The 71,742-nt window shown below is 46.0% G+C and overlaps 3 protein-coding genes and 3 long non-coding RNA genes across 8 annotated transcripts in view; 2 read left to right on the top strand and 4 right to left on the bottom strand.

Moving 5' to 3' along the window:
- ggctb (gamma-glutamylcyclotransferase b) overlaps nt 1-1,376 on the bottom strand; it is a 4,552-nt gene extending 3,176 nt beyond the window's left edge. The window contains exon 1 of the mRNA XM_060055189.1: nt 1,027-1,376. Coding sequence (XP_059911172.1) covers nt 1,027-1,236 — 210 coding nt within the window. The 5' untranslated portion in view covers nt 1,237-1,376. The remainder of the gene's footprint in view (nt 1-1,026) is intronic.
- Nucleotides 1,377-3,795: 2,419 nt separating this feature from the next.
- LOC132460130 (phosphatidylinositol-3-phosphatase SAC1-B) lies at nt 3,796-16,295 on the bottom strand. Its single transcript, XM_060055176.1, has 20 exons — nt 16,176-16,295; nt 15,398-15,495; nt 15,208-15,282; nt 14,954-15,081; nt 13,914-14,063; nt 13,214-13,273; nt 13,064-13,097; nt 12,543-12,644; nt 12,110-12,195; nt 11,562-11,648; nt 11,378-11,446; nt 11,060-11,139; nt 10,429-10,527; nt 9,990-10,128; nt 8,619-8,688; nt 8,178-8,250; nt 7,454-7,547; nt 6,726-6,818; nt 6,558-6,615; nt 3,796-5,843 (listed from the first exon to the last, which is right to left on the bottom strand). Exons 1-20 carry the CDS (start codon nt 16,202-16,204, stop codon nt 5,707-5,709), a joined length of 1,761 nt encoding a protein of 586 aa, XP_059911159.1. The 5' UTR covers nt 16,205-16,295; the 3' UTR covers nt 3,796-5,706.
- A 1,791-nt stretch (nt 16,296-18,086) lies between these two features.
- LOC132460129 (uncharacterized) lies at nt 18,087-19,845 on the bottom strand. The gene is made up of 2 exons (XR_009526350.1): nt 18,640-19,845; nt 18,087-18,452 (listed from the first exon to the last, which is right to left on the bottom strand). It is a non-coding gene; the product is annotated as an uncharacterized LOC132460129 (long non-coding RNA).
- Nucleotides 19,846-31,039: 11,194 nt separating this feature from the next.
- LOC132459132 (uncharacterized) lies at nt 31,040-57,446 on the bottom strand. Its single transcript, XM_060053511.1, has 16 exons — nt 57,363-57,446; nt 57,222-57,255; nt 57,013-57,084; nt 56,053-56,406; nt 55,659-55,956; nt 55,488-55,552; nt 54,240-54,542; nt 53,795-53,867; nt 52,974-53,055; nt 52,835-52,891; nt 48,070-48,294; nt 47,528-47,795; nt 35,760-36,062; nt 35,534-35,606; nt 35,038-35,119; nt 31,040-33,191 (listed from the first exon to the last, which is right to left on the bottom strand). Exons 2-16 carry the CDS (start codon nt 57,238-57,240, stop codon nt 32,877-32,879), a joined length of 2,589 nt encoding a protein of 862 aa, XP_059909494.1. The 5' UTR covers nt 57,241-57,255; nt 57,363-57,446; the 3' UTR covers nt 31,040-32,876.
- Nucleotides 57,447-59,069: 1,623 nt separating this feature from the next.
- LOC132460127 (uncharacterized) lies at nt 59,070-60,540 on the top strand. The gene is made up of 2 exons (XR_009526349.1): nt 59,070-59,506; nt 59,582-60,540. It is a non-coding gene; the product is annotated as an uncharacterized LOC132460127 (long non-coding RNA).
- Nucleotides 60,541-68,804: 8,264 nt separating this feature from the next.
- On the top strand, nt 68,805-70,733 carry LOC132460126 (uncharacterized). Of its 3 annotated transcripts, none has more exons than XR_009526346.1 (3): nt 68,805-68,989; nt 69,466-69,554; nt 69,918-70,732. It is a non-coding gene; the product is annotated as an uncharacterized LOC132460126 (long non-coding RNA). The 3 variants fall into 3 exon arrangements; XR_009526348.1 differs by lacking the exon at nt 68,805-68,989 and adding an exon at nt 69,105-69,166 and having other exon boundaries at nt 69,918-70,733; XR_009526347.1 differs by lacking the exon at nt 68,805-68,989 and adding an exon at nt 69,178-69,295 and having other exon boundaries at nt 69,918-70,733.
- The last annotated feature ends 1,009 nt before the right edge of the window (nt 70,734-71,742 follow it).

The raw sequence follows: 71,742 nt of genomic DNA, 5'->3' as shown, positions 1-71,742 counted from the left end.
TTGTCATAATATGTCAAGCATATTTCTATACATTTCTATACACTGGCATTAGACTCTTTTTTTGGTTCTTTTTTCTAAATCTGTCCTGAATTGGTCAATTGCTACCAGGTGGATTTTGACTTTCTCTAAAGAAGAGAAATGTGTGAAGTGTTAGATCAACCAACGATCAACCAATAGCTCAAAGGTGCATCTCCTGAACCATGAACTGGCAAGTATATATATAGCTGGAGCACAACACAATGTTACAGTAAATTGTCTGAGAATTTGTGGCCCAACAGACAGGAATGTCAGGAGTTGTAGGATGACTGCACTGTAATTCCGACAGCAATGCATGTACAGTTTACCCTAAGGAGATTTTCCTATGTTCACATTTCTAGCAATGACATGGTCTGTCAACAAATTACAGTACAAACAGTCAAAGTGTAAATGTGAATCTTGCCCAGTCTCTTGCAATCAATCTCCCACATACACTAAGGTGTAACTTACAATTTACAATAATGTCTTCAAAACTTTAGCCATAGTTTACATCAGAACATCCCTCCAGAGTACACTGTTATATTGACAACATGACTAAGCAATTTGACTGTCTTATCCGTAGACAATGACACAAGGACTTGTCATTCTGATGGCACTGACATGTTCATTGAAACAGATATTTACTTTTGAGAGATGAACTAAGGATTTTGAGCAAGAGACTGGCTTTTGCAGGTAATCAATGGTGTTTTGCTATTTGAACACATTGTTTTGAGAAATGCACTTGCTGCTTTGCAAATTTCAATTCTGATCTGAGAAATGTACCAAAGCGACTGAGAAAAACTGTAAATATTATTGCCATTAGTGTGCAGGTCACAGATTGGCCTATCCTTGAAATGCACACATTTCGACCGTGGACAACTTGGAGCTGTACTGTACCGTAAAACAAATGATGGAGTCGAGTTGTTGTCTAAAGGAATAAGGTTAAATTCTACGTCGTGTGTAATTTCATGATGGTGCCTACATTTTATATCAATCAACCTGCAGGCCTACCTTTAAGTATCCAACCGAGAAGAAAGTGGCCGAAGGGTTTCTCTTCTGCAGTCTCTCCTTGAGTAGGTTACTTCCGTAAGCAAAATATAGAAAATGGTCGGAAGAATTAGAAGATGCTATGTGAGGTAAACCTTGGAGGTCGACCGCCGCCATGGATGAGAATATGAATAAAATAACAGAATAAACGCCACCAAGGTGGATATATGACATTATTCAAGATGAGTTAGATGCGTCCTTTTCTCTAGACTATTCCCCCGCAATATGACTGAGAACCTTGAACAGAAGGGATCAGGCTTGGTTCGTTTTGGGGACTCCAAAGCGCGCAGCGTCAGTGCGTCGCCCGGCGGCGCGTCGAAAGGGGCGTGGCCAGGATGAAATCTTGATAATGGTAACATTATTTATTCATATTGTGATTTTTTAGGTTTTAATTTCAAACTTATGAGATATTCTAAACACACAAAAAAAAAACTGACGCCAGCAGTGTTTTGACCAACCACGGAATCAAAGAGGTTATTATAGGGCACACAGAGACCGTTAATCAGATGAGCCGATAGGTACAGTTAATCGTACACAAGTATGCTGCCTACATAGAGAGGAATAGTCAATAGCTTGTTAAACATCCGCTTTATTATCATTATTTCACGCATTAAATCACGTTAACTTTAGATAGCCCTACTGAACTTCAAATGGATAACTGCTGGTACAAATAAAGAGTTGGCATAGCACAGAGGACAATGCATTAAACACAGCGGCCGTGATACGATAATACACAGAGCTTTACCCACAAAGCCTGGCTGCTGTTTATTCCAACAATGTTTTTGTTTTGTCTGTGCAAGGGAACAGTCTGGCACCCAATCACTTTAACTGTAACCCAGTCATAGTGGAAGAGAATGTGGCCCGTTGTTGTTGCAGCTTGACAAATGTTACTTGATGTTTATTGGTTAATGCTGCATGCATTTTGGACGATGAAAAGGTAAAATGCCTGTGACCTACTGTACTCTCATGCTCTATTATCCTGGCAGGACAACGGCCTTATGAGCAGGGAAAATGCCAGACAAAAGTAACACAATGCAAATACACAATGACAGCAGAGTTCCCGACCTTGCTTGGACCAATAACGCATGGGACTGTAGACCTCTAAACACACACACACACACACACACACACACACACACACACACACACACACACACACACACACACACACACACACACACACACACACACACACACGCGCGCGCGCGCGCGCGCGCGCGCGCTTCATTTACATCATTAATCAAGGATGCTAACTAACAACAGCAGAGCTGAATACCGTGAGCTCTGGACCGGAGCTACCTAGTTACAGTAACGAATGACAGCAGAGCTGAGTATTGTCAGCTCTGGGCCGGGGTATGTCTTGTAAACAAGTGACAGTAATGCTGAGTGGTGAGAGCTCTGGATCCGGAGCACGCCTTGAGTCCGGCGACCCGGTGTACGGTGTCCTGGAGCTGAAGCCGCTCAGCAGCCGAATGAAAAGTACAGAAAGGTGGGGTAGTTCTTCATGCCCTTCCCGCCATGAGAGAGATGTTAACAAAGATCGAGATGATGGATTAAGTCACAATTAGGTCATCGTTTCATCATTTATGTTGATGATACGGCGGTCCTTTACACGTTGTATTTTTCTGTGTGTGTGTATTTTGTAGGTCTGTTACGCTTACTCGTCCAGCGTGTGGAGGTGCTCTATGCCCATTCGCCCAGACAACGCCCCGTATATTGAGCTATCTTTTTGCAAAATGCCGTCAGCCATTATGCAGCTACAAGAGATCATCATACCGAAGGTGAAAATGTTGATAAAGTATAGCAGCAGTGCCAGCTGTATAGTGTTTTTTCCACGAAGTGAAGTGGATGGTTGGAGGCCATGTCTAGGGCACATAGAGCACATTTAGTAGATTCAGCTGTTGAGGAGATTTAAAGAGGTGGTGCAAGAACAAGAGAGCTTAATTTAAAGCGTATTTCCAAACATTTGTTAAAGTTGATTACATTTGATTCTTTTCTTTTTATCTCCTCAATGACCACACTTTTTTTTTTCTGGGCCTTTGTGCAAACCCCGATGGACTCATGATAAAACACCAACAAACATAGTGTGTAGTTGGAGGGATGTGTGTGCAACAAAAAGCCACATGCATGCGGGGTACAAAGGAAAACAACAGGACCAACTTGTACAGCTGTGTCGCCCACCCAGACTTCCCGCTATTGCTCCATACAGTACTTGTGCTTATACCTAATACCTCTTACTAACCCGACCCTGCTTACTACTCAACCAGTCTCCAGCACACTCCTGTCAAGATGAACGAAACACAGACAGACAGTTGGGCCCAACGAGCTTAAGACATAAACAATACTTCTAGACCTTAAATCAGAGGCTGAACCTGGGGGGGTACCCCAGGTTCCATGGGATTGGTAGAAATGGGATTGGGCCTAAACCTTCAAACTCCACCAATAAGAACCCCTAACTCTAAAACCCAACCCGGTGAATCCCTAAACCAAAACATTATACCAAGTCTTATACTACATTTAGGGCATTATACTAACCCTAAACCCTATTCCGGACTCTTATTAGGGTTAGTAATAGGGTTGTTTTCCTGCTGAATAGTCAGATTGTCTTCTGATTAGTCAAGGTGCTTTTTCAGCTGTTGAAAGGCATCTGTTTGATTCACTGGACGTATTACGAGAGTAATTGCGTTTCAACAGTATTCTGAATTACCTATAGCAGAGAAATAAGCGCCTAAATCAAAGTGACTTAGATTATTTTTATTTTATTTTTTTTACAGAAAATCTACTTTCTTTATGCTTCTACTCATACAAGTAATGTTGAGTTATTTTATTACAAAATCATAGAGTGAAAGGTAGCTTATCATTTCCAGCAGTGATATGATTTTTTTATTATAACATACACTTCTTTTATACTTCAGATAACGACTTGAGGCACAAAAAAGGATAAACAAATAAATCCATGTGAACAAATAAAAACTTGATTTATAAATAACAAAGCTCTGTATGAGATTAGATTTGAGGAATATTATCATTAGTTAGCAACCTAGGCCCTCTTTAGCTGAATTGAAAGCCCCAAAATATTCTATATTGAGTAACGATACACTTGGCTAACTGTTGATTGCTGTTTTGGCGTTGAACAAACCCAGTGCTGAATAAAAATATTTATTAATGAAATGTCAGTTCAATGAAATGTCATTAGACATGAATATAAGCATATATATATATAATCCCAATTCATTTAAAATACAAACAGAAAACTCTTTGCTAAATAACAAGGTATCATTCAGAAAGCATGATAATTAATGATACATAGTCAATCATTAATGACCTGTACCGTGTTGTGGATTGGTGTTACAGATGTTCTAGTTTGCAATATTTATGAATTAATGTAAAGTTTTGTAACTCATATTTATTTAATTTATGTATTTCTATGTACATTAACCCATGATTGGTTTATATATCAAACAACTAATTAATGGATCTTTGCCCCCAACATTCTTACATTAACCAACATAATTCTGGCAGGAAGATAGTATAAAAAGTAAGTCATAATATATAATGGTGTTTCCATACCCTGGCTTTTCCTCATTCACCACTAAATGGTGATCTTGACCAGTAGAGAAATGCTACTGGAACAAATGGGTTGATGTCAGAGACAATAAGATTAGACCATTATGAGAAAAACATGTTGAATGACAGTCAATGATGTAAGAATAAAATATCTATTTTCACATTCGTCCTCTTACTGTGCACAAACAAAGAACTTCTAAACTCGGTCGTTTTGTGTTTAGCACCGCAGTTCAGTTCATCTAGCTTTAGGTTCCAATCGAAAAATGTTGTTACTTTTGAGGTAACGTATGTTATTTCGGAACGACAGAAATAGGATTGCTGAGAAGGATTGAGGAATGGAGTACAGAAAAACCCAAGGAGCGAGCGCTCCTGTTGTCCTTCTTCCTCCTTATGTCGTCCATACACTTAAAAGCAGTGAATATACAAAAATGATCCCTATGTTGCAGGAGGTACCCCTGCAGACAAGAGCATAACCACGGTCGGCCATCTCCCCTCAGCCACAGTCGATGTAGGCCAACTGCGTACACACCAAATAGACTTTATGGCTACGAGCAAGAATAACATTGGCAAAAGACGACACAAATAAAACTGTCAGCAAAGCACAAACGGGAGGCAAAAATAACAGGAAACACGACATACATCGCCTCTTGTTCAACCCCGCTGTGAAGTCTCAGCAGCCGATGTGTCACAGGTAGGGGTACAGTAGGACACGTCGACGGGGCGGTCCGGCCCCCAAAACAAAAAGCAAACCAACCAGTGTGGACAGCAGCAGGGCCTGCGTTGTTCTCTTTACGTGTCCGTTGCACGTCGCCCTTGCCCCCCCCCCCCCGCACACGCAACAACAGACTCCCGGGTCGTTTCCCTCGTCGCGGCGGACTCCCCCTTCTCCGATTACCAAACTCCGCCTCCAAACTCCGCCTCCAAACTCCGCCTCCTCAACCCTCCCGCGGGTCAGTACAGGCTCCAGGCCCGCTGATGGGGGCGGTGGAGTGAAGAGGAAGACGAGGAGGAGGAGGAGGAGGAGGAGGAGACGGAGGAGTGGTCTCTGGGGGTCAGCTGCTTTCCACACGCACACATTCAGTCCATCTTCTCCTTCTGCACCAGCTTGGGCGCGTCCACGAAGTCGCGGCCGTTGAAGAGGATGACGGCGAAGGTCATGACGCTGGCCGTGCCCCAGAACAGCACGTAGGCCAGAGTCTCCGTCCACGTGTCGCCTGGGGGGGGGGGGGGGGGGGGTGGGTGGGAGGTTAGTAGCTGGGAGACTCTCTGACAAAACAACAACTAAATAACAGCGTTATGGCCATGTTGACAGGCTGTGGGAAATGAACTACCGTATTTTACCAAAATAAAGCCATGGCTTGTATCCAGCACTCAAGTTGAGGGGGGATGGCATCCCCCGTTGGAATTAAAATGATCAAAATCATCCCCCTTCTGAAACAGCCACCTGTTATTTGATCAATTAATGTGGAAATATTACCGCTATTTCATTATAGCAGTTTCCTTTTTCACTTCCGCGCAATGTAGGGTTGCCGCGGTGTGGACATTCTCACACCGAGTAATACACGCGTGTCAACACCGGTATTACCGAGCATAAACGGTATGAACTTTGAAACTAGGTCAAGGGCCATCTTCTCCGTCAACCCTGAACTCCCTCACACTCGGTGAACAGCGTCTGGCAGCGCGCCAATTCTCGGTGACAGCGTCTTATAACGTTCTATAATAGTATAATATTAATTTATGTATAATATCACGGCCAAAAGCTCTGTGCGCCTCCGGATGGCCGTAGCGCGGGGAGCTCTCGTAGGGATTGAGCACTGCGGGGTTTGTTTATCGTGTTGCTATGGTTACCGGTCTTGTTCAAGGGCTAAAGCGCCACTGTGTGTAGCTAGGCTCACTCCTAAAGCTAGCCAACCCTCCAGCGGTCTTACCAGCCATGAGGAGACAGATGATGCACATGGAGAAGGCCACCACCATGATGATAGGAAGCTGGAGGAGAAGAGAGAGGATCATCCAATCAAGAACCAATGGGTCAAAGGGAAAGTGGCTATGGCCACAACAGCTTCTCTTTTCAAATTGCCTTTCAGCTCGTGGTTTACCGTAAGGAACTTCCAGTCTTTGAGCTCCCGGAGGGGAGTAGTCAGGTCCACCTCATCCACGGAGTAGTTGCCGAGAAACAGATCAATGGAGTCCTGCATCAATCAGTGCGTGTCAGTGTGTTACTCCAGAGTGTAATCTACTGCCATGTAAAGTAACCAACGCATGCACACACACACACACACACACACACACACACACACACACACACACACACACACACACACACACACACACACACACACACACACACACACACACACACACACACACACACACACACACACACACCAGGGCTTTGACTCTGAACTTCGTTATTCGAATATAATTCGAATATCAAAAATAAATCAAAATTCAAACAAATATAAGGCAGCCCTTAATATTGGAACCTGTTACGGGCAGGCCAAGAGGGAGAGACGTCGGAGAACCCCACGCAGTCTATACATAATGTTGTAATGACCACGGAAGAGGCGGTGAATGAAGTATTGATTAGACAGCGATTTATTAGAAACCTAATAAACCGTTGGAACACGCAAGACCGGTAACCCTAGCAACGCCGGTAAACAAACCTCGCGAAGCCCAATCCAGGTCTTACTGAAGGCATTGAATGGTCAAAATATGATCAATAAATATTTGAATATTAATATTAATAAACAAACGAACTTCAAATATGATTTTTTGGGCAAAAGTCAAAGCCCTACCACACACACACACACACACACACACACACCTGTCTGAAGCCGTCGGAGAAGTTGTTTTTGTAGTATCGGATCATGGAGTTCCAGCCGTCCAGCAGCAAGCCCAGCTGCGTCCGCCTCCCCGTTCTGGGAGGAGAGTGATCAGTCAGCCATCGTGAACATAAGCCAAAGACTAACCCTTTACTAACAACACTAGCCTATAATCAAGACTAAACCTTTCCCTGACAACACTAGCCTATACATATACATTCTTATACATTTTTAAGTATCTTTTACTTTACTTTTTTTATTATTATTATTATTATTATTTTTAATTTATTCTATTTTATCCTATTTTTAATTGATCACTTATGTCCCTGCTTGTTTATATTGTGTTATATATATATATCACTGTTTGTTCATTGTTCATCGTTATTGTCTTAATGTATGCACCTTATTCACCAAGCCAAATTCCTGGTTGGTGTAAAACCCTTCTTGGCAATTAAATCCTTTCTGATTCTGATTCTATAATCAAAAGAGTTGAAACTCTTCCCTGACAACACTATGATTTAATCCAAAGATTAAACCCTTTCCTGACAACACCATATAGGTTGTTGTGTGTCCACCACATATGTGTAGAGATTCTATTGGGGCTATGATCCTCTTCGGGCCAGCTAGCCGGTTCTGATTAGAGTCATACATGCGTGGGTGGTGGGCTGTGTGGACAGGACGGCTGTGGTATCCTCGTGGAGGCCGTTAGGGCTCACAAGGGCTCACCTGGTGAAGTCCGTCTTAAGGGCTCCAGTGCCCGCGTACTGCTTGGCACACGCGTTGGCATTGTCCGCCCACGCTGCAGGAAGAAACAGTAAGGAGGTCATTAGTCAGAGAGAACAGAAGGATTGAGTTTTTGTCTTTTTTAATAAGAATGCAATGACGTTTTCATCAGATAGAAAGTCAAGAAAAATGTAATATTATTTGAGAGAACTAATGAGTGAAAAAGACTATATGTATTAACGGGCAAACGAGAGAGAGAGAGAGAGAGAGAGAGAGAGAGAGAGAGAGAGAGACAGAGACAGAGACAGAGACAGAGACAGAGACAGAGAGAGAGAGAGAAGCAAGTGAAACAAGAAAAGTGGGTGGGGCAAATATGCAATCCCCAGATATTAACGCATTGTGCATTTTGATGAATATATGAATGGCTGTGAGGGAGACCCGCACCGTTCTTGTAGATCTTCTCAAAGTCCATCTGGTCTTCAATCTGCTGGCCAACGTGGAGAACGTTCAGTCTCTGTGGAGGGACGCGTGGCAACACGTTAAGACACTGAGCTACACTTGGATGATGCATACACACAGGACATTCCCTTTGGAAAGAAGACTGACTCAGTGTATGAAACTGCATCCTAACCTCAAAATTAGGTTGGACAAGATGTAATCTATTACTGTTAATGTATGGCCGTGATTAGCTGACGATGCCATTAGTGTATTGACTGTACCTATTCTGTACAGTCTATGCTGTGTTGAACCATTGCTCTAGTCTAGGTTATTGACTAGGGATGGTAATCTCTTGGCACCTCACGATTCGATACCGATTATGAGGTCAACGATTAGATTCTAAAGCGATTATCGATGCAACAATTTTTTTTATGTATATTTCCATGCGTGATTTTCAGAAATATACATCTGAGTTTGCTAAGAGTTTGCTAATCACTTCCTACTATTGTGATGATCATTAAAGACATCAACAGATGAATTAACTTATCTAATATTTTATTACAGAGAAAGCTTTTGTCACAAATATGACTTTCTATGGACAATGCAATAATCTATTCAGCTTGCATTACAACACAATATGGAAGTATGTAAAAAATTGGTTTCAGTTTTATTTTCTTTCTAATCTTTCTTTTCTATGTCATTAAAGAAAAAGCTGCTCTTGAATTAGAAGGAGTTCTTGTGTCTTGGCTGTGAGTTTGCGGGCATGCTATGCGTAGGCTGAATCGCAATCTTGTCAAGAAAAATCAGATTGGCCAATACACACTGAAAATAAATTAAAACATTTTAAGATTACTAAAATTATCCCTCTCTGGCGACAGAATGTTGCAGCAGGCGAACAAATTAAAAAAATAAAAATAATAATTAGCATCGAGGCGGAATCGTTCTAGAGAGAATCGCGATGCATCGAAGAATGGATTATTTTTCCCACCCCTATCGACTGTACCTATTCTATACAGTATATGCTGTTGAACCATTGCTCTGGTGTAATGACTGTATTTATACAGTCTATGCTAGTGAACCACCGCTTTTTTTTTTTTTTTTTTTTTGTATCGTCCTGTTTGATCAGTATATGCCAATGTTGTTATCAATAAAAAAAAACATTTGCACAAGGCAAGCCGATGCACTTCTCCATGTCGATAAGAGCATTAAAATGAGAACAATTAATGGGACAAAGAAATCAAGGGATATTTAGCATAGGAAAAAAATTAATCGTGAGTTAACTATGACATTAATGCGATTAATCGCGATTAAATATTTTAATCGCTTGACAGCACTAATATATACAGAAGCCCAGTCGGCGGTGGGGATGTCACTGACCTGCAGCTGGGACTGCAGGGAGCGACGGGCTAGGAGGCTCTGGATGACGTTGGTGCGGTCCAGGCAGTCCATGCAGTTGCTGCGGAAGATCCCCTCCTGCTGTACCAGCACGTTACCGTCGGCGTCCACCAGGAAGTACCTGCCGCGCAACCACATCGGTGTCACCAACGACGACAACAAAACGTCCACAACATCGCTCGTTCCTCCACCACATCGGTGTCACCAACGACGGCAACAAAACGTCCACAACATCGCTCGTTCCTCCACCACATCGGTGTCACCAACGACGACAACAAAACGTCCACAACATCGCTCGTTCCTCCACCACATCGGTGTCACCAACGACGGCAACAAAACGTCCACAACATCGCTTGTACCTCCACCACATCGCTCATCGTCGTCACAAAAACAGTCCCAAAAACAAATGAGAATTCCTCACCCAAATTCATCCTGAGTCTCGGCCACGATGTCCAACAGGATCTGCAGCCGGTGCCACCTCATCCGACTGCACTCCTTGTGGAAGTCAAACGCCACGTACCTGCCGAGGAAGACAATTAGACATGTGCAGAAGAGAGTGGCAACTCTGAGGATACAGGGCTGTACTGCTACAGAACACATGGGATTAAGAGGAGGGCTTCAGGACATATTGGGTAGGGGGACAGTCGCAAAATAATATTTGGATTGGGGGAGGTTTTCTACAGAACACATGAGATTGAGGGGTTCGCTTCAGAACACATGGGATTGGGGGTTCACTACAAAATATATGGGATTAGGGGAGAATCGCTACAGAATATATGGGATTAGGGGAGGTTCACTACAGAATATATGGGATTAGGGGAGGTTCACTACAGAATATATGGGATTAGGGCAGGTTCACTACAGAATATATGGGATTAGGGGCGGTTCACTACAGAATATATGGGATTAGGGGCGGTTCACTACAGAATATATGGGATTAGGGGAGGTTCACTACAGAATATATGGGATTAGGGCAGGTTCACTACAGAATATATGGGATTAGGGGCGGTTCACTACAGAATATATGGGATTAGGGGCGGTTCGCTCCTCACTTGATCATGCTGTTCCCCAAACTGGTCACCATCTTGTCGAAAGCAAGTTCCAGTGGCTTTTCTGAGCCTTTTTGGTTAATCTGCATGGAAAAAGTTTGGTTAGAATGAAGGGCAAATAAAATGTCGACATTTGAAAACCATTCTGTGCGGCAGTTCACCAATCGTGTATTTTTAATTAAATAATAACCAAATATATGATTAAAGATCTATTTTAATTATTGTTTAAAATTCCATTGTTTTGTTAATCATTTAAACACAATGAATACAGGACACCAATATGGGAACTCCACAAAACGAGAAACATTGACCGTATCTTACCAAATTCAAAAGCACTTGTTTTCCGTAGATGAGGATCTGGGACTCAAAATGTCTCTGGAATCCATCCAACTAATTCCAAGGATACAAACAAAGTAATTAGCTGAAAAACTAGGATTAGTTTGCAAATGCCTAAACGATAACGAAAGGGGATTACACAATGAAACACATCAAAAAAGGATCTCACATGGTCCACCGTCTTGTTGATCTGCGGTTTCGGTTTGTACTTTAGGTTGGGTCTCTGCGACCAGTAGAAGGGGATGGAGCCTCGTGTCTAAGGGGGGAAAAACAGCACGTCAACAACTCCAAAACATCCGGTGTTGCTATTATATAATGGGTAATACAGGTACAGTAGGGTTCACTCTGACGTGACTATCAGACCATATCGACGGAGCAGAGATCATATTGAGAACGAGGTCAGTGTAGGGCTGCTCAATTATGGAAAAAATCATGAACGAGTAATTTGGTCAATATTGAAATCACGATTATTCAAAGGATTTTTTTTGCGTTTGAAAACATGATGCATAACTGATCATTTAGAAATGTCCCCTTAAAAAAATACACAAAATGTCCAAATAGAAAATGTTCAAATAGAAATGCATGTACAAATATGTATCCAGCTGTATCCAAAAAAAAGAAATGTAAACTCGGTTGTATTAGTTTAGAGATCGTTTGACGCAAAAATAGTTCAGGTCGTGTGAATTCATTTGTTTATAGGACACCTCGTCCACTCACCTGTACAAACGAGGCTTTGCCGCCGTTGTGCTGGACGATTTGCTCCGTTTCAACAAAGTTCGCTGCGTGACCCTCAGTGTCGATGCCTGCGCACAAATAACACACACAAAAGTTGTTGCATGACTTTCACTAAATATACAACCAACAGGTTGGGTGGTCTCACGACAGACTAACTAGAGGAATGTGTTGACCTTGGATACAAGGCATTTCGATCTGATAAAGACATGAATTTAAATCCGCCTAGAAACATATATCAGTCAGGTGATGTAATACATAGGATCTTGGATTTGGTGCTGAATTTCTGGTCCTGGTTACTCAAAATGTGGCCACTAAGTACAGATGTGTAGAATGGCACATTTCTTAAAGAGAGGCTGGCGGGAAAAACCGCCAGCAGGGGTGGCAAGACCACGGTTAGGAGGTGGAGAGTAGTTACCCCTGACATAGTAGCGCACTCCGGCCCTAAAACAGCTCCGTCTTGATATCAGGTTCCACTCAAACAGCTTCCCGTTGATGCAGCACGACTTCATTATGATGACTGGCGGATCGGTTAAAGTTCAAACTTGAGTTTGATCAAAACTGTACACCAGCATGATTAAATTATCATGCCTTGTATTATTTTATCAATAAAAGTATTTTGAATTAGTATAACATTTGTGGGCTAAAAATAGTATACATAGTTATGCGAGACTAAACAAAAGTCTTGCATGCCCATACTAGTAGGGTCGTTTTGACTACGTAGCAAAATATGATTTTAGATAAACAAAATATGATTTTAGATAAAGAAAGGGCCTTCAGAGTACAAAGTACTAAACTGAATATTAACGTTTACATCGGCTGTACAGTTTGGCTCTCCCTGATGGTTCAATAGGAGCATTACAACAAAATACCAAGGCTAAATGAGAAATCAATAATCAATCATAATTACCATCATCAATATCATTAAGAAAAGGATACAGCCGTGAACAACTGGAAAGGCAAACTTGTGCAACTGGAAAGGGCAAAAACCAAGAAATCAGCATAACCTCATCCATCCTTATTCTGTTGAAACATCTCCAGACAACATCATATTGGGTACAAATATTTTTGTTTTGGTGTTTTTTTTACCTCTGTCTGTGGAAAAAGATCCCTCAAGAGGTGACCGTTCCATACGAACCGCTGGTCGGCCTAAAAGGGGAATTCATGTTAACCAATGTCAACAAACAAATGTAATCGGAAGGAATCCAGCCCACAAATCAAACAGAGGATAAGCAAACAGTTTGCCAGCCTGTTGGGAGTGAAGAGGTATAACCTCCCGTACTGGTAAGGTAGTTTTGACTACGTAGCATCATTGCAGTTAGCTTATTTGAAATTCAGCAATCCTAAATTTCTCCCCAGGTTTACACCTTTAATGGCAGTGAACTGCTTTTTACCTGGCAGAACGTCTCCCTTTACCCAAATACCATGATACCAAACCTATGAGAGGGTCTTCCCCAGTCAGGCCCAGCTCAGAGAGCATCCTGCCCAAACGTCATCCACCACCGCTACCAATTACAAGTAGGGCATTTAGCAGAAGCGACTTACATCGGTTAATACACACATTGACGGACCGACGGCAGAGTCAACCATGCACAGACAGACAGACAGATGACAGACGAATGCCACGCATCTTGCATGGCATCGTCCGGAGCGGTTAGGGTTAAGTGTCTTGCTCAGGGACACATCGACACTCAGCTTGGAGGAGCTTGAGGGGATCGAACTAGCAACCTTTCGGTTACGAGACAACTGCTCTACCTCCTGAGCTAAGCTACCCCCCCCCTCCTCCTACCCTCTCCAGGAGGCTCATCTCCTGGAACTCGGGGCTGGTGTTGGCCAGCCGCTGCAGGCTGTGGGTCAGGTCGTAGTTGGTGGCAAAGTAGAAGCTGTCCGTCTGGAGCACATGGTTCATCATGGACAGGAAGGCCTTGTTGTCTTGCATCTGTGAAAAGAGATTTTGAGATCTCGTTTTATTTTAACCGGAGAAATGAGACGCAACGTTGTTTGATGGGTTACAAAAAAAACGAGGGGAGGGTAGGACTGCTAGCCGTTCTCTAAAACTGGCTAACTGCAACTTACCAAAGCAGGTGGAGGCTGGGATTGTTGAATTAAGTGGGAAATTGGTTACCGCTACAACGTGAACAAACACTTTGGGGTCAGTAACTAAAGGAGATGAGGTGGTTTGCTGTTGTAAATTAATGCTCACGTGCATGTGGCTGATGTAAGGTTCAAACACAGAATGAAAGGCAAAAAATTCAATATTTTAAACAAACATCAATTCATATTTTTTATAAATATCTTTTTGGGTCAGTGCCTTATCTTACTATACATACTACTTAATCGCTGGAGGTTTAAGGAAAGGCTGATTAAAGTCTCTTTTTGAGCTTCGTAATGTAGCTGGATACAGCACCGTGTCAGCTAACAGGCATGTACTATAGAGTGACTGCACATACATGCTGTTAACCGTGTTAAAACCAAGAATCTCATCTCACACTGAACAAAAGCCAAACAAGAATGAGGCGTCGCTTTGCAAGGGACAGTACCAAAAAAGGCCTGATTTGACAGGTTTGTCTCTAAAACCAAAAGCATGTACCTTTTGACTGCAGCCATCGATAACATAATATCATATCTTATATATATATATATATATATATATATATATATATATATATAGGAATGGCTTTAGGGGAACACGGATGCAATCAAATCACTTTGAGTTATCATGTATGCCTTGTTGATCGAAGATCCCTCAACCTCACAAAGAGGTCCGAAGCAGACGTAACAGAACAGTGAAGGGGTGTAATGACTAGCCGCGGTTCTCCTACTGCCTACCTGGTTGTCCGTCAGATGTAACATGGTCTTCTTATAGGAGATGATGTCAAAGTCCACCGCCTTCCAGACGGCATGACCCAGAAGATCTCCCACCTTCTTCTTCTTTGTGATGACAATGAGGTACATGCCTGAGAAGGACATCATGGCAGGCAGATGTAGGACTTAAACAATTTTCTACACAACCACAATTGTCCTTGACCGTTGTTTCCTTGTTAGGGAAGGATATCCTATTCTAGGATATCCTAAAAACATACCTGCAACCATACGGATTGTCCCCATAATCCCGCATATCGGCTGGGACTGATCGGATGGAGGGATATCCTTCCTCACTGGACACAGAGAGCGAATGGTTAACACCCCCCTCCTACATGGTTGATCACCACAAGCAGAACTACAGCCGATATATATAGTTTAATTGATGCATATTATCACGATATTAGTTACCTGTTAAAGAGATTTCAGTTGATACCCTGTCAATAGCAAGGACAGCATCTGCGCCATCATCACAGGCTTCGATGTAAAACTTCTCCGGGGTTGTGTGCCTTAAGAACCGCAATACACACATGTTCAGAGGCAGCACAACCACCAACACGGGTGAAATACAACAGGTGAAATACAATACATATAACCACATAATGCATATTTCTACCAACAAGGTATTCCTGGGTTAATGCTCTGTAATACATAGAGGGCTGGGTTATGGTTGTGTAATGCATAGGGCTGTGTTATGGTTCTGCAATACAGAGGGCTTTGTTATGGTTCTGTATCGCATATGGCTGGGTTATGGTTCTGTAAAGCAGAGGGCTGAGTTATGCTTATGTAATACAAAGGCTTGGGTTATGGTTCTGTAATACAGATGGCTTGGTTATGTTTCTGTAAGCTGCAGACAGCTATAATTATACTAACCAACTAACAATAGACACGGGTGTAACCGTTACCACCTTATCAATTCCCGTACAACTGGTTCTGGTTTAGGGTTAGGATTATTCTGGTCCTCAGAGCAGCTTTCTCGCTAGCATCAACTATCATTAGCACCAGAACAGAAGCCTCTGGCGCCCCGCTAAGTAGCATTTAGCTCCGCTGTCTTTAACACGTCTATGATATACCAGTATTATATAATATATATGTATCATATAGACCCTCCAAGACTGGGAGTGCTTTCTATTTAAAATTGTGAACGAGATCGCCTGCTGTTCAACGTGTAATAAATAATCAGACTCACAAGCAGAAGCTCTCATAGGTAGTCGCCATCTTTCCTCCGGTCGGACTTCAGTGACGTGTCTAGTCTGACCTCAGTGACGTGTCAGTCTGACATCAGTGACGGCTCCTAGTCATGTGTGATGATCCATGGTGTGTTCCTGAATCCTCGGACGCCAGCCTTCCGAGTTGCTTTTTACGTAATTTCCAGTCTTGGAGCACTTATAGCGTTCCCGTTCGTCTTTGTGATTGTGTCATGAAATTGGCTAGTCGTTGTATATTTGGAGCTACATTAGCCCCTGCGTTCACAAATATGCATTTGCTGCCAGTACGCGTTGTCACCGAAGTTGACAACGCGTCAACTTCCAGTGGCCAGGCATTTGGCTCAGCTCAGTGGGACACGCACGCACGCACGCACACACACACACACACACACACACACACACACACACACACACACACACACACACACACACACACACACACACACACACACACACACACACACACACACACACACACACACACACACACACGGACGTCCCTAGGAATTCTGGGCCCCCTGACAGAATTCAGTTATAATACTGGGTCAAAATAGGGTAGTCATTATCATCAGAAGAAAATGAATAACAACTGAATAACAACATGATAAACCATCACAAATAGTTTCCGTGTTGGGATCTCCAATGTCTCATTGTCCCTGATGTTGCCACTGCAATCTGGGACTCTCGGGTGGAGGAGTTCATGGCTGTGCCCAGCACAGATGAGTGGAGGTCCATTGCAGGGAGGTTTGAGGAGCGGTGGAATTTTCCTCTTTGCTGTGGAGCATTGGATGGGAAGCATGTGGTCATCAAAGCCCCTGCTCACTCAGGATCCCAGTTCTACAACTACAAGGGAACTTTCTCTCTTGTTCTCTTGGCGGTTGTAGACACGGAATATTTTTTCCGGGTGATTGATGTCGGGGGCTACGGAAGAACCAGCGATGGTGGGATTCTGGCCAACTCTGCTTTTGGTGCAGCTCTTCAGTCTGGCACCCTCCAGTTGCCTGCCGACCTGCCACTACCAGGAGATGACCACCGAGGACCACAGCCACATGTCTTTGTGGCTGATGAGGCCTTTCCACTTCGGAAAAACCTCATGAGGCCATTCCCTGGTCGCAACCTGGCAAGAGAGCGCCGGGTTTTCAATTACCGTCCGTCCCGAGCTCGGATGGTTGTGGAGAATGCCTTTGGGATCCTTTCTTCCCAGTGGAGGGTCTACAGGCGTGCCTTCGATTACTATATTGACAGTGATCTGACTTAATGAAGAATGTCTCCTTAACATACAACAATAATATGCTATCATTAACTAAGTTTGTTAATGTTAAAGTTAGTTTATATTTTGTAATCAGGTAACTGTGACAGTCCTGAGCCGTCTTGCTTCCCTTCTGCTGGCCTCTGTTCTTCTTCCAGGGAAGCTGATTGGCTGGCCACCTCATTGAGGGATTGAACTCACCTGCAGGAAGCCGAAGAAGCAGAAGATGGGGGGAATCCAACATGGCGCTCTCGCTCTCCCACCTGGAAGGCTGGTGCTGCCTGGCACCCAACTGGGTTTTGTTTGGGGTTGTTATTCTAGCCCTTTAGCATACTCATAGTTTAGTTTAACTGTAAACACAACTCTACACTACAGAATGCTGATTTGTGGGTTTTTTCGAGTTACTAAATAAATGTAACGTTAATTTGACTGTTGCTGCGTGGACCTCCCGTTCTTGGTTGTGCTCTTCAACGAGCAGGACACAACATAACTGACAAAAATACCTTAAACAAAGTTGCTTGGACCCCAAAATCTGTGGCACAAAATAATTTGCAACATTTCCCTCAAGCAACATAAATGGCCATTCAATAAAGAATATGAAGACACATTTTTGGTATAAAATAATTTATTGGAGTGTGTGTGTGTGTGTGTGTGTGTGTAAACAAAAAAAACAAAACAAAATGGGCATGGATCATTCCCTGCAACGATTGTCACCCCAGAACCTATTCATCGACTGGTCCAAATTGATTGATCAAATTAAACTGTACTGGATTACGACAACAGTTGGCATCGTGCAATAATTTATAAATTTGGAATTTGACTTGTTCCTTTGCATGGGGTGGCAATCGTTGCAGGGAAGGAAGTATCCCTTTAAAAAAGTGCTCATCCTCAGAGAGGATGAGAGGAACAGGTGGAGGCACAGGTGCGGTCTGCCTCCTCAGCACCTCCAGGAGTAACCTCTCGATCTCCGTCTCCCTCTCCCTCTCTCTCCTTCGGTTTTGTGTCCTCACTGTTTCAAATGGAAGCAACATTTTTGGGTCAGGTATCAGACAAAAATACATTCAACATGAAAGGCTATGAGTGCATAACTAGTCATACTCATAACATACCATTCATGCATAGGGACCACCTCATGACCACATAAAACGAAGTGTAGCATAAAATAAATGTAATTTCTCTCATGTTAAATGCCATACCTGGGGCAATAGGAGGAGTGGGGACAGCAGCAGTTGGTGGTGGTGGTGGTGGTGGAATGGGTTCAGAGGCAGCAGCAGCCTCCGGCTCCTCACAGCTTAGATCTTGAGGTGACAAGAGGTAGTTATCAATCTATAGAACAAATCATGCTGTGTATGGGCGTGCGTGTGTGTCTTCTCTTATCGACCAACCTCCTAGGTCACTCGCTGTCCCTGCTGCTGCCTCTGAACCGTGGTCCTCGACTGGGTACCCTGCAATCCCATCTACCTCGACCCCCAGCACCATATTGCTACTGGTCTCCCTCGGAGTAACAAATGGGCCGAGGAAAGACAGGATCGCAGAGTACTTCCACGTCTTCAACGGGCCTGCTGACCCACTCCTCTTTCCTGCCTCCTGCCTGCGTCTCTCCGTGAGGTAGGTGTCCCTCAGGACCTTCCACTTTCGTCGGCATTCCTCCTCTGACAAGAAAAAAGCCTACGCTGTGTAATTCGAACTGAACTGTTGAATGCTAACTGCTCACTAACTAGCTTGGTTCAATTGATAGCTGGAATAAAGTAACTTTTAAAGTAAAGTAAATTCAAAAAGACTTACCAGTTAGCCCGACCTCCTCGCTCACCTTCAGCCAAGCCTTGGTTTTGACCGTCCGGTCCTTTTAAATGGCCAAGGTGGTGTTGAAGATCTCCGGGAATGCGGAGACTGAAATGATGAGCTTTTCCTCCATTTTAGCGGTTTGATCTGGATCAGGTAGTGAACTCTAGGTCACTCCAAGGGAGTAACACTGATTGGCTGTTACGGCATGTCACTCAGTGGCAACGCTGTTGAACGCTGATTGGCTGTCATCACGCGTTTGCTGCCGAAAAGTTGAAATATTTCAACTCGAGCAGCATTTGTCGCGCCGCAAAATACGTGAACGCACTGCAAATCAAATTTTGCCGCGCCGCAAATCAAATTTTGCTGCCGGTTTTCTCGGCAGCAAGTGGTCCGGTGTAAGTGCCATATTGGCTCGGCTACCAGATCGGCTCGGGGTCCGTCGTCTGCTGATTACGTTACACAATATCATTGGCTGTACGCTTGAATGGGCGTAGGCTACATTGTGATTGGCTGCTAAGGGACAGTTGTGATTGGCTGTTTTGTGCCGTAGCTCTGGCTGTCGTCATAGCAACCACAGCGAGCACATGTGTGAGCGCGAGTAGGTCTGTCTAGTTTCGGTTTGTGTTGCAGATTGGGCATATTCCCGTTTTTTCAGCCTAACGTGATTCAAAGTAGCCAAATCAGGCTGAAAATGTGCCCAATCTGGCAACACGGACGGCTTATCTTAACAGCCAAGATGATTCCGAGGGATGTTTTGTTTTTAGAAGAAAACTATCCATACAGATAGGTTGGGAATGGTCTATGTTCAAAATGAAAGATCATTACAGTCTCTTTAATTTAAGCCATAAAAGACCTTATTGCTGTAGATAGCGTATTGTGTGACGTAATCAGCAGACGACGGACCCCGAGCCAATCTGGTAGCCGAGCCAATATGGTACTTACACCGGCAGCAAACCCGCAACGCGTCTCTACATTCACTTTGAATGGGATCGTGCTGCGCGGCAACTTTTTGCATATTTTGGTGTGAACGCAATTAGCTCGAAAACAAACTACAGAACTTTACAATGTATTGCACGCACAGCAATGCAATGCATAAATTGGAATGCATAAATATGCATTATGTGGTTGGAATGCATAAATTGCCCAGTTTATGCATACAGTTTATGCCCAGTTTATCGATACTGTCCACTAACGGTGCGACTGCATGGAATTAAGCATCTGTCAAACATGTGTCAATAACCTCATATTTTTATGTGACACTGTAAACACATGATCAAATGTCAATTAAATCCCAAGTGTGGAAAATCAAGCCACATACTCCTCTTCACAATCGTTATATTATTGTCCGTTCCTTTTGATGCTTTTCATGACAAATCAGGCATTAAAAAGGGGTTATGTTCAAGAACATTTTACGTGGGTGATTACAAACTGATTATCCAAGGTGTTCTCGGTCAGTCTTATTACCGTAACCCTATAAATACAGCGGTGAGCCCCGTGCGTAATGCTGCACCATGGCACTGGTGGCAATGCTGGCACTGCTGGAGGACCATGCAAATGGCAGGATTCGGAGGGAGAGTGTCTTCAGGGACCATAACGATTTATTTGTACATAAAAATATGTACCTTTATGTCAGACCACTTCTTTTTTTAATTCTGGGACTGTGCGCTCCGTGCCACTGACAGAGTTCACTGCATTGACCATTCATGGTTAAAAAGGGGCGTGTCCAGGGCGGAACGTGAAGCTGATTCAGCTGCGCACACTTGTAGGCACTCTGTTATTTATAAAGTTAAGATTGCCTTGAGGTGTGCGGTGTGCGTACGCAGGGTTTTATAAGTCTGAATATTTTTTGGCGCACGCAAAACTTGGCTTTTGGGCGTACGTACACTTTTAGTAACGATCCCACGCACAGTTTTATAAATGAGACCCCTGATCTGTTGTGGTGCGTGCATGCGTGCTGCCTGTATGGCAACCATACCTGGTGACAACGAGACGGGTGGCCAATGCTTACGCTAGCATGTTCCCGACAGCGACCGTTTTGCACTGCATTGGGAATCTAAAAGTTCTTCACAGCAGGGTTTTTTTATCCGATAAAAAAAGTCAGAACTAAACGATCAAGTTTGAACGCATTTTTTTCCTTGGAGCCTAACACCTATCCTTTTATTTAAGAGAAGCACATACAGTATAGCCACTGTATGGAAGCCAACTAGAGCTCTGGGTTTAGGGTTTGTGTTTAGGATGTCTGTGTTTAGGTTCTGGGTTCAGGGTCTGCGTTCAGGGTCTTATCGACCAGGTAAACACGCGACACACACACACACACACACACACACACACACACACACACACACACACACACACACACATTCAACACACACACACACACACACACACACACACACACACACACACACACACACACACACACACACACACACACACACACACACACACACACACACACACACACACACACACACACACACACACACACACACACACACACAGGGGCGGACTGTGTTATGGATGTTGAGTGTGTTACGTTACGTTACGTTCTAGTGTTATGTTACGTTATGCTGAAGCCCATAAGGCAGTGCGCGTTTGATGTGAACTCATTCATTAAAAGCTTGAACCGAAACATGGCGTCAGAAGTGGGATAGTTGACAAAGTTAACTAGAATAATATGCGAACTCGAGCAATATGATTCCGGCACCAGAGGGCATGCAGATGTCCGGGGATCTGGCGAAGAACTGGGAAGTTTTCCGTGCGGAATTCGAGGACTTTGTGTTAGCTACGGGCCGTAATGAAAAGGCAGAAGAAGTGCAGGCAGCCGCGCTAAGACGGCTAATGGGTAGCGAGTGCCGTCATATCTATATGCACAATGTGATTTTGGATGACGACCAAAAGAAAGACCCAACCGCCATCCTAGATGCTCTCGGAGAACATTTTAAGCCGGAAAAAAAATGTGATTTATGAGAGATATAAGTTTGGATGCTGCAAGCAGGAGACTGATGAGCCAATTGACAGTTTCATAACGAGACTACGGGAGAGAGCTGCATCGTGTGAGTACCGTGGGCTAAAGGACGAGATGATTCGGGACAAGCTCGTGCTTGGTGTCGCAAGCGAAAACACCAGGAGGCGCTTGCTGCGTGAACGTGATCTGATGTTGGCAACGGCAGTCGGTATATGTCGCCTGGCAGAGCTAACCGATACACGCATGAAAACCTTGGAGAGCCCACAATTGCAAACGGACAGTGTAAACTCCGCAGCCAGGCAATACGAGAGACGTGGACCTCAAGACAGGAGAGGAAGAGATATACAGCAGGCTTGCAAATACTGTGGAAACAGCCACAAGCGGGGCAGAGAGCAGTGCCCAGCCTACGGTAAGGCATGCCGAGCGTGTGGCATCTCAAACCACTTTTCAAAAGTATGTCAGGTTAGTAGCAAGACAAAAAAAGTAAATGCGCTTGAAGATGTTGAGCAAGGGGACACAGATACAGATGACATGTTCCTGGCCACAGAATGCATCAGCAATATAAAATCTAAAGGGCTCAAATGGTTTGTGCACCTGCGTTTGAACAAAAAAAAGCAAGCATGCCAGCTAGATACAGGTGGCACTTGCAACGTGATGAGCAGAAAGATCAAAGAGAAGTTGTCACCTAGGACAGCGCTAAAACAGAGCACAACTAAGCTAAAACTATATTCTGGGGAAACTATGCTGTCACAGGGGAGATTCCACACAGAATGTGTCATTAGAGGGGAAAAGCATGACCTGGTCTTTGAGGTAGTGGAAACTCAGCAGGAGCCTCTCCTCTCTGGGGCCACATGCGAGCGCCTAGGCCTAATGACATTCACAATTCCAGAGGAGCTGCATAAGATAGAGGCAAATCAGTGCACGCCCCTCACTAAAGAGCAGCTGCTAAGCAACTACACTGACATCTTCAATGGCCCAATCGAGTCAGTCCCAGGTGAGATACACTTTGAGCTGGACCCAAATATACCTCCTGTACAATGTGCACCTCGAAATGTTCCGGTAGCGTTGAGGGAGAAAGTCAAGGAAGAATTAGATAGGCACATCAGAGCAGGCAACATCACACCAGTGAGTGAGCCCACAGCATGGATTAGTAATATGGTGACTGTCGCAAAACCAGAAAAAATACGACTGTGCATTGACCCCAAACCCCTTAACCGAGCATTGCTGAGGTCTCACTATCACATGCCAACACTGGAAGATGTGTTGTACAAGCTACCCAAGGCTCGCATTTTCACACTGGTGGATGCTCGCGATGCTTTTCTACAGTGCAAGCTTGATGATGAAAGCAGCCGCCTGACGACCTTCTGGACACCGTGGGGTCGCATGAGGTGGCTCAAACTCCCATTCGGTGTCTCTGTAGCACCGGAGATCTACCAACGCAAACAACACGAACTGCTAGCAGGCCTGGCTGGCATTGAACCAATAGCTGATGACATCCTGGTGGTCGGGTGTGGCGACACAGAGGTGGACGCGGAACGGGATCATGACACCAACCTACGTGCCCTCATGGAGCGATGCAGAGCTGTGAAGCTAAGACTGAGCGAGCGCAAGCTTCAGTTCAAACTTCAAGCAGTCCACTTCCATGGACACATTCTGTCTTCAGAAGGACTGAAGATTGACCCAGAGAAAACGCGGGCTGTGCTGGAGATGCCGACCCCTACGGATGCAAAAGCTGTCCAACGCTTCATCGGCTTCGTGACATACCTTGCAAAATTCCTGCCAAAGCTCTCAGAGGTCTGTGAGCCACTCCGCAGGCTCCTGGACAAGGACACAGAATGGCACTGGCTAGCCAAACATGAGGACGCAGTGCAAGAAATAAAGCGACTGGTTTCAAATACACCCGTTCTCAGATACTATGACGTTACAAAGCCTGTCACTGTCCAGAGTGATGCCAGCATGAATGGGCTGGGATGCTGCTTGCTGCAAGGGGGGCAGCCTGTGGCTTTTGCCTCTAGAGCCCTGACTCAAACGGAGCAAAACTATGCTCAAATAGAGAAAGAGTGCTTGAGCATAGTCTTCGCATGCCAAAGATTCCACCAATACTTATATGGCAGAGAAACGGTCACTGCTGAAACAGACCACAAACCATTGATCACAATATTCAAGAAGCCACTCCTAAGTGCACCGAAACGTCTCCAGGGAATGCTGATGCAGCTGCAGTGTTACAACCTAGATGTTGTGTACAAGCCTGGGCCAGAAATGTACGTCAGTGACACTTTAAGTCGAGCTACTCTGCCGCACCAAGGGCCAGACACCCCACACGTGCGACATGCAGTGTTTGCCACCCAGACGGAGTACACACAGCTGGACCAAGCCCAGCACCTGAATGTCACTACTTTCAGATTCCGTCAAATAACACAACACACAGAAACAGATGATGTACTCCAAGAGCTGAAGACGGTGATTCTGGACGGGTGGCCTGACTTCAAGGAGGACACTCCACTGGCGGTGCGGGACTACTGGCCATTCCGGGATGAGCTGAATGTGCAAAATGGTGTGCTGTACAGGGGACAGTGCATTATTATCCCAAAGGCCCTGAGAGCAGAGCTACTGAAGCGGATACACTCTAGCCACATAGGTGGCGAGGCCTGTTATAGGCGGGCCAGGGATACCCTCTTCTGGCCGGGCATGAGAGCTGAAATCAAGGACTATGTAGCCAACTGCTCTGCATGCAATGAGTACGCAAGAAATCAGCAGAAGGAATCCATGATGTCGCATGAGATACCTACACGTCCATGGCAAACTGTGAGCATGGACATCTACTCCTATGCAGGCAAGGAATTTCTCATCAATGTAGAGCACTACTCAGATTACTGGGAAATCGACCAGCTGCCAGACCTATCAGCCAACACGCTTATCACACGCTGCAGAGCCCAGTTTGCGCGTTATGGGCAGCCTGACAAAGTGATCTCTGATAACGGCCCGCAGTTTGCGTGTGAACAATTCAGGAAGTTTGCAACAAGCTGGGGTTTTTCCCATGTCACGTCCTCCCCACGTCACCCAAAGTCAAACGGCAAGGCCGAAGCGGCTGTGAAAATTGTAAAATCACTTTGCAAGCGGGCAAAGTTAGATGGCACAGATGCATGGATGGCCATCCTCCACTGGCGCAACACGCCCACAGAGGGGTTGGACAGCAGCCCCGCCCAACGCTTAATGTCACGAAGGCTCAAGACCTCGCTGCCAGTTGCAGACAGCCTACTGCAGCCACACGTGGTGATCGGAGTGACAGAGAAGTTGCGGTGGAAACGGCGGGTGGTGAAATCAACCTACGACAGATCCGCCAGGGACCTCCCTGAGCTGAATGTGGGAGACCGGATCAGGATGAAACCGCTGCCAGGTGATCGCACAGGAAGATGGCCGGTGGGCCAATGTATCCAGAAAGTTGCTCCCCGCTCATTCGTAGTGGATGTCAACGGCACACTTTACAGGCGCAACCGTGTGGATCTTCGAGTGGCAGAGCGCTCAGCTGAAGTACGGCCGATGGGACGGCTGGAGCAGAACAGTCCTGAACAGGGACATATGACTGAGAAGTCAGCCTCAGCCGAGACCGGGCATGGGTCAAGCCAGGGCGAACCAGACGGGATGGAAGACGCACCCCCCACAAGCAGTCCGACTCCTCACCCCCTGAGTACACCGGAGAAGCACAGCTGCACCCCGGGCCAGGAGGTCTTCACACGTTGTGGCCGCCTCTCACGCCCACCTCAGAGACTGAACTGGTGACTTTAGGAGAACTTAGGTTCAAAGCACACATACACTAACAAGTGCCATTAGAACATGGGTTTGACTAGGGTGTAGGCGGATCGCTGCCCTTTCCCAATACACACACACACACACACACACACATACATACAGTGACAACACACACACTTGAAGAAACCTCACGAGAGACTGTTGTTCTGTTAAGAGAAAAAAAAAAAAAGGGAATGATTGTGGAAAGAGTCCAATGCCATGCATGTTCGATTGTGAAACTATAACAGAGTTGTTGATATCAATGTTGTTACAGCCTGCAATGGTTATTGAGTAGTGAAGAATTTGAAGTGTTAATCTAATCTAAGAACATTAATCTAAAGGAAGGAAGATGTTATGGATGTTGAGTGTGTTACGTTACGTTACGTTCTAGTGTTATGTTACGTTATGCTGAAGCCCATAAGGCAGTGCGCGTTTGATGTGAACTCATTCATTAAAAGCTTGAACCGAAACAGACTGGGGGAAAAAAGTGGCCCGGGAGTTTCTGTCAGACCGGCCCACTCAATACACGGCGCGCGGCCCACTAAGTACACGCCGCGTTGCCCACTCAATGGATCGCGCGTATCGAACAGTCAGTGGCCTTCTGGGAAAAATACCCATACACTTAACATTATTTTGGATGATTACAAAGAAATTACATCATATATGTATGTTTGTTTTTTAATAACATTTGGATCCACCAATTTGCCTGGATGGACACATGGAATAAAATGATTATTGGCTATTGTAACACTCCAAGGTAGGTATAGTTTGCTAGATGAATATGCTTAACTCTTGGCTAGTATCAGATGGTTATACAAGTATAACTACAAAGCCTTGAGGAATGAATGTCAGCAGAGAAAGACCACACAATAAAGAAACTGGAATCAGAGGGTAGAATTAGCATGAACAATATATTAGAAATGAACAGAACAGAACATACGATGGGGTGTGAACATCAGTGGTATCAGTAGTGTTGCATGCTGGGTGTGTGATTGTTTGTGTGCGTAGGGGTGCTGAAGGTGCATAACAAAACAGTAAGTTACATAACGACGTTCCCGAAATTCAGCCGTGGTGCAGAGTTACAGCCACTCCGAGCCAGTCGCACATTGAGCTTCCCCCAAATGCGCTGTTTTGGTGGCTGTAGCTATAATGCAAATGAGGAGGAGCGAGGCGGGTCAAGGAGGAGGGTGGGGGTGTGGCCCTGAGCAGCTTGCAGCCACGGTACCATTCGCTCTGTTTACAGTGGATGTATCGCAATGGCGAGGCTCACACAGCCTTTAGCCGTGTTCTGTAAATATTCTAGAACACACGGGAGTCCTGGAGCTCTATATCAAAATATTATCATATAGCCTACATAGATATCTATATCATATAATATTATAACGGCCAAAAGATGTGTGAGCCGATATTATGAATCTCAAACGACCGCGTTGGGTTCTCCGACGTTCCTGGTTCTTCAACGTCCTCATCAATGTGAAGTAGACTGAACCACGACAAGGAGGAGAAAGGGATCGTTGCCGGGCAGCGCTTAGGCACCTCCGCCTCCGGCGGTGGTCCCTCAGCGGGTCTCAAGCTGGAGACATTCGCCGCTAACAATCCCTTTCTCCTCATGGGTTGAGCGCATGCGTAGAACTGGGTGCCGCGTTGCGTGTATGTATGCAAATCCAAATTCTCTACCTCAATCCGCACAGCTGAGAACACTTCGGCTGTGTAAGAACCAATTTAGAGGTGTTTATTAATAAGGTGGAGATCTTTTCTTACTTTGGACTTCCGAAGTCTGTAAAACACATATTAGAAAATCGAAAAATAGTCACCATGAGTGTGAAGACCGATTGCGAGTAGCAGTATAAAAGTCAGTCAGTGCGATTGTGATTAGATAGGTATAGCTCTTGGAGAAAATTACGCTTGTGCCGCTGTGATAACCATTGTAGGGCTGATGGGCGTGGGCCGGTACCTAATAGTATTTTGGGCCATCGGCCCACCGGGGATGTCCCCGGTATTCCCGATGGCCAGTCCGCCCCTGCACACACACACACACACACACACACACACACACACACACACACACACACACACACACACACACACACACACACACACACACACACACACACACACACACACACACACGACACCGCCTTCCTCCATCCCCTGCGCAACCTTTTTAAATAAATCGCCGTTTCTCGTTTTCCGATGGCGACAACAACACCATCTCCTTCTACTTCAGGCTCACAGACACCAGAAAAGATCTTGAGCATGGGCAGAAAATTAAATCCAATTCCAATTAGATTAACCGTAAACATTAATAATGTAGGGGTCTTATTCCGACGACCAAGGTGTAAACATGCATTTTAATAATCCAATCATAGTTGGACTAACCCAATAGTTCAGTTTTCTTTAGTTTCATATAAACGACTGTTTATATTGTTCTCTCTTGATACTGTCAATACTGCTTTTGGTTAATTCTAACCAGGGAGACTGCAGGGCCCCAAGCTATGCTAATGGTTACCTAGGACTTTGTTAATAGGGACTGGTCATTGTTGGTTCTAGGCAGTAGGGGGCCCTAGCCTAACCCTAACCCTAACCCTAACCCTAGGCAAGACTTTCTTTAGGGCAGCTCCTTACCTTGCCTTGAGCTGAGAACTGTGACTTTTCTTTTTAAACTTAACACTGCAATGGTTTAAATGAGATGGTTACACATTTTAATTAACATTGCTATAAAACCTAGTAGAAACTTGACATGTTTATTTTGCCAACAGGATAGAATTACAACTAATACATTGATAAATTTCAATCGATTTGCTGTCATGTTTCACACAATGTCGTTTTTACACTGAAAAAGTATATATTGCATTAAATTCACTACTGACAACTACAAGCATTCTCTGCCTGGGCTATGAATTCAAATCACCACCAGAGGGCAGAATAACCCCATTCAGAATGGATCTGGAATTGAATTGGCATAGCGGGTCCACACAATTGCATATGTGGTCATTTCATTGTTGATTTTTAAATGCTCTTACACACTTGATTACATTGCTACTTTATTCCGGTCACCAATTTATGCATTGCACGGTCTTGCTGTGCGTGCAATACAATGTCAAGTTTTGTGGTTTGTTTTCGAGCTGGTTTGCTAAAGAGGCTAATGTAGCTAACAATAAACAACGACTAGCCAATTTCATGACACAATCACAAAGTCGCACGAGAACTCTATAAATGCTCCCAGAACGGAAATGACGTCAAAAGTGCAACTCGGAAGGCTGGCGTCCGAGGATTCAGGAACACACCATAAGGGAGACATTTTTAGAGCTCCAAATCATAAAATTAGACGACGCTGATTGAAGAAATGTTATTTTTTGCATAGCAACCTGCAGGGCTTAACCATTAACCATTGGATTAAATTCCAGGTAGGTAGGGCTGAGCCTGGGACAGCCTATTGGCTACTACACCAAAACGATAAACGTTGAACGTGAAACTGAATGCAAATATTATTCTGGAGAGCGAAAAACTGTTTCTTAAGTAAAATCATTATTAGCATGTAATTAACACATATTATTTTTCAAAGCTAGAACGATTATCATTAAATAAAAAATAAAAACAGGCAGGCAGGTCGGCGCCCCAGCGCCCTCTATGGACGAGCCGCCACTGCTGTAAAGTAATCAAAATATCAGAAACATACATTATGACTAACAGTGTTGCCAGTTACTTTGAAAAAGTATTCCGATTACTGGTTACTCCTTAAAATAGTAACTTAGGTACTTTACTGATTACTTGATTTTAAAAGTAAATAAGTACGATTACAAATTACTTTATTAGTTACATTTAGCTGCGACAACACCCCCTGCCACCTCAAAATAAAAAATTACAACCAGTTTTGCCAATTCTAACTCCCTCCCCCCGTCAACAATGTTCTTCCACCCCCACACACACACAAACATGCACGCAGCACCGTGCGACTAATTCCGCCGCTATAACAACTGGTTGCGCGGACTCTGGAGAGTCAAGGAAGACACTTGCCTCTGATAGATTGAAGTCTTTGGAGACTTCGGCTTCACACGCACACACACTCACACAAATAGGGAGACAGACGGACAGACACACACACACACCACCCCATCGCTCTCAACGCCAATCGGTGATCCGGTAAAAAAAATAGTAACGCACAGTGACTATGATGAGTAATTTTAATTTTATTACTGGTTTGGAAATAGTAACGCGTTAGATTACTCGTTACTGAAAAAAGTGGACTGACGTAAGGGGGTGTCATTCTTAGTTCACTCTTGTTGATTGGGGGTGCTAGTGACGTCTTTGGGGGTTATTCTGGCTCAGCCTGTGGCCAGCAGCTGTCATGCCTCAGTCTTCTCGGAGGCCAGCAGGCGCAGGCTGGGCCAGGGGGAGAGCTCACTGTTAACACTGACACACAGCGCTGCCAGGAAACACAGTAACGCGTTACGCGCTACTGGCATCACTGATGACTTATGACTTGCTTATCAAAAAGAATCATATTTTAAAAGTTAAACCAATCTATAGAATAATAATAATCATAGTCATATAAAAAATATATCGAATGAAAACCTATTCACAACCTTTTTTTTAAACTCTGATTTACTAGACATCTGGGGCCGTATTCACAAAGCTTTTTATCTTACCGCTAGGAGTGCTCCTAACTTGCTCTAAAAGTTTTTACGTAGGAGTTTTTCTTAAAGTAATTCACTAAGCCGCTGAGACCTACTCATACTAAGGATAAATCAACAAGAGTGAATTAAGAATGACACCCCCTTATGTCGATTCTCGGGCAAAAGTTTAGCGGTCAGTATGGTGATTGGTTGTTGAGTGCAGGCGGTCTCGGTGAAACTCATCCGAAACATCCTGTTACATACGCTACAATGAAGTCCTATCAAATAGTTATGGACAGTGCAGTTAGCAGAATACACACATGATGACACTTTTGTGCAGACCATGATAATGCAATGTATGCACGTTAAAGAGAGAGAACACAAACAATAAAAACACGCAAATTGCATTATATCAAGGAGGTAATTAAAAGCACCATGCAAACTTCATCCATTGAGCATATATCCAGAACTCAAACACTTTAAAATCAGCCCATACTGCTGTTCAAGTCCTCCTCTCATGATGAAAGAAAGCGAAGCCTAAGACATGAAACTCAAGCGAAAGCCCAACTGGTACCAGGACCAATTGCTACTGAGCTGATTACAAACTTAATACAATATATTAATAAGAATGATTATAGATTAATTTGTAACATTTCCCCTGTTAAGTGTTAATATGTGATTGCACCCTTACTCCATGAACTGTGGTAGGAGGGTACCAGTATAATCCTGTTGACAATGTGTTACATGTTTTACGGTAACGTGATGATGTCACTACGCTCTAGCAGATGAGTGCGTCAAGTCAAGCTAGAGCGATGTTGTTGAATGACTGAGCGGCATCCAGTCGTGTATTCTGTAGGCTCTTCTGAACGGTGAATAAATATGCCATAAGGCTGAAGTGAATACTATTCGTTCTACGTATACTCCACCACGCCAGCGACAAAGAGTCACCACTCGATCTAAGCTTTACAGCCCCGTGTGTTTTAACCATCACTGATGTTGCGATTGTTGACGTTAAGGAAGGCCGCTTCCCCATACGCTACACTCTGAGAGATAGTTGGGACGGAGGCGATGAACTCTTTAGCTCTTGGGCATGGTTCATGATATATTTTCTCAATACCATTTATGCATGTTACGCTCGGCCGATCTCTCTTAGAACTGCATTATACATCCTGAACATGTGTTTGATGTGAACGCACCTTCATTTACATATGACGCAAGCCTGCATCCTTACCCAGCTCCCCACAGTGGTTCAATAATCTGTGGACTTGGGTACAGAATCAACACTATATACATATATATACAACAACTGAGGACATATTTATACGTTTCCCTTAACAGCGATATTCCTAAATCGTCAGCATTGCAAAGTTGCATTTTCCCTGTTGCTAAATATCAAGTTGTTATTCACAAATTCAACCACAAGTTTGATACCCATACGCCTATATCTCTTTATCAATTCGAAGTCCTCTATTATCTCCAAAACATTTTGTCTCGCTGCAGCCATTTTCTGATTATTTGTGAATAGGTCTTACTGAGTTAGGTGTCCTCTCGAGGACTTTAAAGCTCTCCTAGACTTGGGTTCTACTTTTGGGCCAATAATACTTTGTGAATTGCTCTAATTTAAATCAATTAGGAGTCCAACATTTAAGACTGACACGCCCATTATTCTTAAGGGTTTCTCCTAAATCAGCCACTAACCCTAACTTTTAACCCTAAGATTCTTTGGGAATATGGCCCCTGGTCTAGCCCCGTACTCATCCCTCTAGCCCTTAACTCATCCCTACATCCCTTAACTCATCCAGGTAGCCCTTAACTCCTCCCGCTAGCCTTTACCCATCAATGTAGCCCTTAACTCATCCCTCTAGCCTTTACCCATCAATGTAGCCCTTAACTCATCCCTCTAGCCTTTACCCATCAATGTAGCCCTTAACTCATCCCTCTAGCCTTTACCCATCAATGTAGCCCTTAACTCAACCCTCTAGCCTTTACCCATCAATGTAGCCCTTGACTCATCCCTCTAGCCTTTACCCATCAATGTAGCCCTTAACTCATCCCTCTAGCCTTTACTCATCAATGTAGCCCTTAACTCATCCCTCTAGCCTTTACTCATCAATGTAGCCCTTAACTCATCCCTCTAGCCTTTACCCATCAATGTAGCCCTTAACTCATCCCTCCGGCCCTTAGCTCATCCCTCATCCACCCAGAGGAAGTCTAGGGGCCTCCGGGGCCCTGGGCCCCAGAGGGTCTCTGCCCCAGGAGCTCAGACCTCTTTTTTCTAGGACTTCTTCTTCCATTTCACTGTTGTGTACAGGACATCACAGTCGGCCCCTTCTCCCAGTCCAACAGCCCCTTCTCCCAGTCCAACAGCCCCTCCTCCCAGTCCAACAGCCCCTTCTCCCAGTCCAACAGCCCCTTCTCCCAGTCCAACAGCCCCTTCTCCCAGTCCAACAGCCCCTTCTCCCAGTCCCACAGCCCCTTCTCCCAGTCCCACAGCCTCTTCTCCTGCTCCAACAGGATCCTCTCTTGGTCCGACCGTGTTCATCAGTGTATCAATGTTAGCATAGATGTCCTCCCCACTTCTGAAGAACACCTGAGTGAGATATATATATTATATATATATATATATATGGATTTACTGATTGGGATGTCAAAAAGACATCACACACACACACACACACACACACACACACACACACACACACACACACACACACACACACACACACACACACACACACACACACACACAAAGACACACATTTTTACACATTTGACTTATTTCATGGGAGCTCAGACTTATGGGAGCTCAACTCCTACTGCCTCACATGTTACTCACACCCTGGTTTCCCGGGTTAAAAACGGTTAAGATTAGGGTGACCTTGGGACAGAGATAGGGTTAGGGTTACCTGGATAAACATAGGGTCGGGTTAGGGCAGGGCTCTACACTAACATTTTTTTCGTGCCCCTAAGTTAAAAAATTTAGGAGCACAGGAAAAAAAAATGGGGGCACAATAGGTTTTTGTTTCGAACATTTATTAGCGTGCAGAAATTGCACACACCAACAGCACCAATTTACTAAAGTAAAATTAAGACAAATAAATGGACAAGATTCAATTTAGGCTACACAAAACAGCACCAATTTCTGCTTCCACCGTACCAGGGGTTATTGGGCTGGGACTGGGTGCGATTTATATAGAAATCGGGACAGCGAGAATGCCAAGTGGACTCGATGTGTTTCACCACAGCATCGCGTTCCAGATTAGGGTTCCCGTTATAAACAGAGGAGCCTGCCATTGCCGATGGGGCAACCTTACAAAATGTACAGACTTAGCATCATAAACTAGCCACCCGAAATCCTTCAACCAGTCGGGGGGTGAATTTGTAGACTTTATCGACTACAGTAACAGCATTAAGTTTCTCCACGCAGTATATTCATAATATTGTAATGACCACGGAAAAGGCAGTGAATTAAGTATTGATCAGACAGCGATTTAGATACTTAATAAACGTTGGAACACACACGATTGGTAACCATAGCAACGTAGGCGAACAAACCCCCTAAACCCTCCCGTAGTGCTCCCCGCGCTACGTCCATCCAGAGGCGCACAGAGCTTTCGGCCGTGATATTATAAATGCAATACAATTATATTATATCATATACTATTCTATATAGAGCTCGGGAGTCGCAAACGGCCACAATCACTTTCTCCTCCATGCTGCGGTTCACCCCGGACTGCACTGCAGGGAACGGTTTGCCGGTTGAAAACTGATTGGCTGTTACGTTGCACACGTCACTCAGTGACCACGCTGTTGAACGCTGATTGGCTGTCATCACGCGAATGTCGCGGCAAAGTTTAATGTTTCAACTCGAGCAAAAGTGGCGTGCTGCAAATCCACCTGAAATCCACGTGAACGCGCTCGCACGTGCCAGGCAAAAGTGTCGCGATGCAAATGGAATCGCTGCTTTGTTTGGAATCGTTTCGCCCCTTCGCGTTTGGTGTGAACGCACAGTATAGTGCGCTGTGGAGAAGTCACTCGCACGCGTGCTCCTGTTTTGTTTTTCTCGTTCGCACGCCGAAATATTCACTCGCAAATGCGAGTGAAATGGGCGCACTGTAGAGCCCTGGGTTAGGGTAACCCATTTACAGATAAGGTTAGAGTTACCTTGGTAAACATAGGGTTAGGGTAACCTGTTTACAGATAAGGTTATGGTTACCTTGCTAACCATAGGGTTAGGGTAACCTGTTTACAGATAAGGTTAGGGTGACCGTGGGAAAAAGATGGGGTTAGGATTATCTGGGTAAACATATGGTCGGTTTAGGGTAACCTGTTTACAGATAAGGTTAGGCTTACCTTGGTAAAGATAGTGTTAGGGTTAGCCGGCTACAGATTGTTTTCAGATAGGGTATCCTGGGTATAAATAAGTGGAGGCTTACCTTGGAGTTCCCTTGGTTGGGTGGAGCTTTGTTGAGTAGGCCATCACTGCCAAGTCTTGTCCGGGTGGCCATCTTCCAAGCTCTGGAATGTTAACAGTTGGGAAGAAGAAGAAGAAGAAGAAGAAGAAGAAGAAGAAGAAGAAGAAGAAGAAGAAGAAGAAGAAGAAGAAGAAGAAGAAGAAGAAGAAGAAGAAGAAGAAGAAGAAGAAGAAGAAGAAGAAGAAGAAGAAGAAGAAGAAGAAGAAGAAGAAGAAGAAGAAGAAGAAGAAGAAGAAGAAGAAGAAGAAGAAGAAGAAGAAGAAGAAGAAGAAGAAGAAGACCATTTTGATTGACATCGTGATTAGCTGAATTGATCCCACTGCCAGACAGGGAAGGTGGTTTCAATTCAGATGATGACCTCGGTGTGACTGTAAGCTAAATATTCGATAATGAGAATAATTAAATAATCAGTGAAGAAATGGACATTCGTACGAACAATGGCTAGCAGTCCATGTACCTTACGGCACACGCTGTTGCAAACAGCAGACCCGCGGCTAGAACTGCAGTAGCAGCTATCCAGGGCAGTTGTTCTGAGTGTGAAAAGGTGGCATCAGGAATTTGTGATTTGACCAATCACTGCATTTTAAGAATCCCTTGTGCTTATTATTGAAAGACCTTGTAATGACTGATCAGCCTTACAGCTGGTGGTGCAATAGGGTCCCTTTATCTCCCTGAGGACAGACCTGTCAGGGTTGGCTGTGTATCCAGGTGGGGGACAGGAAGCTCCTGGCTGGTGTTCCCGGCAGCGTTGGAGCTGTGGCAGGTCAAGGCTGTCAGACCAGCAGGGGCCCTCATTGTGAGGGAGCTCCTCAACGTGGCGTTCTCCAGGTTGACCTGGCTAACAGACACGTCTTCAGAACCCGACACCAGTTTCCCATCCAACCGCCACTCCAGAGACGGTGATGGTCTGCCCACGCTGTCGCAGGAACATCGCACCCAGGGCGCAATTCTGCTGCAGGCTGAAGAGGGCAGGATCCTGGGAGGAGCTGTGAATACAGGGAAGGGGGAGGACAACATCAAGAGAGAATTTGGAGAAGTCATCTTACTTCCTGTTTAACAAAAAAAATTGTTATCACTACTTCACCAAACTCAGGGTTGTTCCTGGTTTTGAGTAAATCTTACTTCGAATTATTGATCAACACACTGCTTTGTCTTCTGTCTTAGATCGAGGAAACCTTTAGATACATCACCAAGCTAGGGGTGGTTTCCTGTTTTGAATCAACTTACTTTGAATGTCGATCTTGTAGATATTAGACGTTTCAATGCCAATGTCATTCCTGACTACACAGAAGAAAACGTCATTGGCGTTCCACAGCTGGATGGACAGAGAAGATCCAGTCCCGATCTTAAGGATGTGTTCTCTGTGTATTCGGTACCAGGTGAACTCGCTGACAGCAGGGTTTGCATGACTGGAGCAGGTCAGGTTCAGGCAGCCTCCCTCTCTGGCTGGAAGACACGGGCTGCCGACAGCAGAGGTGTTCCTGGGGGCAACTGAGAGAGAACCCACCAATCAGAGCCTAGCCCTCAGCTCCGCCGTCATGTTGGGCAGATGTTGTGAATTTAACAAAACTGTTCTGAATACAAGAAAATATAGTGAATTAATAGAAAAACAGGAGAAGCGTCAAAAGTTTATCAACCCACTGCTTTGTCTTCTAAGATCAAGGAAAAAAAGGTATACTACAGAGAAGATCAATACAAAAAAGTAAACAAATTATAATGTACTTTTCATTGAAAAGGTAGTACATTGACTCACATAAGATACTGAGTTGGTATCTCGTAGACGTCACAGTTTTGTTCCCAGATGGTATGTAGTAGGCCGCAGTGCAGGAGACATTGTTTCCATGGTGGAGGTGGGAGGCGTTGAAGGTCAGAGTGGAGGTCACGGTATCGTTCTGCTGGAGCTGGGTGCTGAGCCCCAGGGCGGGGGTCCACGTCACAGTGGGGGGGTGGGTGTCACAGTAGGACAGGGCAGAGCACCCCAGCTCCACAGGAGTCCCCTCCACCATCGGCTCCTTGGGGGTGGTCAAATGAGGTGCATCAGGGAGCCCTGGGTACCAAACCAATTTAGAGCGGTTACTATGGAGACCCAAGCATTACCAGCATTCAGCATCATCTGAACCACAGTAAGACCAATAGGACTTAGAGACATGTTTGTTTCAGTCAGGCACACATTGCACTTACCCTTGATCTGGATGGTCACACTGTATTTTGAAAAATCATATTTAATCGATTTCCACAGTCAATTCTAAAATAATATTGAACATTGTCTTCAAGTACGTTATTTAATGTTGTAGTACAGTTGTACGCTGTTAGATTTCCCCTGAATGTTGTAGCACTGATAGTTATTTGATCTTTTTTCCATATTGGTATACATCCAGGATGTAGATTGACTTTATACTGGTCCGGCACGGTGAAGGAACAAGGAACGGTAACACAGTGTCGTCACACTTGCTGGCACTAGGGCCTTACATTTTGCAGCGTTGCACCCAGCACCTTTAAAACAAGAGTTTGACAAATCCAAAGGATCAATCGATGCATAAACGTTGACAATATATTTTAATGCAACATTGAACTTCCTGAAAAAACAAGATAATTTATCTGAATCAATTAAATTATTATTAGTAAGTTAAATTATTTCCTAAGATATTAGTTATTATCATTATTATTGTCATTATTATGTTTGATTTGTATGGTATGCTTCTAATTTGTTTCAAAATCTTACTTTTTAATACATATGCATTAACAGAGCAAGTACTACATGTATTATTATTATTAGTACTACAGAGGGTAAAAACAGAGACTACAGGGAGAACTTTAGTGCTACAGGTATTAAGAAGGTAACTACAGGTTTCAACAGAGAGTGTTGAGATGTTTACCTTGCAGGAGACTACAGAGCAGAAATAGTCTCCAGGATCCAGTCATGTTCTCCTCCAGAACTTCATCAGGAGAAATACAAAAATCTCATTAACTTCTGTACTACACTTAATATCGTACAACCCTTAAGGTATTCAGTACTACACTTATAATAATAAGACATTGTTAAATGCTATTGAAATGTTTATTTCAAAATACCAGTAAATCTACCACTTTTACCATGACTAATTAAACTAATTTTCCATCATATAATACCGATATTCAAAGAAGAACAATGATAATAACCATGCACATGTGATGTATTACCTTTAAAGATAACATTTGGACATGTTCAACTCTTGAGAAGTTTAGACAGAGATATAAACAGGAAAACAAAAGATAACACCCTTACATTAACTAAAACAGGTATAGCTTGAATAAAACTAAAAATAATATACATAAATATATGTAATAGACATTAGACGTGTAATACAACAGTAATTATGTTCCTTTGTTCTATCAACCAGACATAGAGTTGACTTACGTGATAGAGGTGAAGGACTTGATATGAAGTTCCAGAAGAGTAAAAGCTTTACTTCATCTTTCTCTCCACGCCTGGGTGAGGTGAGTGAATGAGGAACTTATTCAAATGTACATGAGCAGAGTCATAACCTAGAGCTGAGCCAACACACAGGAAGAATATATAGTTAGAGATTAAAGGTTCAACAAAACCATATACCAATATTAATACTGCACTGTATGACTGTTGATTAGTAAATACTCTTAATACTGTTAATTGCTACTACTGTTAATAATGTCAACGCTGTTAATGCAGCTAATACTGTTCTCTATTAATACTATTGATACTGGTCTCTTTTAATACTGTTACTATTGTAAACACTGTTAAAGCCGTTCACACTGTTCACTGGTAATACTGTTGATACTGACTTCTATTCATTTTGTTAATAATGTTAACACCGTTCATGCGGTTCTCTGATGATACTTTTCTCTGTTAACACTGTTGATGCTGTTCTGTTAATCTCGTTGATACAGTTCTCTGTTAATTCTTCTCACTGTTGAAACTGTAGATAATGTTCTTTGTTAATACTGTTTATACTGTTGATACTGTTCTGTTAACACTGTTGATACTGTTCTCTGTTAATCTCGTTGATACAGTTCTCTGTTAATTCTTCTCACTGTTGATAATGTTCTTTGTTAATACTGTTAATACTGTTGATACTGTTGACACTGTTCTGTTAATACTGTTGATACGGTTCTCCGTTGATACTGTTGATACTGTTCTGTTCATACTGTTCTCTGTTAATACTGTGATACTGTTCTCTGTTAATACTGTGTTTAGACCCGGCTCTAGGCCGTAATAAACTATTGGAGAGGGTGATGATTGAAAGAGTAAACTTAACATAATTGAATGAAGGACGACCGCTAAATTGAAGTAATGACATGTGTAGATCAGCAGCATCAGTAACACAGTAAGTGGATGACGGCTATATGTTATGTAGTGGTGAAGAGTCGACAAAGCAGGGTAATGGAACAGAAAACGGGAAGTTGAGCAGCCTGCACAACGGAAAGCGAGTGCACTGGGGTCGAGGGCTTGAAGACTGCGTCATTCAAAATGGCAGCTTCTGAGAACACATGACAAGGGTGCTTCCCAAGCCCCCAGGAACAGTGCATACTTCCGCAATCCACCAGTGCTCAGCGGCCAAGCCCGGTATTGCAGCTGTTTAAGCGGGCTGTGGACGGGTCCCTCGATTCAAGGGACCCAGAAGTAGATATCTCCGTTCACTCCAATACAAGTGGGGTACAGGAATGTGTCTCCGCAAAAAATGTCTGGATATCAATCAAAGGCTTGTAGTGGTTGTAGCACGGAACCCTTTAGCAGACGGAGCGACCGTCCAGTTCAGTCTGGTTTGACTTTCCGAATGTACGTTTTATTGTGTTGTGTTCATTAAAACTTTGTGCTGGATACTCCGCCTCCGACTCCCGTCTCTCGGCACTACACTGGTGACCACGACGTCGGTCTCGCTTAAGCTTCAAGAATCAAGACGAACATGGCGAATAATGCTTTTATTAAGTTGCCGGAGTTCTGGGAGTTTTCGCCCGACGGCGTGGTTCGCACAGACGGAGGCGCAGTTCGCCATCCGTGACGTCACGGACGACACCGCACGCTACTACCACGTCGTGTCGGCGCTGGGGAGATCCACTGCGACCCGGGCGGCGAATTTCATAGCGAATCCCCCGGACCACGGCAAGTACAGGGACCTCAAAGCCTTCCTGTTGAAGACTGTCACAGTCGGAGCGGGCCCAACGGTTGTTGGCTATTCGGGGCCTCGGGAACAGCAAACCGTCTGAGCATATAGAGATGATGCTCAACCTGCTGGGTGCGGAAGAACCTAACTTCCTCTTCATGGAGCTGTTCCTCCAACACATGCCACCGCAGGTCCGGACGGCGCTCGCGGGCACGAGTATTACTGAGCCACGCGCATTGGCGGAGGAAGCCGACCGTATTTCCTGGCTGCTCAGAGTTTCGCACCCAAAGTGCTAGCCCCAACACGCAGTGCCTACCCACCGGACAGTGACAGGCTAACCAACAGAGCCCCAGTGGCCGCCGATGGCAGTGCCAACAATGGTATGTGCTATTTTCACGCACGTTTCGGCGCTAAGGCAAAGAGGTGCCGGTCCCCGTGCAACTTCAAACCGACGGGAAACGCCAAGGCTTGCGCTCATTAGTGGCCGTGAGTGCAGGCCCGTCAACCCGGCTATTGTTCAGGGACACTCTCTCCGGCCGCGAGTTTCTTTGCGACACCGGCGCTCAGAGGAGCGTCCTGCCGGCTACGGTGGAGGACACCGCCCCTGGCGTCCACGGTCCACAGTTGAGGTCCGCTAACAACACACCCATCCGCACGTATGGTACAACGACTGCAGACCTGTGCTTTGGAGGCCAGCGATTCAGGTGGGATTTTGGCACGGTCGACATCTCCTTTCCCCTCCTCGGCGCGGATTTCCTTTGCGCGCAGAATCTGCTGGTAGGCGTAAAAAACAACCGCCTGGTGGACGCACGGACGTTCTCCTCGTTTAAATGTGCCCGCGGTCGAGCGGCTTACGGCGGGCTCTCCAGCTCCCTCTCAGAGGGGGACGAATATCAACGCCTGCTCAGTTCCCCGGTATAACCCGACCTACCTTTTCCGCGGTCACGGCGAAACATGGTGTAGAGCATCATATAGACACCAAGGGCCCACCCGTCTACGCTAGGTCCCGACGACTTAACCCCGACAGGCTGAAGGTCGGAGCGCCTGGGCATCATCCGCCGCTCGGACAGCCCCTGGGCCTCACCACTCCACATCGTTCCCAAGCCAGACGGCGGGTGGCGACCCTGTGGGGATTACCGCCGCCTGAACAACGTTAACACGCCCGACCGCTACCCAATCCCGCACATCCAGGACTTCTCAGCACACCTGGCGGGCAAGCGGGTCTTCTCGAAGGTGGACCTGGTGCGTGGTTACCACCAGGTGCCGGTACATCCCTCGGACATCGCCAAGACATCGGTGGTGACGCCGTTCGGGTTATTCTAGTTCCTGCGTATGCCGTTCGGACTCAAGAACGCAGCTCAGACCTTCCAGCGGTTAATGGACTCGGCGCTCAGGGAGATGCCCTTCGTTTTCGTTTATTTGGACGACATCCTGGTCGCCAGCTCCTCCGAAAAGGAGCACCAGGGTCACCTACGCGACCTCTTCATGAGGCTCGACCAGCACGGACTAATCATCAACCCGGCCAAGTGCCTGTTCGGGTTGTCCTCCATCCACTTCCTGGGGCATCTCATCAACAAAGATGGTGGAGGTCGTCGAAGGTGGAGGCGATTTCTGCTTTCCCCCACCCGCACACGGCTCGGGCGCTCCGGGAATTCCTGGGGACGGTGACGTTTTACCACCGGTTCATCCGCCAGGCGGCTCACGTCATGCGCCCGCTGTACGGGGCTCTCAAGGACAAGTCCCCTGGCCAGGCTGTCGACTAGACGGCGGAGAGGGAGAAGGCGTTCGAGGCCACGAAGGCCGCCTTGGGCCAAGCCGCCATGTTGGCCCATCTGTCGCATGATGCCCCCATCGCCATCACCACCGACACGTCTGACTACGCCGTCGGCGCAGTGCACGAACAATGGGTTGATGGTGCCTGGCAGCCGTTCGCCTTTTTCAGTCGCCAGTTGACCCCCAGGGAGCGCAAGTACGGCGCGTTCAACAGGGAACTCCTTGGACTCTGGCTGGCGATCCGCCATTTCCGGTTCCTCCTGGAAGGACGAGAGTTTGCGGCTTTCGTGGACCACAAGCCTCGAACATTCTGCATGTCCAAGGTGGCGGAGCCGTGGTCTGCCCGCCAGCAGCGTCAGCTTGCGTACATCGCTGAGTACACCACGGACATCCGACACATTGCTGGCAAGTCCAACGTGGTCGCAGACTGCCTCTCGAGAACAGTCATCGGGGCCGTCCAACTGGGCCTGGATTACGTCCGCATGAGCGTGGACCAGGCCTCCGACCATGGGGTCCAGGCCCTGAGGCATTCGGACACGGGATTGCGCCTTGAGGAGGTCGCGGTTGGCAGCTCGGACGTGAGGCTATGGTGTGACGTCTCCACGGGCCAGCCTCGACCGCTGGTCCCGGTGTCCTGGCGCCGGCCCGTTTTTGAGGCGTTGCATGGCCTTTCCCACCCCGGCAGGAAGCAGTCGGTGAAATTGGATTCCCAGAGGTTTGTGTGGCAGGGGCTTAGAAAGGACGCTAGTGCTTGGGTCAACTCATGCGTTGACTGTCAACGGTCCAACGAGCACCGCCATATTAAGGCCCCCCTTGGAGAGTTTACTGTTCCCGAGAAGGAGGTTCGACCACCTCAACGTCGACCTGGTGGGACCGCTTCCCTCCTCTCACGGGTTCACCTACCTCTTCACCATGGTCGACACGACGACCCGCTGGCCTGAAGCTGTTCCCCTCTCCTCGACACCGGCTTCTGACGTGGCGCTCGCGCGTTCATCGGCACAAGGGTCAGGCGCTTTGGGACTCTGCAGACCTCTCCTCGGACCGGGGCTCGCAGTTCACCTCGGAACTCTGGAACGCGGTGGCTGAGGGGTTGGGGGTCAAGCTGCACCGCACTCCCGCCTATCATCCCCAGGCGAACGGCTTGTGCGAACATCTCCACCGTTCCATGAAGGTGGCCCTACGGGCCAGCTTGAAGGACGGCGACTGGGTAGATAGGCTGCCATGGGTAATGCTCGGCCTCAGGTGCGCCCCTAAGGAGGACCTGCAGTCCTCTTCGGCGGAGCTGGTCTACGGGCAGGCCCTACGAGTGCCAGGCGATTTTATTCCTGACGCCTCGGTTCCCTGGTCGGCGGCCAGACAACGTTCCTCCCTGCTGGAAACCACTAAGGTTTTCGCGCCTGTTTCCACGTAGCAACACGGCACTCCCACTTTCCGCATGCCCCCCGATCTGCGCACGGTGGACTATGTTTTCATTCGCCACGACGCCCACCGTGGTCCCCTACGCCCTCCTTAAGATGGCCCGTTCAGGGTTTTGAGCCACGGAGACAAGTGCCTGGTGGTGGACATCGGGGGTAGGCCTGAGACCGTTTCCTGGGATAGGGTTAAGCCGGCTAACGTGGACATTTCCAGACCGGTGGAGGTGGCGCAACCCCCACGCCGGGGACGTCCGCCTGTGCCGCGCCCCGCGCTGGCCGTTGAGACTCCAGCGACCTCGTTGACCCCCGGGACCTCCGAGGTGGTGGGCGGCGCCGACGTACCTGCTGCTTCCGCTGCCTCGGCCCCTGTCCTCCGCTCGAGACGGGGTCGGGTCGTCGCCACTTCCCGTCACAAGGACTTTGACTATGGGTGAATTCTGGGGGGGCTTGTGTGGTGGTTAACATAATTTACCCACGGAACTATGGGTTGGGGGCGTGTTTAGCACGGACCCTTTAAGCAGACGGAACGACCGTCCAGTTCAGTCCGGTTTGACTTTCCGAATGTACGTTTTATTGTGTTGTGTTCATTAAAACTTTGTGCTGGATACTCCGACTCCCGTCTCTCGGCACTACAGGCTCATAATTATCTTCATGCCATCTCCAAAAAAAATTTACGTTTTTTCTTTTCAAAACGCCACCTCAAGCGTTTTATTAGCCGTTCTCTCTAATTATTTTTTGCTGGAGAAGGAGGTGTGCAGCTGAAAGGAGTCGTAGTGAAACAAATGTTGTTTATTTCGACCTGGCATCCGAGAGGGCCTAGTTCAGTGCTCCGTTAACGTGTCCGATTTTTAGACTGGTTCAGCTGCTGCTCAATAACTCTCACGGTCCTCTGCTTGCGATCATTGTGATTCACCATATATTGATCCATTTATTCAAAAGATCAAAAGACAAAGAACAGATTACGGTATCATTTTATATTATTGTTAATAGTCTAACATTTCAGCGTTGGTATTTTCATTAGCTTGTTTAGCTACCCATGTATGACAGTTAACAATGTTGGTGTATTACAATTATTTATGTGTGTAGGCCACTCCAACTTCGTTGCTGGTTGAAATGTAAACATTTATTTGTACATAAGTTATTGATTGCATTTTTCGTAAATAGTTAGTTGGAAAGGATCTGTTTCGTAAGCAGTGTGACACTTGGAGCTTGCATGACGGAGCACAAGTTGGCACAAAGCACTCAAAACTGCAAAAAGACATCGTTCAATTGTAGACTTGGAGCTTGCATAACGGAACACAAAGCATAGTTTAATAGTGCATTTCTTTTTAAACAGCACATCCGATCCATGACCTCTGTAATTTTTGTACATTTAAATGTATGCCCATCACTAACTGAGTTTAGCTTTATCTATTATTACTTTTATTTTCTACCCTTTTCTTAATGTTGTGTATTTTGTTTTTAAGATACAACAAGAGAAACCCAAACATATCTTATGGTCTAGTATTTATCTGCATGTTTCATGTATTTATATGTTTATTTGTGACTGTCTGAGTTTGTGATGTGAGTCTTTGTTCTTTGTTCCCACTCTTGGCCTGCACCTTGAGCCCTGTAAATGGGCTTTAAACTAAGACAGGCCTTTTATATTTTTTTGTTTGTGATTGATTGTATGTCACAGTCTATCTTATTAATGATACAAAGCCTTAACTAAACCCCTTCTCTTCTGTTTGCAGAAACTGGAAACTTCAGAGTACATTTTATCTTAAGTTAGAAAATCTTTTTTGTTTCCTCATCAGATCCCAGTCCATCATGCTCCTGTACTTGTCTGCCGTGCCGCCATCATACCTCATGCATCACCTCTCAGCGCCCTGCCCAGCTGCATCTTATTCCGTTACTCCAGCTCTTTCCAGCTATTTCACAAAAGTGACAAACACGCTCCACCCAAGTGTTTTTAATCTATTATTAATTATACATGTAAGGTGTGCTGAAAGGTGCCCATCAATAAAATGCATTTTATTAATATTTTTATTAATAGAACATTATGGCTCCATCAAAAGCAAAGTACACCTGCCATTTACTGTTATCATTTATACTATCCTAGACCTCTTTAATCTTATTTACATAGGCCTACAGTATGCCTGATTTCCTCTGAATGTTTAAATAAAAAAATTCCCTGTCCATGTCAGATCCCTGTCGATCATACTCCTGTTGTTGTCTTCCTGCACACCTGACTGCTTCCTCCATCGATTGCGGGCACAGCCCTCCCCCTGCACAATATTTCATGTTAAATACATTTCAGGATCAAGTTTGAGATTCAGTTTCAGTATTACTTGTATTTGAAACCTGACGTGGGGCTGGCACCATCATATCTGTCTTATTTATTGCACCCACACATAATAGGTCCATGATACCATGTGGGGTCATTTCAGACTCCTTTGCTTCCTTACGGGGTTGTGAGTTCCCTGGGTACACCAGCTGATGGGTCTGTATATATATTGGTCATTTGATTCTCGTTTCAGAAACAGAAATATATTTAAAAACGAGTGGTAATTATTATTTCTGTTTTAACATTCAAAAAGGTATATACAAGGTGCTTTTCTTATAAAGTCAAAAAGCAAACTAATCTAAAATAATAATTGTTAAACATATAGAGAATCATCGGGGGATTACTTCCATGGTCGTACACATTAGACATTGCTGTAAAACCTAGAAGATACGTGACCTATGTTTAATTTGCCAAAGGGATAGAATTACAATTAAGACATTTATTAATTTCAATAGATTTGCTGTCATGTTTCACACAATGTATGAAACAGTATATATTGCATTAAAATTCACTCTGGACAACTACAAGCATTCTCTACCTGGGCTGTGAATGCAAAATCACCACCAGAGGGCAACATAACCCTTCCGAATGGATCTTGAATTAGTGAATTCTTTAAATGTTGTGTATTGTCTGCTGCTCCACACAATTGCATATTGAGCGTATAGGGCGGGCCGCCACTGACACTGATGGTTACCAACTTAGCAGCGATGCTAGTGGTCACCATGACTACAGGTGGTTACCAGGGGCGACCAGGGAACTAGTGAATACCAGGTTCACGAGTTGGTCCTAAGGCCTACCAGGGTCAAACGTTGTTCTCAGGGTTTACCAGGGCCGTATAATTGCAAGTAGGCTAAACACCATATGATATCACCTTTATATTCATCGTAACCAATAAGAAAAAGAGAAAAATAAGGAAAGAAAAACATAGAGAAAAACAAGCAGTTATTTTGATCTACAGTGAAACTATTAAGCGATATACTAACTATGAAAATATCTACCTGGAAAAAAATACTTGGTCATCATAAACTGTTTACTGAGTATCTTCAGTGAGCTCCCTAGAGACCGGTCGTCCTGGGTGGGAGCCTGCAGGGCCTATCAGGCGGGAGGAGGCTGCATCACGGTGCGTTGAGACTGGGGAACCGGCTCTCAGAACAGCCTCAGCAGGGCATAATAAGTGTACGTAACTTGTACTTGAGGAGTGGTTGGCAACCGTCGTCACACTCTACACTGTCAACGCTCAACTGCGCCCCTGGGGTTCAGTTCTCCATGTCCTCAGTCTGCTTGTAGGCTTCTGCTGCTAAATGACACAGTGAATGTGTACGAATTTAAGTGGACTTACCTTATAATACAGACGACCACGCATACTAAGCCCACGATTATCACAGCAGATTTGCCAATGCACAGCACCAAGTCTGGAATATTAAAGATCTGTGAAGGAACTGTGGATACAGCGAAGGGGAAAAACAACATGAAGAGAGAATTTTAAGCAAGTCATACTTCCTGTTGAACAAAAAGGATTGTTTTCACTAGATCACTAAACTCAGGGTTGTTCCTGTTTTTTAGTCAATCTAACTTTGAACGTCGATCTTACAATAAGCAGTCAGAGTCATCAAAAAAAGCAGAACAAAAACTGAAATGAGTACCTAAAAAACATATTCAGGTTTGAATGAATTAACCTTTTCATTTGCTCACTGATTTTGAGTCAATCATACTTTGAATTATTGATCAACACACTGCTTTGTCTTCTGTCTTAGATCGAGGAAACCTTTAGATACATCACCAAGCTCAGGGTTGTTTCCTGTTTTGAATCAACTTACTTTGAATGTCGATCTTGTAGACATTAGACTTTTCTGTGCCAATGTCATTCCGGACCTCACAGAAGTAAACGTTATTGGCGTTCCACAGCTGGATGGACAGAGAAGATCCACTCCCGATCTTAAGGATGTGTTCTCCGTGAATTCGGTACCAGGTGAACTCGCTGACAGCAGGGTTAGCATGACTTGAGCAGGTCAGGTTGAGGCAGCCTCCCTCTCTGGCTGGAAGACACGGGCTGCCGACAGCAGAGGTGTTCCTAGGGGCATCTGAGAGAGAACCCACCAATCAGAGCCTAGCCCTCAGCTCCGGTGTCATGTTGGTCAGATGTTGTGAGTTTAAGAAAACTGTTCTGAATACAATAAATTAGAATAAATGAAATGAAAAACAGGAGGAGCATCAAAGTCTTCTAAGATCAAGGGAAAAAAAGGTATATTACAGAGAAGATCAATATAAAAAAGTAAACAAATAATAAAATGTACTCTCCATTGAAAAGGTAGTACATTGACTCACATAAGATACTGAGTTGGTATCTTGTAGACGTCACAGTTTTGTTGCCAGATGGTATGTAGAAGGCCGCAGTGCAGGAGACATTGTTTCCATGGTGGAGGTGGGAGGCGTTGAAGGTCAGAGTGGAGGTCACGGTATCGCCCTGCTGGAGCTGGGTGCTGAGCCCCAGGGCGGGGGTCCACGTCACAGTGGGGGGGTGGGTGTCACAGTAGGACCGGGCAGAGCACCCCAGCTCCACAGGAGTCCCCTCCACCACCGGCTCCTTGGGGGTGGTCAAACGAGGTGCATCAGGGCGCCCTGGGTACCAAACCAATTTAGAGCGGTTACTATGGAGACCCAAGCATTACCAGCATTCAGCATCATCTGAACCACAGTAAGACCAATAGGACTTGTGATACATGTTTGTTTCAGACGGACACACATTGCACTTACCCTTGATCCTGATGGTCACTGGGTTTTCATAAAAAGTATATTTTAAATCACTTCCATCATAATGAATTTTAAAATAATATTGAACATGGTCTTCATGTACGTTATTGAATGTTGTGGTACAGTCGTATGCTGTAAGCTCCCCCCTGATTGTTGTAGAACTTATAAGTTGGTTGCTTATAGGTTGATCCTTACTTATATACCACCATTTTCTGCATCCAGGCTTTAGCCAGGCATCAAACCTGTCCCTCACGGTGAAGGAACAAGGAACGGTAACACAGGATCCATTGAGTGTCGTCACACTTGCTGGCACTAGGGCCTTAAATTCTGCAGCGTTGCACCCAGCACCTTTAAAACAAGAGGTTGACAAATCCAAAGGCTCAATCGATGCACAAACTTTGACAATATATTTAAATGCAACATTGAACTTCCTACAAAATACGATCATTTATCAGCATCAATAAATTATTATTAGTTAGTAATATTATTTACTAAGTTATTAGTTGTTATTATTATTATTATTATTATTATTATTATTATTATTATTATTATTATGTTTGATTTGTATGGTATTCTTCAAATTAATTTCTAAATCTTACGCTTTAAAGTAAACACTGAGTAATTAAGAAGTATTAGCAGAGTACTACTGGTATTGACAGAGGATCACAGTGAATACTACAGGTATTAAGAGAGTACAATAGGTATTAAAAGAGTACTACAGAGGGCACTACAGGTAGTAAGAGAGTAATATAGGCATTAACAGAGTAGGTACTACAGGTATTATTAGAGTACTACAGAGGGTAAAAACAGAGACTACAGGGAGAACTTCAGTGCTACAGGTATTCAGAAGGTAACTTCAGGTTTCAACAGAGAGTGTTTACCTTGCAGGAGACTACAGAGCAGAAATAGTCTCCAGGATCCAGTCATGTTCTCCTCCAGAACTTCATCAGGAGAATTAAAAAAATCTCATTAACTTCTGTACTACACTTAATATCGTACTACACTTGAGGTATTCAGTACCACAGTAATAATAGTAAGACATTGTTAAATGCTATAGAAATGTCTATTTCAAAATAACAGTAAATCTACCACTTTTACCATGACTAATTAAACTAATTTTCCATCATATCATACCAATATTCGAAGAAGAAGAATGATAATAACCATGCATATGTGATGTATTACCTTTAAAGATAACATTTGGAAATGTTCAACTCTTGAGAAGTTTAGACAGAGATATAAACAGGAAAACAAAAGATAACACCCTTACATTAACTAAAACAGGTATTGCTTGAATAAAACAAAAAAGAATATACATCAATACATGTAATAGACATTAGACGTGTAATACAACAGTAATTATTTTCCTTTGTTCTATCAACCAGACAGAGAGTTGACTTACGTGATAGAGGTGAAGGACTTGATATGAAGTTCCTGAAGAGTAAAAGCTTTACTTCATCTTTCTCTCTACGCCTTGGTGAGGTGAGCGAATGAGGAACTTATTAAAATGTACACAAGCAGAGTCATAACCTAGAGCTGAGCCAACACACAGGAAGAAGATATATTTGGAGATTAAAGGTTCAACAAAACCACATCAACCAATATTAATGATGCACTGATTAGTAAATACTGTTGCTGTTCTCCGTTAACACAGGGCTGTAATCATTGTTAATAATGTTAACAGTGTTAATGCAGCTAATACTGTTCTCCATTAATACTATTGATACTGGTATCAGTTAATACTGTAACTAATGTAAACACTGTTAAAGCTGTTCACACTGTTCAGTGGTAACACTGTTGATACTGTTCTGTTAATCCCGTTGATACTGTTCTCTGTTCATTCTTCTCACTGTTGATAATGTTCTTTGTTAATACTGTTGATACTGTTCTGTTAATACTGTGTTTAGACCCGGCTCTAGGCCGTAATAAACTATTGGAGAGGGTGATGATTGAAAAAGTAAACTTAACATAATTGAATGAAGGACGACCGCTAAATTGAAGTAATGACATAGATCAGCAGCATCAGTAACACAGTAAGTGGATGATGGATAGATGTTATGTAGTGGTGTAGAGTCCACAAAGCAGGGTAATGGAACAGAAACGGGAAGTTGAGCAGCCTGCACAGCGGAAAGCGAGGCCGTTTCTCAATTCCTAGCACGCGTGCTACGGACTCGATGACTTGCAAGTACGGACTTGGCAAGTCCGTACTTCAAGCAGACTTGCGAGCACGCGAGTACGTACCTGCAATTGGAACAGCAGCGGACTCGATGACGTCACCACCTCTGCTCGTCCGTTAACTGTGCTACGGCCTCATTTAGGCATATACTACTGAATATAAACAAATGATATAAAACAAAATCCCAGCCTCTTTAATTTTCAAATAGTATGTAAATATTCTGAATGAATAAAATTTGAAAAGATATGCGTGTCCTGTCATGTGTATAAGTTATACACACTAACACACACGACTTTATATATCTATATATATTTATATATTATTATTATTATTATATTATATATTATATAAATATATATATAAGTTAAGAGTAACTTAAAAAAAAGCTACAGTTGTGCGTCTTCTCCATATTGTCCGCCATCGTACTGCTGCGAGTGCGAAATGCATCCTGGGATTTATAGCGGTTGCAAGCACACACGAGCCACCTCCGATGCATGCTCGCTGCCGAGTGCAGACGGCTGGTCTAACCTGTGCTCACTGATTACTCAATGTGAAACAGGTGTGCAGCCTCACCCAGCACCAGAGTCCAATCAGACTCCGCCAGCTGAGGCTGCTTAAACCAGCCATCACACACACACACACACTGCCACAGTGGCCTTAGGCCCCGTTTACACGAGGACGCTTGCGGGTAAAAACAACAAAATATTTTATCGGAAGTGCCTTTCGTTTAGACGTTGACGGCGTTTTTGGGGCATGAAAACGCATACATCTGAAACCATGTGCCCGTACAAGGAAATAAACAAACATGCAGATTATTTCCATGCGTCGGACCTTCAAGCTGCTCTGGCAGCTCTAACAAGCGTACAGGAGTCTTTCCACGAAATGTACAGGATATGTACAGATAGTATTACTGAACAGAGAAGGATCTGTAATTCTGTTTTGGTTTTTGCGGCATGGATAAGAGAAGGAAGATTCTACGCATGCGCTCAGACATTGCGGTTTTGTGTGATAGTGTATCACAGCACCAACTAGCCGCCTGCCATGCATACCCAATTGAATTCCACACATTGGCAATCTTGACAATCTATCGCCAAATTAGGTTACACGATAGTGCTTGAGACAGATGAAATCCATTGCTTTATAAATCTTCAGGACTTCCACTTCAATACTGATAATTCTGTTCTCTTACTGTAAAGTGTTCAGTGTTCATACTATTGATGCTGCTCTTAATACTGTTAATAATGTAGGCCTACTCTGTCAATACGAATACTTTTAATATTGCTATCTGTTTATACTGTTCCCTTCTGAAAATGCTTACTGTTGATACGGTCATCTGATAACACGGTTTATATTGTTCTCTCTTGATACTTTAAACACTGCTCTTGGTTAATACTGACCAGGAAGACTGGTTGGTACCATGGGCCCCACGTTATGCTAGTTGTTACCTAGGACGCTAGATGTTACCAGGGACGCTAGATGTTACCAGGTATACTGGTCAGTGTTGGCCCTAGGCAAGACTTACTTTGGGGCCACTCCCTGCCTTGAGCTGAAAACTGTGACTTTAAATAAAAACAAAGGACTGCAATTGTTTAAAAGAGATGGTTACACATTTTAATCAAAATTAGACATTGCTATAAAACCTAGTAGAAACTTGACCAATGTTTATTTTGCCAAAAGGATAGAATTATTATTAAGACATTTATTAATTTCAATAGATTTGCTGTCATGTTTCACACAATGTATGAAACAGTATATATTGCATTAAAATTCACTCTGGACAACTACAAGCATTCTCTACCTGGGCTGTGAATGCAAATCACCACCAGAGGGCAACATAACCCCTCCGAATGGATCTTGAATTAGAGAATTAATTAACTTTTGTGAACTGGCTTTACTGGTCCACACAACTGCATATTCAGCGTATGGGGCAGGCTGCCACTGACACAGATGGTTATCAACTAATTTAAGAAAAGCTATATACTAACTTTTTAAAATATCTACCTGGAGGAAATACTTGGTCATCATGAACTGTTTACTGAGTATCTTCAGTCAGCTCCCTAGAGACCGGTCGTCCTGGGTGGGAGCCTGCAGGGCCTATCCGGTGGGAGGAGGCTGCATCACGGTGCGTTGAGACTGGGGAACCGGCTCTCAGAACAGCCTCCTCTCTCGGTCCAACAGGCTCCTCTCTCGGCCCAACCGGGTTCATCTGCATCCCGTTGTTAATGTAGATGTCCCCCTCACCTCCGAAGACGACCTGAGACACAGAATGGGTCTTCAAGCACAACAGAGCTCCACAAATATCGCAGAGGTCAGTGTGGAGCTTGTATCCACGTTACCTGGGACTCCTCCTCGTCTGGGGGGGCTCGCTTCACAGTGGCAGCGTTAAAGGACCGCGTCTCCTCCCCCACTTTCCGGGTTCTGAAACCAAAAGAATACACAGTAGAGCAAACTGTATATCAGAGGGGGTAGGATGGTCTATTGGCCAGGGGGTTTGGAAACCAGTTGAAAGGTTCTGGCAGAGCTGTCATAGAGAGAGCGCTGTCCCACTCCCGTTGACCGGAATACAACCGGAAAAATAATGAGCACCAGGGGGGGGGGGGGGGGGACTAGACAGTGTATAATGCATGGGGTGGACTGAGCTAAATATAGTACAATTAGATTCTCTGTCTATTTCTGATTCGCTGCTACATAGATAACAATCCACGGGTTATTGTAAATAATTTGATTTGTCCCACACACAACTGATGTGTGATAAACCTTTTTAGATCAGAAGCTCCAGCACTGAAGCTACACGACGTGACGAGCACCTGGCAGTGCTGTTAATCCTCTTCATAGTTTTCTTTAAATAGCCCTCATCTGAATTAAAATGATAAGTATATGTATTTAGCAAATAAGATGCATATATCTTGCCTTAAACGTTTTCAAATTTATTGGACAAAAATGCATAATAAGTGTACGTAACTTGTACTTGAGGTGGAGTTGGAAACCGTCGTCACACTCTACACTGTCAACGCTCAACTGCGCCCCTGGGGTTCAGTCCCCCATGTCCTCAGTCTGCTTGTAGGCTTCTGCTGCTAAATGACATCTATCTGAATTCAACAGAGAAAGTTGTGAATTTGTAAACACAGTGAATGTGTACGATTTCAGGTGGACTTACCTTATAATGCAGACGACCACACACACTAATCCCACGAACATCACAGCAGATTTGACAGTGCACAGCACCACGTCTGGAATATTAAAGATCAGGATTTAGAATGTGTTGTCAGGAGGTTTTTGTTCATGGTTTTGTGTTTGCTCTGTTTGAACCAATCAATGTATTTAAAAGCCCTTAGGCTGATTAGTCATCGTGAGCCATTAAGAAATCACGCCACTGGTGGCATCACAAGTTAAAGTCTCTACCCAGATCTATGATTGGTAGATCAGCGATCCATGTGGTTCAGTCCACCAGGACGGTGACGTGGAGCTTGAGCTACCCATCCACATCACCATCTTGGTAAACAGTCCCGTTTTTGATGTCACAAGTGACTATATTTTGAAAGACCTTGTAACGACTGATCATCCTCACAGCTGGTGGTGCAATAGGGTCCCTGTGGTCACACCTGTCAGGTTTGGCTGTGTGTCCAGGTGGGACACAGGCAGCTTCTGGCTGGTGTTCCCAACAGCGTTGGAGCTGTGGCAGGTCAAGGCTGTCGGCCCAGGTAAGGCCTTGATTGTTAGGGCGCTCCACGAGGTTGTATTGTCCAGGTTGACCTGGCTAACAGACACGTCTTCAGAACCCGACACCAGTTTCCCATCCAACCGCCACTCCAGAGACGGTGATGGTCTGCCCTCGCTGTAGCAGGAACATCGCACCCAGGCTGCAATTCTGCTGCAGCCTGAAGAGGGCAGGATCCTGGGAGGAGCTGTGGATACAGGGAAGGAGGAAGACAACAAGAAGAGAGAATTTTTTTTCCAGCCATCTTACTTCATGTATTACGGGACAAAAATGCATTACTCATCACCAGGTCTGCATCCGAGCCTTCGTACTACACACTACAGTGTATACCGTTCTCTGCCGTTCTACTGGTATTCAAGCCAAAAGTATATATGTTTTTGGACTAGCTACGGTGTCCCTAAATATAGGCTGATCCAAACCGTGCAATATGTGTTTATGTCATTGATGCAATGATAATTACCATATAACTGCATGCATCAATAATCGGTTTGAAGCACACAGCTGTGCTGAGCCGCCGAAAGTTGGAACTTTTTTACATGAGGTTAAATCACCCATCCTAGTTGAATTAGTCAACCCTTGACTATAATTTTGCCTCATGCCATTTCTCAGAATAGACAAGCTGAATAGATAAAAGCACCTTCAATGTAGACCAGCCCGTTACAGTAAGCTTCCCCAAAGTTAGATCAGTTCCAACAACACCATGTGTATTCAAGGAAAGTGCTTAGAGTGCCGCAAGTAGTAGACCATTGCTTAGTAGTAGAACATAGACATAAGGATAGTGCCATCCCTGCTGGAAGTATTAGGCCATTGCGTAGTAATAGACCATAGACAAGCTGTTTCTCAGACCATATAAGGTACCTGTTAAGATTTGAGCAATGGACTTTCTGCCTTGCAAGATTTCTCTACTCATTGACGTATTGAAGGACACGTAGCAACAGGGAGCGATCATTATATGTTTAAGAAGCAGGATCAAATAATTATATTAGAAATCAATTAGAAACAATTTTGGCCAAATGTTTTTCAGTTCAATCAAAATTGCTGGATTTCTAGTGAAGCAAAGTTCACTGGCACAGATGGGTTAGGGTTAGGGTCAGGAGAGAACCTACAGTGGATGGCGCCATCTTTATTATACTGGTCTGTAGAGAACATTGCTGTATAGAACCATCCACAACCACATTGGGACTCTGGGACTTGGACCTGAAGATCACCGCATTGCCTCATCACACTACATCGCATTAAATGCAACAAAACCAAACTGTGTTACCAGAAGGTCCTAAAATAAATAAAAAATAATGACCATTACTCACACAAAAAGTTGATGGTCAAATATTGTTCGAAGGAGGCGTTGCTTAGTCCTGTGTGGCGCTTGTAGAGGGAGGAGCAGGTGATCCTCTGTCCACGGTGAAGCGGGGAGGCATTGAAGGTCAACACAGAGGTCACAAGCTCATCTTCCACTGTCTCCTGGGTGTCTCCAAGGCTTGGTGTCCATGACAGCGTGGGTCGGTACGGACAGAGGATCGGAGCGGAGCAGGACAGCATGACTGGCCTGCCTTCAACAACCTCCACTTGGCCTTTTGGATTCAAGACCGGTCTCCACGCATCTGTTAACCACACCCGTCAGGAATTAGTTAAACCGACGAAACCAAATAAACTGTATGGAGCACAATTAATGTAACATAATTAACCAAAATATGAACCTTTAACATCGACCACAACGGCAGTAGTGAATTTGTATTTGAGACTGCTTTGACAATTTATTTTGAAGAAAAGCTTGGATTTGAAGGCGGGGAGGTTGTGGAAGACAGTTGTGCAGTCTCTGTTCAGGAGATTCCCCTCCAGATCTCCCTGGTAGAGGTTTCGATCTCCGTCGAGGCTGGAGTCAAACACTGGGTCTTTCCTAAAATCCTTAAACCATTGGGCTTTACATGCATGGTCCAGGTCAGTATCCCAGCCGCGCTCCAGCGTGAAATTGCAAGGGATCCTCACACAGGAACCCTGCAGACCCTTCACACTCTGGGGCAGAGACACGGTCCAGCTCTGGCCTCCGACGCCTGCGGGAAAGACAGTCAAACTTTTATTCTAGAACTAACACACTAGCCACAACACTCATCAAACGTGCTACCCCGTACTACTGGGGGGGTAATTAAACCTCTGCATTGAACCCATCGAGAAGCTAGGAGCAGTGGGCTGACATAGGGCAGCGCCCGTGAAACCACTCCGGAGGTAGTGCCCTCGCCTTGATCATCGGAGTGGCAGGAGTGGCAACTTAAATGTTTTTTATAGTGCCTGAGGAAAACCGGATTACCGAGAGGAAGTCCACATGAACCCGGGACAGCATAAAAACTCCACACAGAAAGACCCCCCCCCCCCACACACAAACACAAACACACACACACACGCACACGCATGCACGCACGCACGCAAGCACACACACACACACACACACACACACACACACACGCACACACACACACACACACACACACACACGCACACACACACACACTAAACGTTTACTGAACGTAAACTTTACCACACTACACATAAGGACCTTACTGAAGTGAAATGACATGGTACCATTACATGGTACTTAAATGTAGGATACCAACATTTCTGCAGTTTTGTTTAACAGTATTAACGTCTGATCCATCTCTTACCTTGGAGATGACACCATAGGAGGAGGATGGTAATGGATCTCTCCATGTTCTTAACAGAATCTTCTTTCAGTTCTGCATTGATTCATGTAAGGTGCAAAGGTAAAAACTTAAAAACAGTTCCACTGGTTCTGTAGGCCTACTAGCTTGTGATCTTCACGTTGCCATTTTGTCAAAAGCATATATGAACAACACTTTCTAACAATACAGACCAAACATGTACTTCAGCATAGGACTGTACTTCCTCTGTAAAGAGAACAAGGCGTTCGAAATAAATTAAAAAATAGTGTTGTAATTCCATTTGCCCACCCAAATCTAGAGATGAAAACGCATGTCTCTCCACATGTATTTACCTGAATGAGTCCCAGAGTTATTACGCAGTGTGGTCAGCTGCGGTCTGGCAGATAAGTCATCGCTAATGGTTAGTTGGTCAGACCAGCTCGTCTTACTTTCTGTTCCTCTGACAGAGGCTTACATAGAGGGACACATCTGTTGTTGACAATTAGGACTTTTATTGTTTAAATGTTTCATCATCATACAGGATTTCTTTCACTCCGTATGAAAGAGGAAGTTGGATTAAAGATTTTACTAAACTAAAGACTTGGAATGAAAGTAGTATTTATTCATCTATAAAATAAATAGGGAACTAGAAATGCTCTCCGAAAAATGAGGTCGTGAAACTAAACATAAAACCCTGCTCGATCTAAACATAGCCCACTCGCCATAGTGGTATATCGTCAACTTCACATTCCCTGCATCCCTTTTTTTTTCTTGTTGTTTGTGATTAAGGTCTTCTTAGGGTCCCTTCAGTTAGGGTCCAATAATGACTTAAATATGTAACAAAACGATTAATATGCCGTTTTATGATACTAAGTCACATTTCAATTTTCTGCTTATATATTGTACACCGAAAATGTGCAAAAGTGAATGTTAAAAAGGCTGTTGAGTTTGTTCGGTTTGCAGTATGTCATCTGTCCATCTGTATTTATAGCTTTCTATCTGACCTGCAGAATAATATTGACCAATGTTTTGATTATAAACCTCCTAATAACATGACAGCTATACTATAACCAATAACATGATTTATTGTAATGCAGTTTTATTCTAATAAATTCGATTGTTGTTTGGTTACTGGTTATTTCGGAGGAATAAGTGAAGTGGATATTGTGTTCGGACACAGGGAAGTGATTGTGTCAGGGTTTTATTTTTAGAAGATGATTCACAAGACTTCCACACACAAGACTACATTTCATGTTGTAGATAGTTGAAGCTACATTTGGACATGAGTGATTGGTTGCATTACATTTAGTCTAACAAGGAGTCCTCTCTTTTGTCAACTGTGAGCAGAATAGCATGGCATGAGAGAGCTCCTGGGGAGACAAAGTTAAGCAACCAATATCGATCTGGATGGAATGCACGTATAAAAAAAATTAGTGCGGTTTTATTGACTGACGTGCAGTTCATAATCTGCTTCTGTTGCAGTACTGCTAACTAGTCTTGCTTCAGCCTCTTGCTCCTTGCCCTTTCTCCCTCTCTCCTTCCATCCCTTTGTGTGTGTGTGTGTGTGTGTGTGTGTGTGTGTGTGTGTGTGTGTGTGTGTGTGTGTGTGTGTGTGTGTGTGTGTGTGTGTGTGTCTCTCTGTCTGTCTCTCACTCTTTCCCTGTCTACCACAGTCTCTCTCTCTCTCTCTCTCTCTCTCTCTCTCTCTCTCTGGTTCTCTCACTGTCTCCCTCAGTGTCTCTTTCTCTGTCTGAGCTGATCTTCTATCTGGACACCATGATCCTAGTGGATGTTTTTATAAGTAAAAAACTGTTTTTCTATTTAAATCCCTTTCTATATGCATTTTAAGTAGGTCCAATGGTGCTCATGGTGGCCCTTGCCCATGAAATAGTAATAGTTTGTATAATGTAGCATCTAAAGCAGTTTGTTTGGAAATGTTCCAGTAAAAAGATGTTTCCACACTACATGGAAGTGATGATACGAGTGATGACACTCTGACAACTGAATATCCTGTCTAATCTTGTCTTGATGTAGTTAGCAAGTTGCCAGCTAGCATTCCTATATGAAATCAATCTAATGCATGTGTGGCAGGTTGAGTGTTGCTCCTCCTCCACTCAGGTGATTTCTGGTGGGCAGATTGCAGAGTGGTTTCACCTGTATAAGTGCTGCGCCTTCTCTGGCGCGCACACTGCTGCCTGGCACTCGTGGCGAAGACTCGGTGTGGCGTCTGTTAGTTGTTGGTTTGTTGTCGGTTGGTTGTCGGTTGGTGTGGCGTGCTTCAGTCACTTGAAGGTGAGTAGGCATGACGCTACTTTCGTGCAACTTTATGATGACAAGCAGGTGCCCAGTGATCGCGAGTGTTTTTGTAACTTTCCAGCGTTGTTGGCCGTGTTGTTCGGGGGCGGCATTGTGAAGAGTGAGGGGAGTGTGGCATCCGCTCTGTACTGTTGCCGCAGCCGGTGATCAGTTTCGGGGGCGTAAAGCTCTCTTCGTTCGGGTAAGCGTGCTCTTTTGTTAACCTGCTGGTTGTGTTAGCTTTGTGCTTAGCCGTCTGCTCTCTGTCCTGCTGTAGCTGTTGGAGCCGCAGCGGTGCTTTTGCTTTTCTTCCTCCTCCTGTGCTCTGGTGAAGCTGCCCTGCACGGCTCTGTGACGTAGCCTACACCTGGCGATCCCAAACGTAAACCATCCACGGCCTCCGGTCCTGGGGCGGCCGCTCTGTCTTCGCCAGCCGCTCCGTCTTCTCCATCCACTCCGTCGTCTTCATCATCTTCGGCTGCTCCGGCACCGTTGCCTTTTTCCACACAGTCCGATGTGGCGGTTGCAGTCCCACCACAACTCTTATCGGTTTGGTTAATTGTCTGCTTTTCCTTTCATCTTTTTGTGTTTGTGTTCTTTAGTTTATTTGTTTGGGTTAAATCCTATACATACATATATTTTTGTGTTGCGTTTTGTTGACCCATTTGGGGTTAAGCATATCAATATTTTCTTATTATTTCTGATCTATTGCTTTGGGGTTCAACTGATTATTTTCTGTTTAGTTTAACATAGCTGTTGGGTTTGTGTTTGGGGTGTTAAATACGCCTGGCCCCCACCCACAGTTAAATTTCGTTTGTTTCCTTATTACTTGTCTTAAGAATTAGTTGGGTTTCTGTATATTTGTATTTGGGTTTAAATATTTGGTTATGAGTCAGTTCTGTTCCTGAGTGTGAGTGTGTGTGTGTGTGTGTGTCCTCTGTTTTAAATGATTGTCGTAACAACCTGAGTGTCTCGCCACAACAGTAGTGTAATTTTTGTGTTTCTTTCTTGTGTTTCCAGGACAGGAGCTGGTGCAGCGGGCGGCAGGCTTGGTTTGTAGTGGTTCTTTTGTGGTTTTGAGTTGATTTAGTCTGACCGCCTCGCTACAGCCTAGCTCTGTGCCTGTTGTATTTATTTCTACTTTGGGGTTTTGACTTGACACTTCAGTGGTTGTTGAGATCCCTGAGCTCTTTTAATTCTGCTTACCGTAAATAAATAAAATTATATCTTTTGTAAGTCCGTCTCTCGTCCTTTATACAAAACGTGCAACGAATCTGTGTGACCTCTGGTTGGCCAAAGTACAGGGCCAAGGTTGTATTTCCTGGGGTGCAATTCCCCAGGTGGCGTTGTCGAGCAACTTTCCCCCCCCTTCTCTCCATTCCGCCACACATGAACAAAATATGTTAGTGAACGTGAATCATGAAAATGTCTGCATAAAATAATTTTAGCATTTCAGTTTTGGTATAGTTAACGGACAACAATGTTTTTAACTGGGACAGCCCGAAGATTTTCTGTCATTCTTGATAGAAAATAAAGAAATCTGATGGTGAAGGAACCTACCAACACTTATGTTAGAGCACCAAGGCTGTTAGTCGATCTTTCAAGAATCTGCGTGTTGTCCACTAAACAATGATGGAGACCGTATTTTTTGAACATCCTAAATTGAAAATAGAATGGGAACAATCCCTCAGTTACGCCATATGTATTTTTTTATTATGATGACTTGAAGGTTTTTTCTAACGGATTAAAATCAGCTTAATGCATTGTTCTCGATGGCATTTAATTTTCAGACAAACAAAATTCTTAACTAATCAATTTCTTTTACTTTTATTTCATATCGGCCCACACAGCCTCCACTGCACTCCTCCCGGCCCCGGATCCTTCTTCTGATGTGTTATGTGTTTTCTAATCGCTGAGTTCTGAGGTTGGAGTTAAGAATTCTAGGAAGGAGTGGGAAGATATGGAAGCTTGTAGCCTGAGTGTTGTCTAGGTCTGAGCGATGTTGTAGACCTAGACATCACATGCGCCCCAACACCGTGGCGTTATACTATACGTTTTCGAGAAGCTTCCCTCTCTCAGACAGCCATCAACATCAACGGCTGCCTGGATGGATGGAGCTCCACACATCAACACACACCGAGGCACTAGCGCACATTCTCGTAGTCGGTGGACCTTCGTCCTGACGTCATCATGAAAAGAACCGGACTTGAGCTGGGAGCAGAGTAGAACATTCACTAACTGGTTGGCGGGGACCGGCAAAAACAACCGGTTCTGCGACAGTCCTGAATTACGCTATCATTTTGTAACAGCGACAACATGGCGTAGATCACTATGTCGAACGTCAAATAACACACACCAAGTCCAAGATGTTCTTCGGGTTTACTGGCACTTCAAAGTAACGGAGACAAAAGGAGACATGTTGTCCTTCTCTCCCCCCCAGCGGGGGCTCTCTCCTGGCCGGCGGCACTGCGGTCAAATTAGCCGCCATTCGTTCATCCGCAGTTAAACCAGCCGTCACACAAAATCTTCGTGCTCCTTTACTCTAGCTAATAACATTTTCTCCAAATCTATACAGTAAAATCACATGGTTCCTTGTGTACAAGTAGTCAGTACAACAGTTAGTATGGTAATATCAGTCAGTGCCTGAACTTATGTGAAGTTCGGTCTATAGCCCACTTCAAAGTGCTGGCATAATGCAAATTTGCAAAGGCGAGAATATGCATGTGTACGTTTTTCAAACGACATTTTCTCTAAATCTATACTGTAAAATCACATGGTTCCTTGTGTACAAGTAGTGGGTACAACAGTATGTTCATATCAGTCAGTGCCTGAACTTATGTGAAGTTCGGTCTATAGCCCACTTCAAAGTGCTGGCATAATGCAAATTTGCAAAGGCGAGAATATGCATGTGTACGTTTTTCAAATGACATTTTCTCTAAATCTATACAGTAAAATCAAATGGTCCCTTGTGTACAAGGGGGGCCGGCGATCGGCATAGGCGAGCTAGGCGACCGCCTAGGGCGACAAATGCGTTGGGGGCGCCCTCTGGTGGCGCCCTTAATCAGTCAATTAAAATATACGACGCGAACGGAGAAGGGAGGGGGCGCGGGAGCAATCGCCAGGGCGGCCCGAAACCGTCACCGTAGCACCCCCCCGCTCGGAAGACCTCAACTTAAAGACCTGTCCAGGGCGCAAGTTGATTTCGAGCCGCCTAGGGCGCCGAAACGGCCGGTTGATATGGTCATATCAGTCAGTGCCTGAAGTTATGCTCTAACGGTAACCAATACGCAGGCCTTTGCCGTCTCGAGTCTCGAGTTTCTCGCTCACAACCAATCACGTTCTTCTGGAGGTCACTAGTTCTTAATTGATTTCAGCTGCGTCTCCCCCGCCTCTCCTCATAAAGCGCCCCCACCGTGACGGATGTTAATCGTTTATTTTGCGTTGGATTGCGTGGGCTGAACAATCCGGACATCGTGGCCACCGACGTGGACCCCCGCCACCGGGACCTACGCAGTGAGTAACGCGGGGTACTTCGTTCATGAGCACTGCAGACTGCACATGTTACAGGCCATCTCCTCCTGTCTCTCACTCTCTAACTCCCTAACCCTAACCCTAAACCCTAAACCCTAACCCTAACCCCTCTATTGTACATGTTTTACCGCTGGTGGTTAATGTGGATTTGCTGATGGAAGTGGTAGTTTGTGTTGAGTGGTTTATCTATGGGATCGACTGACTAACTAACGCTACAGCACCGACCACCACACTGGGAAGTGTCCTCTGCTCACTGTGGAAGCAGCATGGAAGAACTGCAGCAACTCTGATGGAAACGAGGACCTCCACGCTGTTGAACACACTGTTCTAGGCCTACTACAAACCGAGGCGGTCCCACTCGGTTAAAGATCTCGTGGTCAATGCGGCAGACCGCTGGACCTGGACGTCACCTTCTGCAGATACTTCACTGCCCTCAGGAATCCACGGATAACTTGAAACATGTCCGACTCCACATGTCCGAAAAATCTAGGATGGAAACTTGTGGAAGGAAGAAAGGGGTCTGTTTTTGCTCAACCCATAACCCCACTGAGCCCTTCTGTGGAAACCTGTCTGACTGACCCTACTGACTGGGGGCCTGTTGATGTGTGTCTGGTTGGTCTGGTAGAAGGTTTGCTGCTTGTGATCTGCAAGGTGGTCCAGGGTTAGATGCGGTGTCTGACTTGCACACCACTCTCCCAATTCTATTCTTCTCTTTACTACTTTTCTACTTTCAATACACTTGCTGCTGCTGCTGCTGTTGACCGCTGGTGGTGCAATGTGGTTTTTATTCGCGTATGTTCTGTGGACTTTGCATTTGTATTTTAATGAACATGTTTACTGCCTGTTAGACCTCGGATTGGCAAACCTAAACTCCTTCACTGGCAAAATGTAGATGCAAATTAAATGCCAAAATTAACATTTCAATATTCGTTTTGCGTATTTCACCAATAGCTTCGGACCTAGACGGACCTCGTGTATATAATTTGCTCTTCAAAGATGCGGTCAGGCGCCCCTCCGTTATATAACGTCGTTTTCTGCCCGGTACGAAATAGACCGACCAATTGCAACCCTTGAGGCATAGCATAGCATCGACCCATTTTAGATCGCGCTCTTTAGACACGCCCCTTGGAAATTGAACAACGCACTTCAACGCATAGGATCCAGAAGGATTTCACAACGAGTCCATTGGAAGATATCGAGGAACATGAACATCACCAATGAAGGAGAGTAACGTTTCCACTTGCTATAGGAATTTAGTGAAGCACTAAATAGTTAATAATAATAATAATAATGATAAAATGTGGTCACCATTTATTGACTTTTTGGGTAAGACTTGCTTTACTAATATAACCGCGTTAAAACCGCATTCATTTACTTTTCTTGTGTAGTTTCCCACTATTCATTAAATGTTTTATAGAAGTAAAAAAGTAATCAATAGAACTTTACACATTTGTACAACAATTAATCATTATACAGGATTTGAACATTTTCTATTCAAGCTCATGCTTCATAATTTTTCCAAGGATTGCAGAGTACCAAATGATTTATGAACAGTTGTTTTTGTTCAGGAGCGGATTGTACTCCCAGAGGCTTCAACAGAGCGGGTCTGGAGCTGGGAGCTGCAGGTGGATGTTGGCCAGGAGCCGTTCAGTCCTACAGGAACAGACGGGTGAGCCGTGGAACTGCACATCCTATAAACTCCTTGGCGTGGTCAAACGGTTCAGAATAAAACTGGAATTCAGTCATTGGTTGTGATTGGCTTGTTAGCCAAGCGTTCTCAGCCACTAGGACTAGTGTCCTTATGAAGATTAGATGTGTGGCTGGGTTTGGGAGTTTATAGGAAATGATACTTCTCAAGAACGCACAGAATGGGAGAAGATAAGCTATTGACATCTGAGTGAGCGAGGAGAAAAAAATCTCCAGTGTTTAAATAGATTTTGTCTTGTTTCAGTAGAGGTGATGGAGGCGGTCATCTGGAGGTGCTCGTCTGGAGGTCCGTGGCGGTCGTCTGGAGGCGCTCGCTGCAGGTGGAGGGAAGGCCGGGAGCCGTGCAGCCCAACGGATGCAGAACGGTGAGACACGGAACTGCACAGCTGCACATTTTTTCTAGGCTTGGTGAATTGTTTAGAATTAAAACTTTGACATGCAGCCACAGCAACTCTGAGGTGTTCTGAAAAATATCAGATGCATTCTCAACCACTAGGATCAGCTCCAGGATGTAGACTAGGTGTGTGTGGCTGGCTGTTGGGTTAAATAATACCTCACTCAAGACTGCACAGTAGGGCATCAGTGAGATCTGTGGGAGCTAAAGCAGAGGAGGAGTTGATTATCTGCATCATGTACGGGGAGAAATGTGCAGTGTGCAAATGGAACGTGTCATTCGCCTTTCAGAAGGACTGAGGCGGAGGTCCTGGAGGCGGAGGCCAGCCTGGAGGCGGCGGTGGCCTGGAGGTCCTGGAGGCGTCCAACCTGGAAGGGGCGGCATGGAGGGCCAGGTGGCGGCTCCTCATCCAGTAAAGTTAAACTCATCTTCAGTGCATCCATGATGTAAGGGGAGAAATGTTCCAGTGTGCAACTGGAACTTGTGTCTCACATTTCAGAAGGGCCTGGAGGCGGCCAACCTGGAAGGCCTGGAGACTGCCGAGGTCCTGGAGACAACGGCGGTCGAGGTCCTGGAGGCAACGGCGGTCCTGGAGGCAACGGCGGGCCTGGAGGAGGAGGCCAACCTGGAGGTCCTGGAGTCGGTGGGCCTGGAGGCGGCGGTTGGGTCCTGGAGGGCCTGGAGGCGTCCAACCTGGAAGGGGCGGCATGGAGGGCCAGGTGGCGGCTCCTCATCCAGTAAAGTTAAACTCATCTTCAGTGCATCCATGATGAAAGGGGAGAAATGTTCCAGTGTGCAACTGGAACTTGTCTCACATTTCAGAAGGGCCTGGAGGCGGCCAACCTGGAAGGCCTGGAGACGGCCGAGGTCCTGGAGGCAACGGCGGTCCTGGAGGCAACGGCGGTCCTGGAGGCAACGGCGGGCCTGGAGGTGGAGGCCAACCTGGAGGTCCTGGAGTCGGTGGGCCTGGAGGCGGCGGTTGGGTCCTGGAGGGCCCGGCGGTGGCGGCGTCCTGGAGGGCCCGGCGGCGGCGGCGGAGTCCTGGAGGGCCCGGCGGCGGCGGCGGCGGCGGCGGAGGCGGCGGAGTCCTGGAGGGCCCGGCGGCGGCGGCGGAGTCCTGGAGGGCCCGGCGGCGGAGTCCTGGAGGGCCCGGCGGCGGCGGCGGCGGAGTCCTGGAGGGCCCGGCGGCGGCGGCGGCGGAGTCCTGGAGGGCCCGGCGGCGGCGGCGGCGGAGTCTGGAGGTGGAGGCCAACCTGGAGGTCCTGGAGTCGGTGGGCCTGGAGGCGGCGGTTGGGTCCTGGAGGGCCCGGCGGCGGTGGCGGCGTCCTGGAGGGCCCGGCGGCGGCGGCGGAGTCCTGGAGGGCCCGGCGGCGGCGGCGGCGGCGGCGGAGGCGGCGGAGTCCTGGAGGGCCCGGCGGCGGCGGCGGAGTCCTGGAGGGCCCGGCGGCGGCGGCGGCGGAGTCCTGGAGGGCCCGGCGGCGGCGGCGGCGGAGTCCTGGAGGGCCCGGCGGCGGCGGAGTCCTGGAGGGCCCGGCGGCGGCGGCGGCGGCGGCGGAGTCCTGGAGGGCCCGGCGGCGGCGGCGGCGGCGGAGTCCTGGAGGGCCCGGCGGCGGCGGCGGAGTCCTGGAGGGCCCGGCGGCGGCGGCGGCGGAGTCCTGGAGGGCCCGGCGGCGGCGGCGGCGGCGGCGGCGGCGTCCTGGAGGGCCCGGCGGCGGCGGCGGCGGCGTCCTGGAGGGCCCGGCGGCGGCGGAGTCCTGGAGGGCCCGGCGGCGGCGGAGTCCTGGAGGGCCCGGCGGCGGCGGCGGCGGCGGCGTCCTGGAGGGCCCGGCGGCGGCGGCGGCGGCGTCCTGGAGGGCCCGGCGGCGGCGGAGTCCTGGAGGGCCCGGCGGCGGCGGAGTCCTGGAGGGCCCGGCGGCGGCGGCGGCGGAGGCGGCGGAGTCCTGGAGGGCCCGGCGGCGGCGGCGGAGTCCTGGAGGGCCCGGCGGCGGAGTCCTGGAGGGCCCGGCGGCGGCGGCGGCGGAGTCCTGGAGGGCCCGGCGGCGGCGGCGGCGGAGTCCTGGAGGGCCCGGCGGCGGCGGCGGCGGAGTCCTGGAGGGCCCGGCGGCGGCGGCGGCGGCGGCGGAGTCCTGGAGGGCCCGGCGGCGGCGGCGGCGGCGGAGTCCTGGAGGGCCCGGCGGCGGCGTCCTGGAGGGCCCGGCGGCGGCGGCGTCCTGGAGGGCCCGGCGGCGGCGGAGTCCTGGAGGGCCCGGCGGCGGCGGAGTCCTGGAGGGCCCGGCGGCGGCGGAGTCCTGGAGGGCCCGGCGGCGGCGGCGGCGGCGGCGTCCTGGAGGGCCCGGCGGCGGCGGCGGCGGCGTCCTGGAGGGCCCGGCGGCGGCGGAGTCCTGGAGGGCCCGGCGGCGGCGGCGGCGGCGGAGGCGGCGGAGTCCTGGAGGGCCCGGCGGCGGCGGCGGAGTCCTGGAGGGCCCGGCGGCGGAGTCCTGGAGGGCCCGGCGGCGGCGGCGGCGGAGTCCTGGAGGGCCCGGCGGCGGCGGCGGCGGAGTCCTGGAGGGCCCGGCGGCGGCGGCGGCGGAGTCCTGGAGGGCCCGGCGGCGGCGGCGGAGTCCTGGAGGGCCCGGCGGCGGCGGCGGCGGCGGAGTCCTGGAGGGCCCGGCGGCGGCGGAGTCCTGGAGGGCCCGGCGGCGGCGGCGGCGGCGTCCTGGAGGGCCCGGCGGCGGCGGCGGCGGCGTCCTGGAGGGCCCGGCGGCGGCGGCGGCGGCGTCCTGGAGGGCCCGGCGGCGGCGGCGTCCTGGAGGGCCCGGCGGCGGCGGCGTCCTGGAGGGCCCGGCGGCGGCGGCGGCGGCGTCCTGGAGGGCCCGGCGGCGGCGGCGGCGGCGTCCTGGAGGGCCCGGCGGTGTCCTGGAGGGCCCGGCGGCGGCGGCGGCCTGGAGGGTCCGGCGGCGGCGGCGTCCTGGAGGGCCCGGCGGCGGCGGCGGCTCCTCATCCAGTTAAGCTAAACTCTTCTCCAGTGCATCATGAACGGGGAGGAATGTCCGGGGTGCAAATAGAACGTGTGTCACGTTTCAGAAGAAATGAGGCGACGTTGCGGAGGTCCAGGCGGTTGGCCCGGTGGAGGTCCTGGAGGAGACGGTCCCGGCGGTGGAGGACGGCTGGGGGGATCCGGCGGTGGAGGTCCGAAGGCGGCTCGTGATTAGACCAACCAGCTCCTCATCCATGGAAGGTAAGCTCTTTCTCCAGGTCAATCTGATCAACGAGAAAATCAAAGAGCGCAGCCATGAACTGGTGGTATCGCCATTTGGGGACTAAACTCTAATGTTTAACTCAAGTAACTGCAGTGTTTCCCCCAACACTGTATGGTTAAGGCCGTCTTAACAGTAGGGCCCCGCCTTGACTACCAATGTAGAAAAATTATATATAAAAAATAATTATGCAATAACAAAGTGCAAAACTCGTAGGGAACGAAAACATACTTTCCTCAAGTACAAAAAATATAGATAAATAATTTGTCGGTAATACTGTATACTGTTCAAAACAATAGTCGTGCCATAAAGCATTTTGAATGCAATTGAAAAGGCGGTTGTATGTATTATTGCGAACTGAAACCCTCACCGAAGACCCCCCCCCCCCCCCCACCTTGACTAAGACATTGTCTGGGGGAAACACTGAACTCACTTAGTAGTAAGTACACTAGGGTAGCTGGGTCATCTCCAAATGGTAACTGAGTGTTTGCTCCAGCAGGATTGAAGGAGTCACTGGGGATGAAGATCACTGCTCAGGGGCTGACGACCCCCCCCCCCCCCCCCCACTCATCTTTCCGGAGAAGGTACATCAATCTACAGATGATGTGATTAAAGTTCTGCAGTTCAGATCCGCTGATAAATGGTCCCATACCGTATCCACAGCGTCCTCATGGTGCAGGCGGTCAAACCTCCACCTCTTTGAAGAGACCAAGCAGCTTGATGACTGACTGGTTCTTTATACTCAAGACCTCGTCCCGGAGCAGAGGACGGACCTAAGGCCCACAGCGCAGCCGATTAGAGACTCCATGTGGAACCGGTAAGATACTGGATTGACCGTCTTGAAGACATTTTAATTTATTCAACAAGGTTAGTTTTGTTTGGCGGGTATGTTGCTTTGATACTAGGGGCTTCTTCTGTAACAAACTTTTTAGAGAATAAGATCTGACTTCAGCCAATCAGCGGGATGTCCTTGAACAAGAGCCAATGGCTGAAGGTGCGCAAACGCATTCTTTTGACTCGCTCCTCTACTATTGCTGTAATCAAGCTGGATGGCTATTTTGCTCCTTCTACTGACAAAATCAAGTCTGCCACCTGGTGGCTGATGAGGGCGTAGCAACTCGGGGTACATTGGAAACATGATAAGAAGAGCCTGTTTTTGATGGTTGGATCGTACACCTAAATGTTTTTAAATCAAAATATCGCCGAACCCCATGTTGGACAATGCTTGTTTTCATCCTTTCTATGTTTAGCTTTGATTTATCCTTACCTTTTCTTGTGACCCATTCCCCTTAGGTTCAATTAAGTTGACCTCTCCTTCAGGCGACTTAAAGGGAGACCAGATGTGCGGCAGCTGGGTGTCATGGTGCAGAGACCCAACGCTGGTAAATATTTACTTCCTCCTTGAACAGACCTAACGCGTCAAACTGCAATTATATAATCCCTCCTGATCTTTATAAAGGTCTGAAGACAAGTCTTTTCTGTGAACATCTCCACTGACTAGTGTGCTCTTAATTAAATTAAAGTTAATTAAATGCAGTAACTCCAATGCACCTGGAGGCTCGTATTGAATTTTTTTTAAACCTGGTTCTCCAGCACTAGGACTGTTGCGGTAAATAAATGCTTGTTTTTTCGTTAATTTAAGTCTATGAAATCAAATGCTGATTGAGACCAGATGGGGCTGTTCCTGCATTTATAGACATTTGATTGCCCTTGACACTGACTTTTTGCATCAATTTACTTCACAGTACTGAACTACACCAGTGTGTCCTACTCCCATAAACCCTGAGGATCCCTGGATGGCTACACCAGCACATTAATCCACACCCAACATCAACACACAGTGCACACTCTATAGAGCTCGTAAGTCCGCCCCTTGCGGCGGGACCTCGTGAGATCGTAAGATATGACTGGGTTTCAATGGAGAGAAAGTAATTATTTTCTCCATTTTATGTTGCACCACATTTTGGGGGAAGAATGTTTGAATCAATCTTTGTCATTTATTTCTGTACTCCATATCTGTAATCCCAGCTGTTGTATTTTAACACGGTAGCTGGGAACCCTCTTTATAGGGAGCGACTAGAGGGACGAGGCTGGAAGCAAACCTGAGCCTGGATCTTAACCTTCTTTCTAAACCTAATGCCGCAATTTAACCTCAAATAAAGTGAGGCCTAAAGTAACTTGACTCTCTTACCTAAACTTGCTTGCCTAAACTCGCTTGTCTAAACTCGCTTGCATAAAACCTAAACTCGCTTGCATAAAACCTGAACTTGCTTGGCTAAACTCGCGTCGCTTGCCTAATACCTGAACTTGCTTGCCTAAACTCGCTTGCCTAATACCTGAACTCGCTTGCCTAAACTCGCTTGCCTAATACCTGAACTCGCTTGCCTAAACTCGCTTGCCTAAACTCGCTTGCCTAAACTCGCTTGCCTAATACCTGAACTCGCTTGCATAAAACCTGAACTCGCTTGCATAAAACCTGAACTCGCTTGCATAAAACCTAAACTCGCTTGCATAAAACCTAATCTTGCTTAGCTTGACTCGCTTGCCTGTACTCGCTTGGCTAAACTCGCTTGCCTAATACCTGAAGTCGCTTGCCTGAAGTCGCATGCCTAATACCTGAAGTCGCTTGCCTAAAACCTAAACTTGCTTGTCCAAACACGTTACACAAAGTTAACCATCCATAATCTTTAACCCAAACCAGACTTGTCCCTGGGTCGCTCCACTTTAATTTAGAAGTTTCTTCTTTTACCTCATCTGCGTTTTGAGTTTCATTCTTTGAGGGCTTGAAGTGCTTTGGAGGATATTTGAACCTTTGTTTGCCGCATCAATAAACATGCTTTATCTTTACCCATTTTGTTTTGGATTGCATTTCTAAGTGTAATCCGGCCAAATGTTCAGTGTCCTTACATGTAATGTCTATGGTCTGACGAGAATCTGACCTCTTCATGAAGCAGAATGTGTGTGAATGTTGTCCCGTGAGCTCCAGGCTCTCTGTGGGCCTGTCGACGTCTCTTTAGCAAAAGGTTGGAGAGTGAAATTCATTTTTGTGCCATTTTCATGTGTTCCTGAGTATTTCAGACCTGTGGTGTTTCACATGAGACCTTAATGGGAACTTTTCTTTTTCTGCCTGCGTACGTAATGCCTACATTAGTAGGGTGATCACTGTTGATCCCAATATTGATCATTAACCACCTCATTCTTTGGGATTACAAATCATGTAATTTATGAGCATATTTGCAAATGCCTCCAAATATCAGATTGTGTAAAAACGAATGAAATGTAACCTGCTTGATTTAAAGAAAATAAAACATCCAAATATTATAAACCTGTTTTGTGTTGCTCTCTTACCATGTGGAAATGAGCAGATGGATATGTTTAGCTCTGATTTGCTGCCTCCTTTTGGTGTGGTGCTGGGATTTGTTTAATATACTATTATCATTTCCAGGATAAGTTAATAACCTAGTATAGCCTACCCGGAAAAGAAGGGATATGATGGCCAGGGCAGGCTGTTTCGGTGTAAGTGAAATCCGCGAGCTGCTGATCATGTGAGAGAAGGTTATGTAGTCACAT

The sequence above is a fragment of the Gadus macrocephalus genome, chromosome 6 (genome assembly GCF_031168955.1).
Source record: "Gadus macrocephalus chromosome 6, ASM3116895v1".
Lineage (NCBI taxonomy): Eukaryota > Metazoa > Chordata > Actinopteri > Gadiformes > Gadidae > Gadus > Gadus macrocephalus.
This window is presented reverse-complemented; position numbering and strand designations above follow the sequence as displayed.

Bases quoted from the DNA above. Each gene is read 5' to 3' on its own strand.
- LOC132460130 (XM_060055176.1), bottom strand. From the start codon at position 16,204: ATGGCGACTACCTATGAGAGCTTCTGCTT. The intron at 15,283-15,397 runs GTAACTAATATC...CTCTGTGTCCAG, and splicing joins AACTGAAATCTCTTTAACAG to TGAGGAAGGATATCCCTCCA. The intron at 7,548-8,177 runs GTGAGCCCTTGT...CTCTCCTCCCAG, and splicing joins CTTAAGACGGACTTCACCAG to AACGGGGAGGCGGACGCAGC.
- LOC132459132 (XM_060053511.1), bottom strand. The intron at 56,407-57,012 runs GTAAGAGATGGA...TCTTTCCCGCAG, and splicing joins CCTATGGTGTCATCTCCAAG to GCGTCGGAGGCCAGAGCTGG. The intron at 47,796-48,069 runs GTGACGTCTACA...GTGGGTTCTCTC, and splicing joins TACCATCTGGCAACAAAACT to TCAGATGCCCCTAGGAACAC.